We start from the raw sequence: 53745 nt of genomic DNA, 5'->3' as shown, positions 1-53745 counted from the left end.
AGGAGCTGGCTACGAATCTTTTTCCCTCCATCGGTGGAGAGTTTTCTGGCCTGCAGAGGGGCAATTTGGAAGTTGGGGACAGTAGTTTTGTTTTGGGTGGGAGGGGGGGGGGGGGGGAGAGAGAGAGAGAGAGAGAGAGAGAGAGAGAGAGAGAGAGAGAGAGGAGGGATTTGGTTGGCTTGATAGACGCCTGAAGCCACTCTTACCTTTCATCCCTTCTCTTTTTTGGTTTTGGTCTTGGTTTTCCTTCCCTCACATTACTCCTGATCCAGCTGGGCCATCCGGAAGAAAGATAGGGGGATTGGAGATGGACGTCTTGGAGGGTGGAGATTCTTTTAGTTTTCTCCTCTCGGTTTCTTCTCCCCTCTTGGGTGGTAGAGAGAGAAAAGGAGGGAGGGGGTTGAATGGCTGCTGTGCCGTGATGTTGCAGTTGCTGCTTGGGTACTCACTTGAAGGGGAGATGGTAGGATGGGATTTTTATTAATTTGATGGAGTGAATTTCCTATAATGACCCTACTTTCTCTTATTGAGAGGTTTCTTTATGGACAAATTCTTTTCTTTACCTTCACCATGAAGTGCCATGGGATGACCTTTTCCTATTCGGCTCTTGCTTGACATGGTAAACAGTATTGCCAAGCATTATCTCAGTTATTTAATCAGTTTCATGGCCCTTCATTTAGAATAATTACTTTTATGTGCTTCCATTCAAGAATTATATTAAATTGAAAAGGCTTCTTGTCTATCTTTGTTAGATTCATGGTTGAAATAGTATACTTGATAGCTATCTATTTTCATATATTTTTTTAAGTATTTTATATTTATTAAAAAATTATTATTAAAAAAAATTATTATTAAAAAAAAGGCCTCATTCATTGGATTCGCCTTAGGCCCCAGAATGTATTGAGCCGCCCCTGTGGCCATCTCAAGGTGAACTTTGATGGTTGCGCTACTGGTGATGGAGATAGAGCAGGTGCGGATTTCATGATCAGGAGTCCTGACTCACAGGTCATTGCTGCGGGCGGGCGATGCACAAATGGACTGACACCTATAGGGGCGGAGCTCGGGGTAGTATGGGAAGGCATCTCCTATGCGAGATGGAGGCTGAAAGCGGAGCGCATCATCCTTGAGGGCGACTCGGCTACGGTGATCAATTGGTTATGGGAGGAGAGGCGGAGAAGGGATAAGAGTCCTCTACTCGGTGATATCTGGTGGATGGTGAGAGACTGCAGTGCCTTCGGGCAATGCATGTGTATAGGGAGACGAGCAGGGCTGCCAACTAGATCGCCGCCTATGCAGCACATTATTGTAGAGGGGTTCTCTGGACCGACCAGGATATCCCTCCTCCATAGTTCAGCTATATTGTTGCTCTTGATTTTGTTGGTTGTACCTATACTAGACTAGAATGAGCAGTCATTGTATCAAAAAAAATAAAAAAAATTATAGACTTAGGAGAGGTTTTCAATTTTGGTTTGAAGTGGAGGAGAGCGGGAAGGAAAGAAATGGTCAAGAGAAAGGGATGTGGAACTATTTGCCTAATATGAAAAGAGACAAGGAACGACTAGTTTGGTGAGAGGTGATTGTGTCAATCATCATGCATGGCCGATATGGAAGGCAAGGTGAAGGTTGGGAAGGCGATGGCGGGGGCTGCCGTGGGTGAGGGCCGGGCGCAGCCGGCGGGGACGAGGAGCCGGTTTCTCGGGCGAAGCTTGGGGGTTGGGCGACCCATTGGGTCTTGAAAGCAGAGGTGGAGAATCTCCAGCTCTTCACAACAGTTCTCGAGCTGCCCGAGGAGCCAATAGAGGCATCACGGAAGGAGTGGGACGCTCTGCTGGTGGTGGTCCGCAGCCTCAGCCGCCGAGTGCCAGCGAACTAGGTGGCCAGAGATGTCGCGACCCGGGGGAAGACAGAGGTGGAGGTGGTGGCGGTGCCCCTTTCCGACAATCACCTCGCTCTGAGGTTCCAATCAACGACGGATTAGGACCGGGCCCTCACCGAAGGGTTTCCGACTTTATACTGAGGTTGGATGCCGTGAAGACGGCAATGGTCTGGATCGGCTCCCCTGGCTGCCGATAGTCTAGATCTGGCTCCACGACTGAGCTGGTAGATTTGTTCCCGCCATTAATTTTTCCGGAGCTAAGGCTTGGTTGCATTTTTGGTTGGAATGCTCCACCGGAACCTACATATTTTACCTTCCAAGCAAATGCTGGCGCTCTATCCAATGGCCCATTGAAATTAATTTTAAGCCCAGTCCATTCTGTGCAACGCACGGCAACCACGCAGAGCTTGTCTAAGGAGCCACTCTAAACAACCGGGTCAAAAATCGCCAACTGCGTGCCACCCCGCGGCACCTCTCATCGCTTATAACGACAAAAAAAACACAGCGCGGAAAAAAAGAAGAAGCAGGCAATGGATATACAAAATATGTTTGAACAAGAACATGCAAATTAAGTGCCATGCTTGACGCTACCATCACGGTATCACGTGAGACTTTTTTAAATGACGTGCAGATAACAAATGGGAGCAATTTACTTAGACTTATAAGTGGGTCGCACTAAAATTGCACATTGTATTTGATGCTTGATGAACTATAGTGTGATATTGGACAAACATTACATAATAAAATGCATGATTGCATGACTGTGGCATGAGCATTGGGTTGTGTTGGGGGAAAAAATGGACCACCCCACAAGTACAATTAAAGCACCCAAATCCAACATCAAGACCGAGCTCATGCAGGCCGAGCCGAGCTCATGCAGACCGAGCTCAGAAGATCGAGCTCATGCAGACCGAGCTCAGAAGATTGAGCTCATGCAGGCCGAGCCGAGCTTATGTAGACCGAGCTCAGAAGGTCGAGCTCAAGCAGGCCGAGCTCATGCAGGCCGAGCTCAGAAGGCCGAGCTCAAGCAGGCCGAGCTCATGCAGGCCGAGCTCAGAAGACCGAGCTCATGCAGGCCGATCTCAAAAGACCGAGCTCGTTGTCCACATGCTGCGGCCACGCCCTGCGGCAGTCTCACCGCATCATGCTTTGCTTTCCGGCCACGCCACGACACATCAACCAGGGACCATACCCTGCTACGAATCAACAATTAATGCGCATGGTCTCCACGGATCTTTGGGTTACTCAAAATTTCAGGCCATCCATGGTAACTCATCGACTCACTCAACTACGTCTGGTCACCCACAATAACTCATTGACTCCAGTCCCGTCCTCCACGGTAACGCATTAATTCAGATGACCACACTCAATTATGACGGTAACTCATTTAATTTGTCCGGTCACATCACAGGTAATACAGTCCATCTCCTTCTCCAAAATTAAGCTCCCCTCTGACTTAAGCATCGGAGGGCCGACACCGGAAACCCCGGCCACCGGCTTCTTTCAGGATCCCGGAGGATGCCGTCCGCCGACGCGCCACCAGCCAGAGCTCCTCCTTCTCAGCCAGTGGTCACCCCCGGGTTCAATTTTCAGCAACATGTTGTATTACAGAATGTATCCCATGCATCTTGATGTATGATTTGTACCACACCAATTTTTGCTAACTATTTCTCCACTTTTCTACTGCGTGTCTATCACTTTTCAGTTGAATTTTAAGAAAAAAATATCTTATCGAAAGTTAAAAGGGTAAAAATGTCATGATGCTTTCATCTCCAAATCATCAGATCAGGCACATATACAAATTAATTTGACCTGTGATTTTTTTGATGAGCTTTGCCACACAAGTACATGACTTTACAGCTTGATGTGGCCACGAACAGTTGTATATGCAAGGAAAATATCCTATTAACTCTTGGGGTTAGCATAATATATGGAGATAGTTGTCTCTTTAATGTAGCTATCTCTACATATAACGGGCTTGTGCATAACCACATCCATGGTCTTCTTAAATGGATTCAATAAAATAACATATTTGATGCATGAAATTAGATGCTATAATGCTATTTGCATGAGGCCGGCAGCTATATATGTTATTGTGAGGTGCAGTTTCCATCGTATAATAATGACTCCAAACATTTTCTTAGAGTTTTTTTGTTTTATATCATTCTAATCCATATAAAATGTGGATTTGTGCATATAGGCGAAATGTATTGTATAGATTGAAGAAAAGAATATTTAAGATATTAGAGGAAACTGATAATTCGAAAATTTTATAGAATGTTTTTCAATAGGCAACGATACAGAGCTCTAAAATTTGAACATCCAGAATCACCCTAAAGGCTTCAGGCTCGCTACTCCTAGCTACCTTATGTATCTGGAAAAAAAATGTGAAGCAATAGTTTTTTCCGCTTATCCAGGTGGGCTCTGATCCAAAATCAATTTTTTTAAAGAGCGGGTGTTTGAGTGTCGGAGCTTCCACTGATTGTGCCCTCTCCAAGTTTTTTTATCTCTAGGAATCTCAGCTAGGATAGAGATTGTAAATCCTTCCTATCGCACCCCTCATCATCTTGCATGCCGCCGACCACAAATCCTTCAAGATGGTTAAGATCTTTTAATTTGCCTATTCCCTTTGGTACATAGCTCACTCGAGTTGTTCCTCCGAGACGAAGGCATCTTAGATTGCACAATTTTGTGATGGCCTTGAGGAGAGCATGTAAGTACCTACAATTTGAGAGGTTCAATATCTGCAGCTTTACGAGGCATCTGATGGACACCGGCAAATTACTGACGCTCGTCCAGATCTAAATGTCTTAGGTGCAAAAGATCTCTTATAGAGTTTGGAAGGCTCTCAATTCTCGTATCGTTTATTGTTATGATTCGTAGAAACCGCAGTCTCTCAAGAAGTTTATTCTCTATTATCTTTGTCCCAGGGCTTATTCGGAGCATTAGAGTCCTCAAGCATTTCTGTTGTTTTATTGTATTCGGGACTTGTACTATCTCTCCCATGTTTGCCATTGACAAGTGATGGATTTTAGTCAAGGGGTTTATGTTAGGGGATTGCTCGCCGCCAAGAAAAATGCTCTCATCATCTATCAAAAAGAGAGCAAGGGAACGTAGCAGATCATGCATCAATTTCCAACATCAGGGGAGCACCGATTCCTCCCATTTAACTCCCTACAACGGTCCTCTGCTAGATCTTCCATAAGTGTATGCTTTCGTGCTGGTTGTAAAAAGTTCCTTCAAATTAACTCCCTAAAGCAATCCTTTGCTGGATCTTTCATAAGTGTATACACAGGATTATTTAAGTAGTGCTGGATGGTTGGTATTTAATTATATAATATTTGTATTTACTCTATTATTGATTGTTTGTTGTTTTCAATCTTTACGTTATTCACGTTGTCTCGCTGAGTTGTTGGGTCATTCCACTTTGTCAGCGTCCTTCCAAAGTTGTATAATACTTCGTACTTACTATAGGGCACCACAAGGATGGACAGACTCAAAGAACGGTCTGCATTATAGTAGTAGAGGTAGGAAGACACCGTTTGAGCTCACTCATTTAAATAAGCGTTAATACTTGATTTATAAACAGCTCAACATGACATGCCTCTCCAAAATGTCATCAGACGAGAAAGGATGACCCATCGATCCCTTTAGTCTTCACGCTACTTCTGTTAAATCTCTTTCTTTATTGGGAGTAAACATGAGCTTAGTCGGTGGGATCATCAGAGCTGTCTGATTTTATTCCAGGATTTTTCGTCATAGGATTTTTCCTGCGTTGTTTAAGGGGGCAGCTGCACGGTAAGGACGGCGGAGTCAAGGTCGATGCCACAACTTTCTGGATTAACGGCCAACGCGACGCATTTTCTTGTACAAGAAAGCCAGTTAACGGAGGACTCACACCCCCACCATGTGGAAGAAAGTCCTGTGCTAGTGAGCTCACCACATGTTCGAGAAGAATCTGAAAATTTTCTTTTTATTTTTGGTGGCCGAGTCACCGAGGCATTGGATCGACACGGCCCATTTCATGCGTTTGGGTACACGTAGGTCCGCGGCATGTCTCATGCACTCGAAGAGATAGACAATTACGATCTCTTTTAATTGAATAAGTTTTAGATGCATATAATTATTTAATTATTTCTTATATATTTCAAACACATTTCTTTATTTAATGATAAAAAATAGAGCATCACTCAAACTCAAAAAAACAAGTGTCTGCCTGGTTGTTTTATAGTTCGGTCCGAGGGTTAAATTGCTTCGTGCATGAGAAAGATTCGTGTCGTGTAGTGCTTAGGAGCACTAGGAGTGGTGTTGGAGGAAGGCTCAAAAATTGTTGTATTTATGAATAATGATTCTCCCTCTTGATCTTGGGTTGTCGACGGATGATAGCTATTCTACATTTTCTTGAGATGGCACATGTCTATAGAGATGGCGGATGTCTATAAAGACGCAAATAGTGCTATTAATGGGATAGTTTACAAATGAGACCTCATACCAGGGTAACCTTGAGGGAGTTTATCTCTGCTGCTCCTCTCCAGCTTAGGAATTTTTTATTTTCGTATTCTCATGGATGTATTCATATCAACACTGTGTATATATCCATTCCAAAAAAAAAGGGTATCTGTTTCTTTGAGAAGAGAGACAAATAGAATGATATGGTGCTGAGGACAAACTAAAACATCATTTTGAGATCTTTTATCTTCCAAAGTATATAATATATCCATTCCAAACAAAACATTTCTTTTCTTAAAAACGTGGATAAGTGGAATGATGTGGTGCTGCTGAGGACAAACTAAAAGATCCAACCCTAGTTGAACAAGGAGACAATCAATTAATGATAAATTAGATTTTTTTTTAACTTTTAAAGTAATATAAACCAGCGAACACATGTCACTCGTGTTTTACTTATAAAGGAAAGAAATATTTGATAGAGGACTATAATTCCATCAAATTCCGTAGGATGCAATTTTAGAAAATAAAAGGACGGCAATAAAATCTAGTGGGATGCAAATGAATTAATTGATCAGATAATTATCGTATATACCAGCCAGAGCACCTATCCACTTGCTTATGTCCAAATTTATATGGTAATTAAATATCTAAGAGAGAAAGATGTGCTAGGACTCTCCAAAGTTGTATGCTGGCTTCGAATCCAACTCGACTAACTCAAACATGTTCACAAGTTGATTGACAAAATCCCCCAACCAACACCTTCTTCTAGAACGCCATCCTCTGCACTTGTAGGATTTCCAGCTCCCATGCACCAATGGCCTGAAGCCTTCCCACCACCTCACCGAGGCCTTTGCGTTCGCCTATTGCTTAGCCTAAAAACCCACACCATTATTCATCATAGCCTAAATATTCCGAAGCAGAGGATGGCCCTCTACCGTCATTGGAGCCACTCTGGATCCAGCCAATCACGGTGGCCGAGTCATCCTTCAATATGACTGAGCTAGCCTGCAGCAGGATTCAGGTCGGTCTAACTGAAAAGCAACACGCACAGATACACCTCTACAACCCTCATTTCTTCTTTTTTTTTTTTTTTGGTTCGTATTGCTTTTTGTGTGTTGCTTTATGGTTGGATCTGGCTCCACGGCTGAGCTGGTAGATTTGGTCGAACTATTAATTTTTTAGGAGCTAAGGCTTCGTTGCATTTTTGGTTGGAATGCTCCACCTGCACCTAAATATTTTACCTTCTAAGCAGGTGCTGGCGCTCTACCCAAGAGCCCATTGACATTAATTTTAAGCCCAGCCCATTCTGTGCAACGCACGGAAGCAACGCAGAGGTTTTCTAAGGAGCCACCCTAAACTACCGGGTCAAAAATCGCCAACCACGTGCCACCTCGTAGCACCTCTCATCGCTTATGACGACGAAAAAAAACACAGCGGAAAAAAAATGCAGGCAATGGATATACACGCTACCATCACCGTGTCACGTGAGACTTTTTTTAAATCACGTGCAGAGAACAAATAGGAGCAATTTACTTAAAAGTCTTTTAAGTTGGTCGCACTAAAATTGCACACTGTATTTGATGCTTAATGAACTATAGTGTGATATTGGACAAACATTACATAATAAAATGCATGATTGCATGACTGTGGCATGAGTATTGGGTAGTATTACAGGATGTATCCCACGCATCTTGATGTAGGATATGCACCACACCAATTTATGCTAACCATTTCTCTACTTTTCTACTCCGTGTCTATCACTTTTCAGTTGAATCTTAAGAAGAAAATATCTTATCAAAAGTTAAAAGGGTAAAAATGTCATGATGCTTTCATCTCCATATCATCGGACATATATATAAATTAATTATGACCCGTCAATTTTTTGGATGAGCCTTGCCACACATGATACATGACTTTACAGCTTGATGTGGCCACGCACAGTTGTATATCCTATTTACTCTGGGGTTAGCATAATATATGGAGATAGTTGCCTCTTCAATTAATGTAGCTATCTCTAGACTCTACATATAACATACTCGTGCATAACCACATCCATGGTCTTCTTAAATGGATTTAATAAATTTACATATTTGATGCATGAAATTAGATGCTATAATGCTATTTGCATGAGGCCGACGGCTATATATATTATTGTGAGGTGCAGTTTCCATCGTATAATAATGACTCCAAACATTTTCTTAGAGTTTTTTTTGTTTTATATCATTCTAATTCATATAAAATGTGGATGTGTGCATATAGGTGAAATATATTGTATAGATTGAAGAAAAAGGTATTTAAGATATTAGAGGAAATTGATAATTCTAAATCTGTCTCGCGATACAGCTGTACTATTGCCCACAATAATACGAAGCCACAATACCAATTCATAACAAAGTAATATTTGAGAAGCAGGGATTTCAAAATTCTATCGGTTCTTTAAGAATCCACAGAAACAACTCACCAGATGAGTAAATCATAGTAAAGAAATCTAAGAAAGCTTACAAGAATGAAATATTGGAAAAACTAGAGGCTCAGATTCACCGTTTAATCCAGCAAGCGTTATATTATTCGTCTACGACTGCTGCAGCAACTACAAACGGTTGCCAGCAGACCATCCAAGATTTCCTCGCCGTCAGTCGGAGCCATTTCTTGATTCCCAATGCAGCAAAACCCAGATTCCAAAATCATCATAGCCCCTTCAAATAACCCTAAAGAGATGCCCGATCTTCGATTTGGAAAACAAGAAAGAAGACGGAGAAAAAATGGAGAGAAAAGAAACAAAAAAAAAACCATCATTGCGACCATCACCCACCAAGAAGAACAAGAGCAAGAACAAGAAAAAAGAGAAGGGCTCCAAAAATCATGAGCTAGTAATCAGAGGCTCATTAGACTTCTTGAATCCATCGGACATGACGATCTCTTCTTCTCCGGTGATTTCTTCATCTAACAATGGCTATAAGTCGGTTGCCTACAGAACAACATGCCTTCCAGAGTTGCCTCGCCTACCGTTAGAGAAGAAGGCATACAAAGAAGAGGAGGAGAAGAACAGTACTTCCGAGTCTCCGATCTTCGATCTTCGCCTCACTGTACAAAGAAGAAAAGAAGAAGAAAAAGAAGAAGAAGAAGAGGGAAAGAAAAAGAGCAGCCTGGAAGGGTAACTGAGAGATCTCACCTCCTCTCGCGAGGACGGAGCCATGAAGGAAGAGGGGGATGTTTTCGGCAATCGGATAGGGATGGCCCTTATATAGTGAGAGCATGCCTATCCAATACAAACGTTGCAAATCTTGAGGCCGCGACACTTCAATCTGCTCAGAAGCCTAATCCAACAAACATGGCTGGCCTAATAACTCAATAAGATCAATCCATTAGCCTATGTTAACGGGGCTAACTTATTAATCAACGTTAATATAAACTAATCTGACATCAGGATCCAATGCTACCAACTATGCTGTCGTAATATTAGGAGAAAACTTTAGCGTAGATAACTATGATGGATCACATGCAATTCATCTAGGACTCTTTCCTGATAGGCTCGTTTATCATACCACAGTTTCTATAAATCTTGTACTTCTCACCATGGATCAGATTGTATGGGCCTACTTTTCAACTTGTCGATCTCATTGTGCATTATAGTTCTTGCTATTTACATGGTGTGCATCTCAAAAGTGGTTAAAACCAGGTGAAGAAGACAAACACCAACCAAACCAAGGGATGTAATTTTGGTGAATTCTAGGATGATGGCTACTAAAAGCTATATGTTAGTTTTAAAAATTCTCATGTGCTTTTGGTGCAACTCTTATCATTTCAAATAAAACAATAATATGATTAAGTATGACTTTAGCTAATTCAACATACTCTCCTTAAAGATTTGACTTTGTCATACATGAACTTCAACCTACTTATTATTAGGCTTTCCTCTCCTCAATGATGGAGAAATAATTCGTGAAATGATGGAACAAATTTGAAGCATATAAAATTACTCCACAGTTAAGTTCTTCAATAGAACATCCGATAAACTAACATTGATAGGAAACGACTAGAGAGTTTTAATTTGGCCGTCATGGAGTGAGAAGAGATGAATCAACTGCACTATGACCATATAGGGCAACATGAATGATGTGGTCTTTCGATCTCAACTCATGGTCAAACACTTGTGAGGAAGCCCAAAACATTGCAGTCATTAAGGTTGGTAACCCAAGCCTCCAACTCAATAAACCTCTTGGCCTACAACGATAATATTAGTTCAATGCTGCGCAAAGGAAAACAACTTCATGTAGACCTAATCATTTGCCAGTATCTCCTTTGATGACATTGCTATATTAATATTCATCCAAAAAGCAGAAAAGAGTTTGTGAGCATTCTTAGAGGCATTGTTTCTCAAAGAGAACATTTTGGACAAATAGCTCGGAGGATCTCAATCATGGCTATCAATTGAACCAACATACACCTTCTTGATAGTCTTTTGAATAGTCATTGTCATGCCCCAAACCTAAGATTGCGAACCGAGGGTCGTGACAACCGTTGCATACAAAAAAAACTCTCTCCATAAGCATACAAGGCATTTTATCACAATATTGTGAACAAGTAGTAGAATAAATTTAAAATTACTAAAAGCATAATTCAATTAAACACCAAATTAAACTAAGGAATAAAGTTTTAAAAATCCTTTTTGTCAAACACACGTCGTCAGATTGGGTATCGTAAAGTTCTGCCGGCAGCAATTTTTGCTTTGGTTCCCTGCATGCCAATTAGGTTACCAAATTGGTTGCAATAAAACTATGAGGCAGTTAAAAATGACAAAATTTCCGAACGGAAACAAAACTGCTAAATTTCATCACAAGGTAGTAAAAATGCCAGCGTCGAACATGTACAGACTATTATATATAATCGCTTTGCTAAAATGTCAGAATTTCAAAAATAGTATAGAACTACTTTACATACAGCGCCTTTTAATTAATGCACAGACTCAGCTACTTCAAAAATATATATGAAAAGAATCCCCAATAGAATTCCTATTAACAAGTACATATGCAACATGGAGTAGATCATAATGAAGATATTTTGCACCTGGATCTCCTTGATGATTGTTAAAACTGGTCATACACTTTCAGCTAGCCAGCTATTATAAAGAATCTACAGATTGCTGAGAATTCACTATCATCTAGCTGCTTTTGCCGCTCCTTATCACAGAATCTGGATGCTAGCTGCCAGCCTGTACAGAAGAAATCCTTGGGAGATCTTGGTGAATCACTCGAAGGCACTTCTTAAGCGAGCAGCAAGCACATTATCTGAATGTTCGTCGGAGCCTGCCTCATCAACTCTGCCTTCTTAATTACTCTCCCCATGATGGTGCAGATGTTGGTGTTCATCCTCCTTTCTATTCTCCTTCATCAAAGAAATCGCATAAACAGAATGCTCTTTGGGGCCATCTTCATTACCTTTACTCGCTGATTCACTGTCATCCTCATGGTGGGGATGCTGACCACCAGTTTCGTTTTCGTTGTTGTCGGGAGGAGAAGGCACATCATCTGTATGACTGTATCAGACTTTATTGCTTCTGCTTCTTAATTCACCTCCACCCTGATGGAGCGGATGCTGCGCCTCACACTCCTGTTCATTATTCTCAGTAGCAGCAATCCCATTAACACAATGCTGTTGGGTCCCGTCTTCATTCTCCTCTTCATTATCTCTCGGAGAAGAAAGCACACCATCAGAATACCACCGGGAGACATCTTCATTACCATCACTTCTTATTACAACTCCACCAGAAACACCATAATGTTGCTCCTTGATCAGTTCATCATCCTCCACGAGCTGAATGGCGGATCGAATGGTATCATCCACATCATGGCTATTGCATTTATATTTGTAGTCAACAAGCTATGCTTCAAATAAATTTCATGGTCTCATTGGATAATGTATTGATTTTTCAACCGGTATTTAAGCCAACTTCAAAAATATTGAGGCAAATCTTTAAATGACAATGCAAAAATGGTTCCATACTTATCTATATTATATCAATGCTGCACGACAAATATATTACTTGATGAAAAAGATAAATAATGCACTTAATCCCAGCACCTTTACATTCAATTGCAATGCCTCATATATATACTCCCTTTTTTATCGCATGGAAGTCATGCCGTCCTTAAAAGAACTAGAACCCTGTCGACAATGGCCTCAAGGCTCATAGTGGCATCAGCCTTTGCAATTCCTTCAGCCTCGTCAATCTGAAGCAAATCCAACTGTGACTGTAGTAGGCTCAGAGGCATGAAGTGCATCCCTTCCTCGGACCTTCTCTTCATCCTATCAGCAATTACTTCCACTGGAGCCTCCAAACATACAAATTTCACCCTACAGTTAGTGTAATTCCCAGGCTTGTAATCTTGGTCAGCGGTCCTCAGGATGTCTCTGTACTTCTTTTGCAGTGCTGAACAAGTAAGAGTTACCATTTCGCAATCATTTATGTTCTTTCTAATGGCATCGCGAAGCGCTTCGAGCCAAGGAAACCGGTCTGTATCTGAAAGTGGAACCCCATTTCTCATCTTTTCTGCATTGCACAAGAGGGATGATCACTAGATTCTCTTGGGAGAAAAAAAAAATTAATCAACATAGAATTCTGTGGCGACTCAATAAATGATTTGTTGACCAAATAAACAATGTAATGATGAGAACTATGAAACAGATGTGTGGTGAAAAGTAAAGGATTCGAAATGAGGAGGCCGGAAGGTATTGATCGAATAAATTAGAATATAAAGTTATGAGGAAAGAGAATTAGGTGGGATGGTTTTGACTTTCAATTATACTTGAACTTCCAAAAAAGCAAGGCTGAGTTTTGTGCGTTAATGAGTCATTAGAGATTCTAAAAATCTTTTTTAAGGATTAAACAATTAACTTAATACAGTGCATAGTGATTTGCTGAAGAAGAATAAATCTTGCATCATCTTTTATCTTATGACAGCAAACATTTTATATCTTTGTCTCATTGCTATACACCTGGTGGAGATGGTAGCATTAGCCAGGAATTCACCACATAAGATAAAACATAAAAGATGATGCAAGATTTATTCTTCGATTATACATATGGAATTCTTCGATTATACACATTACATTCAGTAGCAAAGGTGTCATTTCATACATGGTTATGCAGTTAACAAATTGCACGTGAATGAACTTGCAATGGCAGAAGCAAGAGAAAAAGCGAGACCGGTATTTTGAAAGAATGTTATTGTAGCAACAAGGTTCTCAGTTTTTGAAAGAACTTTCTAACCTAAACATTCAAACTTATACATCTCAAGTACCTTTATTTTTCCGTGAGTGGAAGTCATCAGCTTCAACAAACATGCAGCCTAATGACTTTGCAAGCATCTGAGCAACTGTCCTGTCAGCATAATACAGATTCGGAGTCATATTTCAGCACAAGGATCATAAAGTTTAAGATTGTTTAATTAAAGAATTAAGCGACTTATCAAAAGAAAGCATATGCGAAAGCAACATAATTGCCACTCAATCTGCAAATGAAACAAAAAACTGTTTGTTAACATTACTGCCAGATTCATACATTTGTTAAGTCAGATGTTATGTACAACTTTCCCTGTTGAAAGGAACCATTAAGATTCTAATCTTATCTCAAAGCTAAATTAACTTTTATAAACAACAGAAAAGGTTGAACACAAGTAGGGACTAAAAATAAACAATTCAATAATAAGCTGGTTATTCCATTTCTTCTCAATATTTTTCCAGAGAAGGTTACAACAGACGGTACTTAAAATGACAGTAACTTTATGCATTTTCTGGCAAAACTCATGCACCATAACATGTATGCTGGCACAGATTTTTATCCAGGGCGATGAAAGAATTCCTGGTTTCACTTCTGTACCAGCTTGGAGTATACCAAGCCTTCTCATTCAAGTGTCTGGATTGTTATTGGGAAGGAGTCACCACCCTGAAAAATAGCTTTCGCCAGAACTTAAATTCAAAATCCATAGGCCCATAGTTATAGTCTATGCACATCACAAAAGCTACCATACTATGTCCATGGAGCATTCCTAGCATTGCAATAGAAAACTCTGGATACACTAGCTTCCTTCATATAAATTTGCACACCATTTGATAAGAGTCCTATAAATAAATTTAGATATAGACATTCAGAACATCTCTCCTTGAAATTTATGAACATAATGATATTACTTTCATTCTGCATCATTTTTCAAATAAAAGAGTGCATGATTAGTATACAGTGCAATGGAAGACATTTCTAAAACTAAAGCTTTCACAAGAATGTCTTTGTACTTGTGTTTACTTCACATTGCATGAAGGAAAACAAGATGAATCAACACCTTTACACTCAAAACAAAAACATGACTTGGAACTTGCTACCTAAGGAGATGTGCATGATTTGTACTTTTAGGATGCATGATATCGCCAAATTTATCATGTGTTTGTTTGTTCAATATACTAAAATTACCACTGAAGTCTACATTAAAGTCCAAACTGAATAGAGGAGATGCAAATGTTATCATTACTTGTTGCATAAAATGGTTCCTTCTATGGCTTTTAAAAGAAAAATATAAAAAAAATAATTAAAAAGAAAAAGATGTTGCAACAGAAAAAAAAAGATTTGGTAACGCCTTATTTGCATGGTTTACCATGGAAGGAGTTCAAAGACATCTTTACTAGATACCAAAGATGTGATCAAAATACTAAGATAGAAATACAATTAAGGAATAGTCCATAAGTAGCATCAAAGCAAGAGCAATGGGAAACATATCTGCTAGTCAGTCTAGAATCTCAGCAGGAAAAATGCTCAATAGACAAGCATTTATATATATATATATATATATATAAAGGTAATACATCTAAAACTTTTAGACTAATTACGAAACAAAAATTCATAAACATAGCCTTAGAGATATAGCAGTAATAAATAGCTATAATTATTTTCACAATTGACAAGCTCCTCGAACACATGCTAAATGGAAGTATAGATACATTAATCAAAAGGGAAATTGCTGATTAAGATGCATTGCATTCCAATAACAAAGTAAGAAACACTTTCTTCAAACACTAGAATTATCAAACTTCTTTCGGTTGTATAACACAACAGTTCATTTTCCATGTTTCTCTGAATGGAGAGGATTGGAGGGTCAGAGGACTTTTGCTTCAAGAGAATCACACTTGAAAACCTGGAGCTGGTGAATGAGATGGTATTACAAAATGCAACTGGGTAATATTGTAATAATATTGCACATATATTTGCAAGGAGGTCAAGAATTATATGGTGGAGGTAGAAAATTGGTCTAATGGACTGTTGGAATATATATATGACATCAGGGTGACACAGTGAACTTGAATAATTATTGAAAAGAGAAGAAAAACACAATTGAGGTGGATTATAAGAAATGGTAAGGAACTAAGGATAGATGCATTAAGTTCGTATCAAAATGAAGCACTGTTTTTGACTTCAGGTAGGCTCAAAGCTCGTAAAATTTTGAATCCAATTACAATGGAAAAGTTGACCCCTCTTTAGTGATTGGATCTTGCCTATTAAGCTGATGCTGAAACTCTGATGCATTAAACATGGTGATTTAAGATATCCTAGTTGGTGGTTGTTAGATTTGAGAATAATTAGAACGCAATATGGAAAGAGAAAATCAAATAGAGGTAATAGAATGATCATAGGTATCAAGGTGCAACTCTAGATTGATGTTGGGCCTTTGGACCAATATTTTAAGAGAAGCTAGTAGTTTTAGGCATGATAATCAAAAAAATATTTCTGTCAGGATAAGGATCACAATCCCAAGTTGAACAAGATTAGACCGATTTCCATTTGGTTGCACTTATTTTGTTCCAAGAACCCATTAACTTGGGTTATACCCTTTTTGAAAAAAAAAAATTGCCACTATCCAAAAGATAAATGTGTTTTACACATCAAAACAAGTCTATTTCACCCTCAGAGCAGAATTATACTCCCATGGGGGCTTTTACTAGAATAATAGTGCTTCCATATCCCTTTCGTGATCGCTTTTCACTTGGCAAGATGATTGGGATACAACCCATTTACTAATAGTAACTCTATCCTAAGGTACCAGGAGGTAAAAGGTAGGAAAGGGAAAGAAGGCAATTTTTTAACATACTAATGGTTTGAAGAGAGCGCTTTCTTGATCTAAACTGGTTGGCCTGTGAATGGAGGTGTTAATGGAGAACAGCTACAAAACCAAGGAGAATGATAAAGGGCCGAGTTCATATCAAGGAGGCTACAGATCTTGCAAATTGACCAAGCCCAAAATTAAGGATCCTTTCTACCCATGAATTTTATTAATGGAGAGAAGTTACGCACGATGTTGAGGTGGGAAGCCATGGATATGTTCCACATTCAATTACACCGTAGCATAGTTAGAACCTGATGATGTTGCATAATGGCTTTGACAAATATCTGTGCCTCAGCTTAGCCTAATATAAAGCCCTAGGCATTTGTTCAGAACCCAATAATGATGGTCTTTGAAGCTAACAACCAGTTGTAGCGTCATCCTCCATGCAGCATATAAAGCAAATCAAAATACACATATATGGTGTCTTAATAATGTTTAAGGTTATAGGTTGAGCAAAGTTAAACAACTTACAAACCAAAACTAGGTCTTGGTGAATCCTGCGTTCCAGTTCTATATAACATGTTATCGGTATATATCAAATATTAGCTAAACAATTGTAAAAGGGAATCATATTGCTAAATAACGAATAGCATAGAACATAAATTCACAGAAAAAAAATTAGGCATTAAATTAGTAACACTAAAATGGTGGTAGACAGAAGGGCTTACGATTTGCCGGAGCCACTGACCCCCATGATCACAATTGCTAATCCTGCAATGAAAAACCAAAGGAGTGAGATTAAAATCAAATTGAAACAGATCAACAACAAAATTGATACCATAATCTGGCAAGAAAACACGCAAAATCCCTTGAAAGATTCCCAGAGCGTATATAATCAACATATTTTTCATCCAAAATGTTTGGACCACAATCGATAGTGATCAACAGGAGATCAGGAGAAAGGGTTAAGAAAAAATAAGGCTTCAAGAAATGGGATATCTGGAAAAAGAAGAGAGCAAAGGATCAAACCTCGGTCTTTGGGGTTCGAAGCCATCGAGGTGGCTGAGCTTGAAAGCCGGCAGTCACGAAGAGGGGAAATGGAGGGCTCAGCACAGAGCTCGGGCTGAGCGTGGAACCAGGCACAATATATTCATTGTCTCATGTACGCTGAAGAATGTATTTTTGCTGCATAAACAAGAACGATGGTTTTTGTAAAGGAGATGCCAGATAAGAGTGCTGAGAAGTTCATCTAACATGTGTATCTCTTATGTGCACTCAGCTGAGAAGTTGATAGAAAGCCCTTGGACCGTGAATAGGAATGGTCCATTATCTTCAGCAATCATCTTGCCGCTGCTTCATTTTGCCGCAGTGGAATTTGCGAGGCCAAAGGTTGATCTGGCTCGGCCGAAGCACAGACATGGGGAGGAGAATATGGAGCATCTGAAGCATGGGTTTCCAGTTCAAATTGTCGAGCAGGAGCACGGGGAGTGCCATCAGGTTCCACAGATGGCAAGTGTGGTCTGTGCTCCGAAGCAGGACTGTTGGCCGCGGCACGAAGAGGATCCATGGGCACCAATTCAGGCGTGGACAAGGCATTGGATGGGGAGTAGTTAGTTTGGAAAAGTGGCTGCTCGAAAGCACCCGGCATGCCGGCAAGACAACGGATTTCTTCAGCAGACGAAGGAGACAAAGGCAGTGGGCTGAGGGTGAGGTCCGAGCCAAGGTCTCGACTTTGATGGCGGGGCAAAGGAGGGAGGCCAAGGTGGAGATTCAAACCCAACCCACTCATCACGGCCATTCCTGATGAGAAAAATACCATTTTTTTTTTCTACGACCCTCTCAAAAAGATCTCAGTTCCATCAGCAAAACCCTATATTTTCTCAGACCGAGCTCGCAGAGTGCCAAAACAAAATAATAAAATAAAAATAAAAAAATAAAATTGAAAAGCAAAGCACATCTCCCAAACCCATCCTCAAAACCAGATTTTTGGTCCATCTTTCTCTAACGACGCTCTCTTTTAAGACAAGATCGACCGCCAAAAGAAAGATCTCCGTTAGGATTTGTACCCTGGAAGTGAAGAAGAGAAAATCCCTAGAAAATGGGACAGGGGAACCCAATTCGATCGGACAAGTACGAGAAGAGAAGGGTGACGAGTGAGATTGAGCACGACAGGAGATTAATCGGAGGATTTTGGATGATTTCGTACCTGAATCGCCTCTCCGTCCACGGGTTTCCAGTTCCTCCCCAAAGCCCCGAGGGAGGAAAAGAGTTGCATAGTTTTTGTTTGGGTTGGAGGGGAAGTTTGGCTGTTTGGGGAAGTTTTATTTACTATTATAAAAGTAAATAATAGTAATAAACGGCATTACATTATCTGAGGTTATTATATTATTGGAATCTTTTGTCACTAATACTCATGTAAATGTGCCGTCGAAGAAACACGGATATCTGGAATAATTTTTGGAAGGTAAATGGATTGGGGATTTAATGGCTTAAATCTTATTAGTTGAATTAACTTTTGACATGCATATCAACTCTTTTTCTTTGCTGAACATCAATAATGATCTCCCATTTGATCGATCCATTCATCATAGGCTCGTCGGTAATCAAGTAAACAAGGAAAAACAAAAGCATGAAGCCTATCTTACAAGAAGGAATCCGCCACAAACTCCGTTGTAAAAAAAAAAAAAAAAGAGTATCATACACATATCATCATATTGTATAAAGATAGTTGTTGCATTCGATTTAATTAAAAAGTCTCTTTTTATTATTTTACATGTTTTAGCGTGATGCTCTTGTTTTTATTCATCCTTAAATTAGAAAACATAAATCGAGAGAAATATATATTCATAAAAATATCTTATTTATAAAATTGACAAGCGGCATTAATGTAGAGTCTCACCTTATTGTAACATATTATGATAATGGTTGTAATAATAATTTTAGAATTTCCCACTACTCATTACAAGTATTAGAATAACAAATATTTATTTGGCATCATTATGTCTCAACGATGAGCCACAAAAAAAATAGATATCTTAGAGCTAATGTCTTAATATTTACATGGATAACCCATTCCATTCAATTTTTGGTTGATGGCCTTAATAACTAATAATTTGAAGTATTATATAACTATCAACCTTTTATTTTAATACCTCTGAAAAAATTAGCATTCGTTTTGTACTACAAAAAGTCATAGGGCAACTATTGCAAAAGAATAATTAAATTAGTTTATACATAAAATGGTTAATTATTAACACCAACGGCTAAAAATCTAATGAGAGAGGTATTCATCTAAAAATGGGATAATTTAAAGTATACGTATGTAAATAGTGATTTTCGGAGTAAATATACAATAAACTATATTTTTCTCAAGGAGATATATGCAAAAAAATTCTAAATCATAGCACACAATTTTAATTATCCAATGCACATAGAATAGCAAATATATAATTTATGATACATATATTTAGACAAATTAGTATATTATAAATATGACACGCGTTATGAAGGGAGATAGCTATCTCAATTCCTCAACGTAGTCTTGAAAGTAAGTTGACACTCCCATGGAGCGGAACGGCGGAGAGGCAGAGCGGAACGACAGAGTGGCGGAGAATCGGCAAGAGAACAGGCTGGTGGAGGCTAAGAAGGTTGGGGGAAACGGTGCTCGGCAGCAACAAACGGCGACTGAGAAGCCTTTGTGGTTGTCGGTGGCCCAGACACCCCTACGGCGACCCCAGTGGACCTCATTTGAGATCTCCCAAGTGGAACTCCGGCAAAACCAAAGCGTCCTCATGGAGGTCTTGGAGCTACCACTGGAGAGGATCAACAAGCCCTGGAGAACCTAGTCGGCGACAACCCTCCTAGCCCGAAGCCTCGGCCGCCCTGTCTCGATTAACCGGATTGGGAAAGAGATCTGAATTAGAGCTCGGATTGGCTACGAGATCGAAGGATTTCCATTGCCGGCCGGACATCTGGCCATCTGCTTCAAGAAGGAGGAGTAGAGGGATGCGGTGCTCTAGAGCGGCCCTTGGTTAGTAGGGGGCAGCCACTGGCCATGGAGAGGTGGCGTCCAGATTTTGTGCCTGATGTCTACAAGGTTACCAAGGTCGTGGCGTGGGTGCAATTGTCGGCGCTCCCACTTGAGTTCTCGGATAAGGAGTCGATCCTTGACATAGCCAGAGTGGCCGGATGCCCTCTGGCACTAAATGCAACGACGAACGGCAGGCGTCGGTTGGGATTTGCTAGGTTTAAAATAGAAGTGAATGCCCTAAAACCCTTGAGGCCTGGGATCTACCTCCAAGGCGAATCAGAGAAGATTTGGCAAGGTTTCACCTATGAAAACTTGCTGGGAGTCTGCTACAAGTGTGGATGTCTCGGCCATGGCAAGGAGAAATGTGGCCCCTCGCCTTCAGCCGCTAGGGGAGGGGGGATCAGATGCGGAATGGCACGGCGGAGGTGACATCAATGAATCCGGTCGAGGCCGGCCCTAACCAAAACAATCGGCCGGCCTACGGGCCATGGTTGGTCATCAGTCGGAACCGCAAGTTGAAGCAGTCCAGCTCGGAGATGAGGAAGAAGATGACCACCGAGTTGGGGTTGGAGTCAACCGGTGGTTCACTCAATGTCAATCAGGGTCCCCAAACTTCGCCAACCAGGCCGAGGCCGATGAGCGGAGGATCGTGGCCATGCCGGACCGGGGGAAGTGCTGGCGATGGACGATCTCAGCGATGACTCAACCTTTCCAGCTGACGTTAGTTCTTATGACCCATTATTTACTATTGAGTTGGTGCCGATTCAACTCAGTGTGGATGGACCTGAGCCTTCGTGGATCCAAGCAGGCCAAGCTGTGGGAGCCTATAAGGGCTTGGCCCAACAACCGGCCTTCAACGAACCCAGCCCATCCAAATGGGCCCAAAGTCCACTGAAAGGCTGCGACATGATCGGGCTCGCGGATTCGGCACCCCAAGGCTAGCCCATGGGCGCTGTGCTGAGCCCAGACCATCCACCGGCCCTCCCTAAACCCGGCCTGCCTAAGCGGGCCCAAAGCCCATTGAAAGGCCTAGGCAGATCCGGGTTAGCAGGCCAGAACAAGGCGGGTGGGCGGGAAGCTGGATCCACATTATTGAGACAGACCGAGCCCCATCAGTCACCACACAGCAGGGTTCATCAGACTCCACCGAGCCCTCCATGGACCCTTTACCCCCTTCCATGCCGGCGACGGAGGAATGGTCGGTGCCGGTAGACATGCAGGGAGCAACCGGGGGCATGAACGTTCCGCCATGCTCTATCTAGGGAGGCGAACCGGTGATGGTAGTTGCAGTCTCTGGGAAAAACCAGGTGATGGCACTCTCCCAAGATATACCTGAGGCCGGCAGCATGGCTCCCAGTGGCCAGTAGGGGGCGGAGATGGCGACTGAAGAAAGGTGTGGAAAGGGCCTAGGTGATGAGGGGGCTGGCCTCGTGCGGTGGCAGGTTGGTGACCAAGCTAGAGCCTAGAAGGGGTAGGTGGAGATGGTTCCATTATCCACACTCTACATACATATATATGCACAATTAAATATAGTTATACAACACCACTATACACAAAGATACATAGTTGTTGAGAGGGATGGACACTAGGCACATTTACCAGGTGACTATACATGAAGATGCATAATTGTTGTTAGAGGTAGTGGGGGCATATGCACACCATACACAGATGTACAAATATATACGATTATACAATACAACACACAAATGCGCAGTTATTAAAATACATCTAGTGAAATAATATAGAAATTTTAAGTTGAAAATTTTTTGAGTCTTGATCATTGCTGTGGTGGTTAAGTGATTTCGACCTAAATCAGTGCAACTATCAAGCATCATTACTTAAAAGAAAATTAGATAAACTTGCTTCTTTTTCCTTCGAGCAACGAAGTGTAATTAGTTATAATTTTACCCTAAGGAAAATATGTGACCATTTTGAAGGGAACATAGGCAAAACCCGATTAAAATCCTTGTCCTGTAATAGTTTATATATTAATCTCCTTTACAGAAAATAATAAAATATGAGGTTTATATAGCACAAAGCTCCCAAGAAAGATCCCAACCACTTACATCTTAAAGTTCACTAATTGAGGGTCAATGCATTTTGGAATATTTCTCTCTACCGAGAGATTTGGTATAGAGTTGACGACACATCTAGCACTGGCAATATAATCTTCGTAACTCTCGCCACCGTTGCCGCCTCCATTTGTTATGGGAAAGACAAGTCCAGCACCTACATATTCCCAATGACCAGTTTTCCAATCAAAGCCATATAGAGGAAGAAATCGATGACCGTACTCCGCCACAAACTCTATTGCATCCACCACGAACTCCATCTCCTCCCATGAGGTATAGTATGCAAAACTAACCCGGGTCCACCCCGGCCTCGCCCCTTCATATCCCTGCAAGAGGAAGCAAATATCTCACCTTTTGTTCAACCAACTCATATAACAACTTATATTAGGCCATGCACCACGTAATTTTAAATGAAACACAAACTTATAATTTAGAAATTAAGCATAATGTAACTCTTAAGTTTTAATATTTCCTATCCTAAGTTTTAATGCTGCATATAAATTATAATTAGATTCGGTCTATAATACATCAGCACCAATATAAACATTAAAAGGCCTACGTAGGGTTAAACAGTAGGGTTAAACAGGAACGGTCCAGAAATTAATTACTCACTCTCTCGACCGCGGTCTTGATGGCTTTGGACCGGGCCCGGTCGATCCCGAGAAGCACGTGACCGTAGGGCCCGGCGCACGCGCAACCGCCGCGTCCCTGGATCCCGAACAGATCGTTCAACAGCTTGGTCACGAAACCGCAGTGTAGGTGCTTGCCACGCATCCCGTCCGGGTACACGAGGAACGACATGATCGGCTGCCGCTCCTCCTCGCACACGTGCCCCAGCACCCGCACCTTCGGGTTCTCCCGGATCCGCTCCATGGCTCGTCGCGCAAAAAGAGCTTCCCTCTCGCGGATCGCTACGTGTCCGACCCACTCCTTCACGCAGAACGCGAGCGCGGCACGAATCTTCTGGACGATCCCCGGCGTACCGGCATCTTCCCGTTCCTCCGCGTTCTCGCAATACACGGTGTCCTGCAACAAAACCGCCACGCCTCCGTTTCCTCAGCTTTACGATTGCCAAATTATGCAAGATTATGGAGACCGGCGGCTGAGATTTTTCCATACCTTTACATCGTGGCCGCTGACGTATAGAACGGTGCCTCCGCCGCTGGTGGAGGGAGGGGTGCCTTTGATCCGGTAGAGGCCCTCATTCATCAGAAGGATGCCGGGGCTCCCAGGTCCACCGATGAACTTGTGTGGGCTGAGAAACACGGCATCGTAGCCGTCCACCTCGCCAGATCTCATCTCGATGTTCACGTATGGCGCGCTGTTAGATTCACGAATTGATGATCAAAATTTGTTACACAATCAAGTGTGTTATGGATGTGCCAAGTGAAAAAGTCTCAGCTTGTGCTTTTTCTGGCCTGAGAGATGAGCCTGATTGCATGGCACTCTTCTTGCTAGCTTCAACATGGCCCAAAAGTTCTACAACCTGATCTAAATGCACCTGGCCTAGCGTGCACAGGTAGAGTGGTGCAATTGAAGGCATTTACTAGTATAGGTATAGTTTCTCAAATGTAGCTGGGTCATTCAAGATAGGGTGGTTCTAACACCGTAATTATAAAACTTCGGTTATCAATATGGTTGTTTCACAAGGTTGTGGGAGGAGGATCCACACGTACATACCTGCATGCGAAGTCGAAGCATGCATAGGCACCATGCCGATGGAGCATACGTGCGATTCCACTTGTGTCGGACTGCACTCCGGTGACATTGCTGCAGGCCGAGAAAGAACCAAGCTTGGGTCTTCCGGAGTACTCTGGGGACTCAAGGGCGGCCTCGAGGGCTGCAAGGTCGATGTGCCCCGACTCATCGAGCCCGATCTCGACCACTTCGGCTAGGGTCTGGCGCCATGACAGCAGGTTGGAATGGTGCTCATATGGGCCTATGAATATGACCCACCGATCGGAAGGCGGGAGGTGGTTGAGGACCACTGGACGGAGGATGGATGGGACAGTGATCCCCATCACCTCTTGCAGCCGTTTGATCGCCGCGGTACAGCCGGTGCCACAGAAGAGGAGGATGTCATGCGGGCCGGCTCCCATGCAGTGCTTGATGTATTGGGAGGCTTGGTGGACCAACTTGCTGGTGTGGAGGCCCACATAGCTATCCACAGTGTGAGTGTTCCCTGTCATGAAATCAAAAAGTCATTGGAGTGGTGCTTTTGGAGCAAGTTATAGTTCATTCCATGAGATGGGATTTCCTTTGAGATGCAGCCTGGCTTCCATGGATTCCTTAGAATTTATGTTTGCCTCTAATATGAGCCTTGAAGTATTTAATGATGCAGCAGCAGCGTAATTATATATGCTAATACTAACAATCAGATTCAGAGAGATATATACCATAGAATGGAAGGACATCTTGCAGTAGAAATTCCTCCACAAACCGCAGGAACCTCCCTGAAGCTGTGTGATCCGAGTATGTGATGCGGCGTCGACCAAAAGGGGAGTCGAACTCAGCCTCAGCTCCAATGATCTGTGACCTTAGAAACTCCATCTTACTGTCATCATCAGCATGACCATCTAACCATTTGCTCAAGGGCTCAATCATATCAAACTCATCAATAGGAGCAAAGGTTGTTCCCTTCCCACTGGGCTCAGCCGGGCTACCGGCATCGGCGCCACCGAGCTTTGCCGAATCTGAGGAGATTTTAGCATGATGGATGCTTGATAATGGCAGAGGAGAGGCAACAAGAAGAGGCATCATGATGCTGCAAGGAAATAGCAATATGTGATCAATACAATCCTGTCGATTGAGACTTGGGAGACAATATCCTTATATAGACTATATCCTTATATAGACTATGGACAGGCGCACAAGGAAAAATATAATACAAGAGCAGCAGAACCAGGTTCCATGCGTTGGACCCTGCCATTTAGCCTTTGGTTTGCGGAAATCCGTGAACTGCATGGGAAATGTGGAGCACACCGTAAGGGAGAAGCGTAGGAACGTAAGGCAGGGGTTGGGCTCATCACGCCATTAAATCAAACGCGGTCCACAGAAATAAATATTGGAGGCTCGAACTCTAGCTTGGTCGAGCGGTGCAGACCAGTCACTTGTAAAGCGAGTGAACTCAATGCCCAACGCGGATATGGGCAAAAATGTTTGTGTGCATATATTTCTTTATATATATATTTCTTTTTAGTTTTATTTTGTAAATGTTTTGATGGATAAAATTATCTTTAATGTTTTTGAAGGATAATTAAAGATTATCCATCTGAGGTTAAACTCGGTTTCACCAAGTTTATATGTGGTTTGGCAAATGAGTCAACTCGGGGCAAACCAACGGTGGGACGAGTCTTAGGTGCCCACAATATTTGACCTGGCGTCGGAGGAAACGCGGCAAGAGCGGCAGAGGGGGTAAAGCTGGCTGGTTAGGCTGAGGCCACCAATATTACATTGGGCGTGACTCTGGCTGTTTTCCCTCTTCAATTCAATGGTATGCACAATGTTATCTTGTGAAGAACTTATATGAGATCTCTGTCATACCAAATATTCATTTATTCTTGGTCTTTTCTTCCCCGTGTGCGAATAACTATTCCTAGCTAGAATTGGCATTTCTTTGTGGAAAAAATGGCTCCAAGATAACTTGATCCCTACCAAATTAGATTTACTGAATCAGCTTGGTTTGGAAAATATAATTCATTTCTAGGAATCAAAAGAGACAAGTTTTAGACTGCTTGGGCTCGGCATGATATATGGGGAACCTGTTTGGACTCGGCTCGAGCCCGAATCTAGCATGACAAAGTTGCTCACCCCCAGCGGTCATCAGTTCCAAGCCTAGCTTCCTCTTGTTTGCAAACACTTGGAGTGCAGGCTGGGCTCATTTAGGAGCAAAGTTCTAAAATGTATGAGTTTTGTTTTTATGTATGATAGTTTATACAAATCATAAGTTATACATATATATGCCGGCAATTTGTTATATTTTTATGCATATATTATTTATAATGTAGATGCAAACTAGGTCAAAAATGGCCGAGTCCAGCACAAAGGCTGCTAAGAGGGAGAAAGAAGAAAAAAGAAATTAAACGATTTAAGAGAGGCCATGTACATCTCATTGGCTCCAAGAAAGTAGATAGGGGGAGGTATTATTTCAAATTTTTTATGGAGGTGGCAGCCACTCTCATTGACCTGAAATGTCCCGTGAGCAAAGGGACATGGCTTATGTTGAAGTTTTTAATGATTCAAATATAAATTAGATTTGCAGTTTATGTTAACCACTAATCAAACCCAACCACCTTGTAGTTCTGGGTGTTAAAAGAGTAGTGCTGCAGGGCTCTATAAAGTGCACATAAGCAATAATTTTGCAAGGTGGCAAGGAGAAAATTGCTTAACTTAATGAATTTATTGCCAAACATGGTAGGTTAGTTGATTATAGAGTTTCCAAGTTAGCAGTCGTGAGCTCGATAAACTTTTCATTTGCAATTTATGAGCGCCCAAAGCATCTTCTATGCTAAGTTATGAAATAAAATCATAATTGTTGATATGGTAAATTGTTTGAAACCATGCTAGTTCATTGAATGAATACATATGATAGGAGGTGGAATTAAAGGTAGACATTTTCCTACTTTATATCTTTCTCCCCCCTTCCAAAAAAAAAGAACAAGTGAATGAATGAATGAAAATATACTTAACTTTTCTTGCAAAGTTTTTTCTAATAAAATTATATATTGAGAAATTTGTATTAGAAATAAGATTTTAATTGCTTGTTCTGTTCATGGTACTGGTGTGCTCTATATACAAGTTTAGCCCATAGATATAGTAGAATACAACAATAGAATCTCATGATTATAGGAAAGATACTCGAGACCAGATATAGTATAATACAATAGTAAAATCCAATAATTTGGTACGAAAACTAAATTTGAATATGATAATCAGATCCCATTATTTTTGGAGATTAATCTGAGCTAATATTCCAAAATTGTGCGTACAATATGTAGCAACTGTGATATCTAATATCGTACATACTATAATGGCGAGATTGTGTATGATTCTGACAAGTATAATACGCCCCCTCAAGTTAGTGTGTGTAGATTTGTAACATCCAACTTGTGTGGTAGATAAAAAAACTGATCACAACCTAAAACTTTGGTAAAAATATCAGCACGTTGGTTGTCACTTCGAAGGAACTTAGTCTGGATTGTGTTTGTTTGTAGTTTTTTTATAACAATATGACAATCTATTTCGATGTGTTTTGTCTACTCATAGAATATAGAGTTGGCGGCAATAGAAAGTGTTGCTTGGTTATCATAATAGAGAGATATAGGTTGAGGGTGGTGAATAGCCAAGTCAGAGCCTAGAGTTTTGAGCCAGACTAATTCACAAGTGATAGAGGCCATTGATCAATACTTAGGTTCAGCGGTGGAACGAGAGAAATACTTTATTTCTTTGTGCACCATGAGCTAGGGCTATCATCAAGAAAGCTACAATAACTGTGACAGAATGACAAGTAGTAGAACAAGTCGCCCAATTAGCATCACAATAAACACTAAGATAAAAGTTGTTCGAAGTAGGCATGACCAAAACTAGGGCATGATTTGCGGTATCTTAAGACTCAAAGAGCAGCATCCATATGGGGGTGGCATGGTGCCTGTATAAATTGACTAAGAAGATTGACAATAAAGGTAATGTCTGGATCAGTGATTGTGAGATAAATCAAACGACCTATCAGGCATTTATATGGTATAGGATCATGCAAAAGTTCTCCAACATCATGTAATAATTTTAAAATTTGCTCCATCTGGGTGTGCACTGGTTTAGCACCTAAAACAACTTTATCTTCAAGAATATCTAGGCATACTTCTGTTGACAAAGAAAAATACCTTTACTGAAGTGTGCAACTTCGATGCCCATAAAGTATTTAAGTGTGCCAAGATCATTAATTCGAAATTGATGTTGGAGGAAAGATTTAGTGGAAGCAATGAAAGAAGGATCATTGCTAGTAGTGAGTATATCAACATAAACAAGTACAATGGCAATGTTGCCTTTAGATTTGAGGGTAAAGAGTGAATAATCGATAATTGAATGAGTGAAACCAGCCTAAAGTAGTATAGTAGAGAATTTGGAAAACCAGTTACAAGAGGCTTGTTTAAGACTATATAAGAATTTATTGAAGCGGCAGACCAACTGTTCTCCTTTCTCCTCCTTTCAAGAAAAATCTGGTGGTAGTTGCATGCAAACTTTTTTATTAAATCACCATGGAGGAAGGCATTATTGACATTAAGCTGGTATAGATGCCATTGCTTGGCAGCTACAATGGCAATAAGACAACAAACTGTAACCAATTTGGCAATAGAAGTAAATGTTTCATAGTAATCCAGGCCTTTAACTTGAGTGTAGTCTTTAGCAACAACCTTGCTTTATACCATTCAATACTACCATCGGACTTGCATTTGATCTTATATACCCATTTGCATCTGATGGAATGTTTGCCTGGTGGAAGTGGCATCACGGTCCAAATATGATTAAACTCTAAGGCCTTAATTTCATTGGCCATAGCATCATGTCAGTAAGCATGTTTCATTGCTGAGAGAAAAGACTTGGGTTCTTGAGAAGAGAAAATAGAAGCTAGAAAAGCACGATGAGAGCTAGAGAATTTATAAAAAAAAAGATAATTTTAGAGTAGATACTTAGTACCTATTACGAGGTTGTTTAGGTATAGGTAAGAATATGACGAAACTTGAGAGCACTAAAAATCTTGAAGCCATTAGGGAGGACGTCAGATGCTTGTGGAGCGTTTTGGAGGTAGATTGACGGATGTTTTAGAAAGATCAACCGGTTCGATGGAATCTTAATTAGAAGTGGAAGAAGGCCAAGTAGGTGAAGATGGAAGATCAATTGAAGGAGTAGAGAGGATGAGTTCATCACCATTATCAATAATGTAAGGAAGAATTAGTCATTGGGAAGAAGGAAAAATGTGAGATGTATTGGCAAATGGAAAAACTGAATCATGAAAAATGACATCCCAAATAGTGAATATTTTTTTCTCAAGTAGGTCATACACATGATAGCCTTTTGGCCATAGGGATTTTCTACAAAAAATGCATTTATGTGCGCGAGGTCTAAATTTATTTTTGGCTTGGATATGAGCAAAACATCCAAAGGTACGTCCATGGTGGTAAGAGAATTTTTTTTATCAAAAAATATTTCATGACGAGATTTACCACTTAAAATAGGAGAAGGAAATCGGTTAATAAGATAAACAATAGTTAAAACACACTTACCCCAAAATTGGAGTGGTAGATTGGCTTGAAAATGTAATACTTGAGCTACTTCAAGGAGGTGTCTATGTTCACGCTCAACTATACCATTTTGCTATGGCGTTCCAACACAAGATAATTTATGAATAATTCCTAAAGAATCAAGGTAAGTTTGCAATTGATGATCCATAAATTCCATCCCATTATCACTTCTAACTATTTTTATTTTATGAGAAAATTGGTTGCCTATAAGAGCAATAAATTTTCTAAGCAAATAAAATGTTTCATATTTGAATCGCATGAGAAAAATCCATGTGCAACATGAAAAGTCATCTACAATAGTTAAAAAATAACATGCACTGGTATGAGATGGAATAGAACAACTTTCCTAAATATCAATATAAATAAGTTCAAAAATGAAGGAAGAAATAGAAGTACTTGTAAGAGAAGAAACTCTAGTATGTTTTGCTAGAGGACAAACAGTATAAGAATCTATTTTATATTAAAAAGTAGAAAGAGAAATAGAAATATCTTGGGCTAAAATATTTAATCTTAGAGTCGATGGATGGCCCAAACAATTGTGCCAAAGACTCAACTAGGTGCAATAACTTGTAGAAGTATGAGATACTGGAGCCTTGTGATAGTAAATGCCATTATTTTCTTTACCGAGACCAATCAAGTTCCTCATTGGCAGGTCCTGAAAAACACAAAAGTCAGAAAAAAAATATGACAACACAATTATGTGGTTTAGTAAACTTACTATTGGATAATAAAAATTGAAAGTGGGTACACAAAGAACATTTTTTTAACTCAAGAGAAGGGGATATTTCAATAGTCCCTTTGGGTTATTTGAATGGAATCTTCAGTCAGTAGTTTAGATTGACGAGTTGGTTAAGGTTCAAGTAATAAAAAAAGATTAAAGTTGGAGACCATGTGGTCACAAGAATCTGTGTCAATTACCCATGTCATGGGTTGTGAGTTGGAAGGAATACCTATGTTGATGGAAGTGGTGGTTTTGTCAATGTTTAATATGGATAGAAAATGAACATACTACTCTGGTGTGAGCTGGGGCACAATAGATGAGCCAAAAGGATTTTTACTATTGGCAATATGATTTACAATAGTAGGGTTTTGGTTCCTCCACAGTAGTTTGGGCAGCCATATAATTTATAATAAGTGTCACATGTGCAACCAAGATTATTGCAGTAATCACAATGTGCTTGTCCTCGACCGACACGATCTCTACTACTACGACCTCCTTGTTGGTTACTGAAGTGACTAAAATTGTGCTTGTTAAAATGTGAAGTAGCCATGGCAGCGCCTTCAAGAGATTGCATCAATTTGACTTAATGTGCCTTCTATTTCTCCTCTTGCAAAATCAGAAAAAAAAGTTTTGCTTACTACAAGTAGTGGCTCCATGGTGAGTATTTAGCTTCGAACAGTTGAAAAGAAGTCATTGAGCCCTATAAGGAATTAAAAAACCTTTTCATTTTGAGAGATCGGATTCAACTCTTTCATTGCACCATAGGTGTAAGTAAGAAGTGGACATAGACCATTGATTTTATCCCAATATACTTTGAGTGTAGTAAAATAAGAAGCAACAAAAGATTGATCTTGAATATGCATTGAGATTTCTCGCTTGATACGATAAATTTGGGTAGCCTTACCATGAGAAAAGTGCTCTTTCAGATCTTCCCATGCCTCCTTTGCAGTTTTAAAATAAACTATACTGCTCACAAGATCTTTGTGGACTATGTTCCAAATTTAGGAAAGCACCATGGTGTTGCAACATTGCCTTGCATCAAGTATTGCTAAACTTTTGTCAGGTTTTTCAAGCAAGCCATTAATAAAGCCAATTTTATTCTTGGCTAAGAGAGCAGTCTTCATGGCATGCCTCCATAGAAGATAATTGTCACTAGTAAGGATTTGAGAGATCAGGATCATGCTTGGGTTATCTAAGTGGTGGGGAAAGAACGGTGACATTATATCAGCACTAGGATTAGAAATATCAGTAGAAAATGCCATAATTATCAAATGGAGAATAGAGGGTCAAGAAAAACAAACACTGAAAGGATGATAGGAGAACAAGAAAGAGGGGTTGACTGATCAAGAAAAAACTCGCTCTGATACCATGAAAAATTTGTGTTAGAAATAAATTTTGAATTGCTTGTTCTACTCATGGCACTAGTGTACTTTATATACAAGTTAAGCCCCCAGATATAGTAAAATAAAACAATAAAATTTCAAGATTATGAAAAAGATACTAGGGACCAGATAGAGTATAATACAATAGCAAAATCCTATAATTTGGTACAAATACTAAATTTGAATATGACAATTAGATCCCATGATTTTTGGAGATTATTTGAGCTGATATTCTAAGATTGTGCATGTAATATGTGGCAGCTGTGATATCTAATATCGTACCAACTATAATAGTTGAGATTGTACATGATTCTAACAACTATAATATATATATATATATTATGTGAGCATACAGACAAAAAGGGAATAAATATTTTGAGTTTGCCATGCTAACCCACTATATGTTTGACCTGCACTTCAAAATTGGTTGTGTGGCGCTCAAATTTCTTCGAAGTCTCCCATGTAAAGCATCAAGGACAGTACCCTCGCATAACCTAGGCCTTGGTTGGACTTGGCATACATAGTGGCGTTATTTGGGAGGTCTAACTCGGATTTTCAGGCATTTGTTAAAAGATTGACCTACTCGAAGCAAAACCGGGAGGTCAAACTTGGATTTTTCAGGTATTTGTTAAAAGATTGACCTACGTGAAGCAAAACCTGGTTCTCATCAAAGCCTTTTCCTAAACTGTGGTCTTGCACCACAGGCTCTCAAGCAGCCTCTTTCCAATTAAAAAAATGGACAAAAATCTCAAAGGAAGAACTTTTAGTAATTTCTGTTATTGATTCCAATTAGTTATTTTAAGAGGGTAATTAAAGCTGAGATCTCCCAAAGCCAATAGATTTTTTCCTCATTGTCATAAGATACATATTTCCTAAAAGAAAATAAAGAGATAAATATTAAATAAATAGTAGAAAATAGTTTCTAACTTCTACTAAACTTTTAAATATAACATGAGTTTTTAGAAGAAAGAAATACAAAAGTTCCAACGACAATTAAAGAAAAGTCATCCTTGAATTATGAAATATGGAATTGGCCTTCAAGTTTACTCAAGCATAATTTTTGGTGTAGCCATGCAACTCTCTTGAGTTTTGACAGCCTTCTATCACTTGTGTTACTGTTATGAGGCCTCCTTTTGGATGTTTAAACTCCTAGTCCAGGCACAAAGCAGACATGGAGTCCTTCGACTGCATCAACGCATTCTAACTCACTTGTTTTTAGATATTGTGCAAACATGTTTTAGTAAAACTTATTGAAAATAAAATCCAGTTGTACATTGCAATTTTCTTTATGTGGTACAACTCAGACTTCTTTATATGTGTCCATAAAGCAAAGGTATCAAGTGGTTATATGCGAGGGTGCAAATGAACCTAAGCTACTAACGAGCAACTCGGGCTTGGCTCGCTATGAGCTTATTTGAGCTCGGACCTGTTAGGAAATAATCCAAGCTCAAATTAATTCCAAAGCTGGCTCGTAAAAAAGTTGAACCTAAACAGTGGTCTTGTTCATATATAGTGAAAAAAAGCTTGGCTCGACTTGGCTGAAGCTCAAGCCTCGCCGAACCGAGCTTGAGCAAATAGAGCGTATGTTGTACCTCCAACTAGTGACGAGAAAAGCTGCCATACGTCACAAGAGATCAAAGACCACGTTTCAAGCTTCAAGGAAGTTTCCTTGTGAGGGCCCAAGAGGCGCATACCAGCAACTATAGCTTGAATGGATGCATAATTGCATATGTTGATGGTATTTGAAGAATCAGAGAATGGATCACCCCCTAGGACTTGATATGAACAGTAAGTCTGTCTCTTCTCCGCAGTTAGATCTTTTCTGAGACCATATTCATGGTACTCACAATTGAAGTCTGTCGTAACACAAAAAGAAAAAAGAGAAAAGAACAAGAAAAAACAGGAGAAGAATAAGAGCAAGCAATATTTCCATGGTTTAGTTTATTGATCTACGTCTCTTAGCAGAAACAATGTAAAAGCTTCACTATAAAAACAAACTAAAGATTACAAAGTACAAGATTGCCTCACAAATCCTAGCCTCCAATCTATCCGATCTCTAGGACACTCAATTGCTCTCTTCTCTTAAGATTACAAAAAATATATATAATAGAGTAAGGCGACGTAGACTCGAACTGATTTTCAATATGGTGTCCTCAATCGATTTAGACTTGATTTCTATAATTTGTAGACTCAAGACATACTCAACACAGTAGGACAAGAAGACCGGTCATTAGTATAACATAAATTTTTCTCTCCTTGCAATAAACTCAGATGACTGTGTATCTTTAACTGCCAAAGGAGACAGATGCATGCTTTGCTTGGCCAACTAACATTGGGAACTAGGATGGAGTTATTCTACCAACTTCAAAGGCTGATGGTACGTCATGCTTCAAGAGTTTTAGCAGGATCCTGGTCAATGGAGAAATGTACAAAATGGTGTGGAACACAACACGGTATACAAGCTCTGCCATCATAGGGACGGATTATTTCTGGATAGATTTTGCACAGAAGCTTGAGGTATGAGGTCACTACTTTGATAATTCAAAACCTAATGGATTTCGCCATCATAGGGATGGATGATTTCAACAGATATGAGTTGCTACAGAAATAAGTTTCGATACACCCAGTAGAAGTATGCAAACTTAGAAAAAGGTAATATACTGACAAAATAAAAAAAAAATGAAATTTTATAGTAATTGTGTGCAGAAATCTCGGAATGACATCCAGAAAAGTACAGCAGTGGATTCTGGAAAAGGTTTGAGTGCGTGGCTTAAAGAAGCATGCATCATGAAAGAGGTTGACATTTCACAGGTTAGAGCCAAATGATTTTTCATGTCTCTCATCGTATTTTCACGTTAATATAGTATCCATGCATGCCTAATACATATCTGAATGGGGGTCATCTAATTCAATGCTAAAAGCAATTGTTGGACAATGGTGAGCACCAATTTCCATCAATTTTGATTATAGACACAGCCATTTGTTGTGTCGATGGGTTTTTGCAATAGATCAAGCAACCTTGGCTATGCTGGACAGCATCTTTGTCCTGCTCACACTCAGTTTCCAAGAACTAGCTATCTTTTAAAATTCCGTTTGCTGTCAAGGACAAATAACCTATCCTTCACATTCTACCAACATGAAATCCAAATAAACAGTATTGCAGAGCTAGATGAGAGGCACCTACATGTGCAGTTCACTTTTATTGATGTTCCCACACCCTAGCAGAGCATGTTGGATCCCAGTGGCACTTCCTTTAGCCTGCTCTATCTGCACATAGGAAGATTTTAGTTAGCGGCCAACACAACCACTCTTAACAAAAATTATTATGAACATACCTCTATGGTACAAAATGAAACCAGCATCATGGACAAAAGCAGAGACAACAACAATCTCTTCCTGCAGAAAAAAATCACAACACCCTTTTCCTCCTGTACAGGATACTGCCTAGTGTTGTCACAAGGAAATTAATCACTTAATCGGGGCTTTTATAAGACAGTGAAAGAGAACGATAACTCAAGTATCAGGCACTTGATCCTCCTCTTCTCTCTCGAGACCTTATGACACTTGGACATGAATGGCCAGTCAACAAATGTTTATCATGTGCTTCCTCTTATCTTGCATCACACACAAGTGAACATATACAAAAGCAGAGTTCGACTTATGCATTTGCTAAGGTACAAAATGCAGTGTTAAAGCATACAGACTCAACATAATTCATCAGCTAACCACAGTCCTATTGTTGCACTCAGTTGAACAACAAAAGCTTGGAAAAAAGCTCAAATCATTGCTCTTTCCAAGCTTGGAAAACAACAGAAGCTTGGAAGACAGTTCAAATCATTGCTCCTTCCAAATTCGACCAGTCACCCGCAGTTTCAGCTCCTGCCGGCTGCCACCTGAGAAGAAGAGGGCCATGTTTCGGTGGATGATCAACCCATCGTAGCTATCCCGAACCTTCCTGTGGCTGTCCCTGATGCTTCTGGGCACTCCCTGCCATATCAGTTTCCTCCCATTGCCACCCACTTCCAGGCTGTAACTGAAGTTCTTTGCCTCACTGTCTTCACCCATAAATCTTAAGAACCCCATGTAAACTGGAGCCATTCCCAAGAGGAAGGCCTCAAAGTGAAGACAGAAGTACTGTCCAAAACAGCTGAAAACCTGCAGGATAATTTTGCGACAGAAAAACAGAAGTGGTATGAATGGTCTGGACTGGGATGATGTCTAAAGACTAAGAATTACACCAAATGCGTGATATTTTCACTTTACATAAGTTATCTTTTAGCACTACATCTATAAACACACTTGACTAGAATATATTATGCTTGCAAGCAGTAACTAATATTTGCATGAGATAAAGTACTCGCTTTTAAAGTTAACTATAAAATTAGGACTGCTATACATAACTATAATTGGACTCTAAACTTAAAGCTGCTATCCATAACCATAATTGGTGTCTGTTAATCTCAAACATGTCCAGTGTGATACGCATGTGGAAGTAAGTGTTGTTTGAGAAGTAAATAGGTGAAAAATATTGCAGCAAGGACTAACTATTCTAACTTGTCATCATAAAAAAAAAGAGGAACATTTTAAAAGAATACAGAGTCAATAACAAAAATAATAGTAATAAAGTGAGGAAAGGGCTTACAGTGAGCATCCATGTTGCATTTTCAACATCATGGGGGTTGGATTTCACATAACGGTGGTTGAATGTGCACCCAACATGCATATCCACTTTATGATCGTTTTTCAGGTGGGCCACAAGCATTGGAATGTCACCCATGACCAGGCATTCAGAACCTGCATAGGGGCAATTGTATGGCCTGAACCCGCATAGTTGCTCGTGTTTCAATTTAGTATAATATGGATGTATTTCAGAGCATCCCAGGTTCTGATATTTACAGGGAAGCTCGAGTGACTCTGCCACCTTCTCAAGAGCTAAGCATCTGATATTACCCAGTTCTTGGCGACAAGTAGGGCAGTGATTATGTACTCTGAGCTTGCAACTTGAGCAGAGAGTGTGACCATTTGGGCACTGCAAAATAAAATGGCGGAAGCATGTTCCTTATAAGTTCAATGCCTCCTATGCATGATGATTAAAACTTAAATTAGCTCTCTGGGGAAAAAAACCCAAGCATGCATCAAATAGATCAGCCAATTGTGTCATCTTGCAATGCATTGTGTAACTAGTGCAACATAATTTGGAGTAGAAGCCAGGCATACATTCTCAAGCATCTCAAAATTTGTCTATAAGTATGGTATTGCTGCTAATTATCACGACACAGGACGAACCAAGAAAAAAAAGGGTTATGTCAGTTAGGAACCTAGGGAAAAGAAACACACATGCACTCATGCATACATGCATACCATTATGTGTATTCTACTTATAAATGTCAAACTCTGCCACCAACAAAGGATGTGCTAGGCAAACTCAAGAAAGGGAGTGCTAAACAAGCAAGTGCAGGTTTGTTCATGTCCTAACTCCCAAACATGCAAGTGACAGGAGTGGAGAGAAGAGGAGAGTGGAAGAAAAAGGTGCTCCTGATGGCAACAGTAGGAAGCATGACCTAGAAGATGGTGAGGGTGGCTCCCACAGGCAATGGTTAAACCGCTTTTTCTTCCACCCCTTCTTCTTCCTCTCCTCTTTCTCTTCCTCCTCCTGCTGCCACTGCACCTCTTCCTCTCCTCTTCCTGTGTCTGTCATCGCTGCTCCTTCACTTGTTCCATGCCTTCCCTTATTGCTCATATTACTGCTCGATGCTGAATTTGTTGATGCAACTTATTTTCTGCCTTCGCCGACTTCTCTATTTTTTTTAACTTATTTGATTTATAAGCTAGAGTTTAATTACTGGACAACTGTTTAATTCAATTTGCCTCAGCACCTGTACCTGCCTAGGCACCATTGGGTCCACTAGGCGCCTTCTGTCCAGAATGCTTTTTCACTTGTGATATTTCTAATATATAGATTCATTTTGCAAACAGTTAAATAATCTATAATACTATACATGAAAACGCAAAGTAGCAAACTCAGAGAGACTACCACAAGCAATCTAAGAGACCTACACAACAATAAAAAGGTGTTTGAGAGTAATTGTATGCTGTGGAAAAATACGATCCTATTTAAAAAAAAAGAAAAAGAAAATAACAGTAAGTGGAAAAATATGATCATGTTTACAAGACTCTGCATGGCAAGATATTGGCCAATCAACAAGCATAGTCACATCTGTTTAAACAAAAAGAGAAAGTAACCAAGTAAGCACTGGAGAAGACAAATTTATCCTGATGTTTTGTGCTTTTATTAGTAACATAAGCTCAGATAGAGAGACAGGAGACACCATTCATGTAGAAGTGGAAGAAGAAAAAACCTGGTGTATGGGAGGGTACATAGAGTTTGTACAGACTGGGCATTCAAGAAGCTCATGCACACTTCTCGTAGAAGATAAGCCTGCTTTAATACCAGAAGCAGTGGAAGACTTGGAAGGTAGGATACCATCAAGTTCAATGCTAGCATTGGCAAGTTCATCATCTGTGACCTGAGATTCAGGAAATTCCATGCAAATGCTGCTTCCAGGAGCCATAGATATTTATTCTTTCAGCCAACTTTCTTCACGAAAAAAAAAAACAGATATTAAAGTTCAAAATACAAGCTTCTTCCCACGACTCTCCCTACACATCATATTCCTACTATAAGTTGCTACTGTTCCACGAGGTCTTAAATAAGTCTTAATTATTTTGGTGTTTAGGCAAACAAAGAGCACCCTCTGAGCCTCATCAAAGACAGTCAAACTTGGAGGAACCTTACCAGAAAATAACCTGCAACTTGCCATAGATTGGTTTTAGTATTAGATAGTTTTTACAAATCTATCTATTTTTACTGCTCAAAATGCACTTTCCATTTTTCAATATTCATATTGCTTCAAAAAACATGAAGGTCAAGCACAAACTCTGCATGTTAGAAAGAACACTACTGATACAGATAGTTATTAGAGTGCTAATTGAAGAAGACCAACTACCACTAATAAACCTTTCCCATAAAAATTCAGCGATAAGAAAAGCAACAGTTGGGAAGAGAAAATTCTAAGATCAGATGGTTGGAATTGTCTATTAAGTTGTTGCTTTACCTTACTTGACCCATTAAAAGAGTCAACAATATGGAATCACAGATCTACACCGAGAAGAAGAGAAGAAAGAGAATTAGACATCATATGATAGTACATCTCCTAGAAAGACTAAAGTCAACAAGCCAAACTTGAAAAGATTGGATGCTAAGGCTTCATTTGGCAAAGCTTTTGAAGGATCACTTTCTGGCCCTCCAAATGCACTTTTGGATGATATAGTGGTATTTGGTAAAAAATCAGAAAGCTGTTTGGTTTTGTCAGAAAGCTGAAAAGGTCTACTTGAGAAAACCTCTATTTTGGAGCTTCTCTCCAAAAGTACTTTTTGGCCAATGTCGGAAAGTTGTTTTGATTTTAATGAAACTTGCTGATGACCAAAATACCCACCAACAAATCTCATAATTACATCTTATATTATATGATATCATATCTAATAAATTATTATATAATAAATATAATATAATAGAATAATGAATTAATAATATATTACGTTATATTATATTATATTATTACATTATAATAGTATAATATATTATATTATTGTAGTAATACATCATTATAAAATAATATATTCTTATATTATATTATAAACATAATATAACATATATTACAATCATAATAATATATTATTATTATAATAATAGTTATATTATGATAATATAATATATTATTATTATAATATTATAATATACTATTAATAATATAACAAGATAATATATTAGATTATATTTCATTATATTATATTATATTGTATGAGTATATTATAATAATATCATATTATTATTATATTATTTTGTTATATTATATTGCAATATTATTATATTATAATAATATAATATAATATAATATTATAGTAATATTATACTATAAATAATATATTATTATATCATATCATATTATGTTATATTATTATGCTACAATATTCAATATTATATTATATTATATAACAATATTATACAAAATAAAAATATTTTAATATGTAATAATATGTAATATTATATTATATTATACTCCACTATGTAATATCTTTTGTTGTCATTTTATTATACCAAATTTTTTTTTTAATTTTAGTTACCAAATATATATTAAAATTTCATAATACTTTTGAAATGTAGTTACCAAACAGCAAATAGCTTTTTATAAAAGCCCTAATTCTAAAAACTCCACTTTTCGAAAGCTCTACTTCTATAAGCTCTAAAAGTTCTACAGCTAACAACAATCCCAAACAGGGCCTAAAACTATCAGCTGCATTTGAAACTGAATCCGATGATGCGAGAGAAGCACATGGCCACATGAAAAACGTCCAATAGAAAAACCAATTAAACGATCAAAGCTGCTCGAAATTTCAAGCTCACATCCGCAAAATCCAACAAACATCCAACCCATGCTTGCAAACAATGGGCCAGAAAACCAGCAGCAGAGCATAATCTAATGTGATGCATGTCAGCTGCCGATGAGCTAAAGGAAAAAGCTGTTATACAGTTCAAGCTAAAGCCTGCAATTCATATCAAATGCTTCATTACGGAAGTAAGACAACAATATTTGATGATCAGAGAAGAATAAGCTATTAGATTTCTTACAATCCATCTGACAAAAATGAAGTGTGCAAATCCATTCGCCAGTTAGAACCATATTCTAAACCAAGTTCCAAGCTTGATCCTTTCAAACAGTGGAAAACTAAACAAATGCTAGTTACTCACAGAAATTATCAAAAAAAAAGAACAGAAAATTCTGAAAATAAGATCGACAAAATAACCCTTAAAAAGAAAATCCGATAAAAAAGAAAAAAAATCCTAGACAAAGGGGGAAAGCAAGAGCGAAGCTAAAAAGGGACAGAAAGATCGAACCTTTGCGTCGAAATCGAATCGGTCGAGCTCGAATCAGTAAGCGCCAACCATAATCCAAGCAAAAGATCACGGAAATCGAAAGGACTCGTGGAGGAATTGGGTAGAGGACGCGAAGAAGATCCAGGGGAGACGGAGGGCGAGGTGGCCGCCTTCTAGGGTTTGGATCCGGAAGCCACTGTTATCTCCTCCGCGTCGGCCTCGGCTGTCCATTTGTAGCCCTGGGAACGGAAGGCGCAAAGGAGCTCCAATGGATTCCATTCAATTTTTTATTTAATTTTTAACATTTTTTTTGGCAAAAATTAATAAAAAAGTAGGAATTGGACCACACGGTGTTCGCGTAGGACACTTGGCCAAATTCAACTGCCATGAAAGGTCCCTCTCTATCCCCTTTTTTTATAATAAAGAATTAGATATTATTTCTTCATTTTGTCGGATATATTTATAATAAAGAACTAGATATCTAATAAAAATTTGATATTATTTTATATTTTTTTGGGTGAGATAGTGGAAAATGGGAGATCGGAGGCATCTCATCTTTTTTTCTTTTTTGGCAATCCCCTGCATGGAATTTATGCACAAGCACTTCTTTTAATATTTCATGATAATTTACAATTTCAATAAAAAATTTATTTTTAGACCAACTACTTGGATGTGCAAAGAATATATAGAAATTCTAAAAATGTGAAATTATAAATTTATATTTTCAGTTAAATCTCTACGGATCATAATTTTCTTTAATCATTATTTTACACCTCTTGTATCTTTGATCATTTTCTTATTCCAACAATCAAACACTTTAACAATTCTCCGCACTTAAAATTTTAAATAATTTAAAACTAGAATAGAAAAAAATTGTTTCTGAAATTAAAATTCTAAATAAAACTTGCATAAAATTTTCAAAAGTCTAGAGAGTTTCAAGTTGAATAGACGCCACAGCAGCCTTTGACTTGTTTATTTAAGATAGGTTTAGCCTTGATTTGTTTATCTAAGTTAGCTTTATAAGGGGCTCTATACTAAACTATGATGTATTAGAGACAAATATAATTGTGAGGCCTAGTTGACTAGGCCCGGCCAGCCATTTTTGGGATAAAGCTTTATGTGATCGCACATGAGGAAGGTAGGGAAGAAAACTCCGGCTGGGAGTCTTTTTTTCTCCCCGATCGCGTCGGAGATCGGAAAGCTTACTACGATCCAAAGACCAGCTGGATCAAACTAGATTTAGCCTATTTAAAGACCTCCTCCTCCTCATTTAGCTCCATCAACAAATAACCAAGAAATCATCACCAATTCCAAGAGTTTTTTCCTCCTATTTCTGTCGGAAAGAGTCGTCAAAACGTCTTGCGGGACCGATGTAAGAGTCCTTCATCTTATTCTCTTTCTTCTCTGGTGTCTTGGCTTTTATTCATCACGATTTGAGTCGGCGAATTGCCAGAAATCATCTGAATAGGGGGTGCCGTAATTCAGTCTTCATCTTTCGATTCCGCAGAGAGGTTTCTCTCTCTTCTTCCCTCTTCTCTCTTTTCTCTCTTTCTCTCTCCTCTCTCTTTTCTCGCTCTTCCCACTCTCTTTCTTTTTTCTCTTTCTTTGTTTTGTTTTCTCTCTTGATTCTCTTTCTACCGGATTTTTTCGCTCTACTCTCTCTAGAGATGATAGATCTAGTAAGCCACTTCTCTTCATGATTTTGGATCAACCCTAGTGAAGGGCCCTAATCCATATTCGACGGGCGGCACGCTAACCCCTATCTTGGCTCTTCTTGGATACTATTAGATTTGGTTGCCTCCGATCTTTATTAAACCATCTATACCCTAGTTTGAATATGATCAAATGAGTTTTGCCTTGATTAGACCAACCGAGGCGTCGGGCATTTTCATTAGATCAGCCCTATGAGAGTATTGAAATTAGGAGTTCTACTCTTGAAATAATCATGATAAATTCTGATAAAAATATAATTTTAAATACCAGAATCTTAAAGGAATTTTTGAAATTGATTGGACTAATACTTTGGATTTGCTCGCAAGATAAGTAATATAACTCCTTTTCTAAATTTATCGACAAATTATAAATATTTTTTGAATTGAATTCTTGATTTATAAACTTGATGCATAGTGTTTTATTATTATATATATCTCTTTCTAGAATATTGTATGATTCTTAATTGAACGTATTGATTTTGATATGGATTATGTTCAATTAATTTCGATATTGTATGATTTTATATATCCTATGATTTGGAATATTGAATATGCTTCAAGAAAATAAGTTTTTGCTTCAAAATAGATTTGGACTCGTAGCCAGACTATGTATCGATACCTTGCCAATGGAGGTTATTCGTTGGAAAATCGACACCCTAGTATGGAAGTTATTTGTTGGTATATTGACACCTCATCAGTGTGGGTTAAACGTTGGTATATCGATACCCCGCCAGTGAGAATTATACGTTAGCATATCGACGCCCCGCTAGTGGGGGTTATACGTAGGTATATCGACACCCCCGCTAGTGGGGGTTATATATTGGCATATCGAAACCCCACCAATGATAGTTATACGTTGGCATATCGACATCCTGTTAGTAGAGGTTATATTATGTTGGCATATTGATACCATACTAGTGGGGTTATATGTTGGCATTTTGATGAGCTCAAATTCTGACCCAGCCATAGAGTATAAATGTGGTCATAGTTCATGATTGCCAAGATGAACTTGATGTTTTGAAAGAGATTGATTTATAAACAAAATTTGAAATTTGAAATGACCGGATAGTGTATGAATTTAGTTTTGAATTGTGTACTTCATATGATTAATTTCAGCATATTATTATTATTATTATTATTTTATTGCTTGATTTATCTAGCTAAAGTATTTATTGCTTACTGGGTTGTCTAGCTCATTATACGATTTTTTACTATTTTTATAGATCTGAATAACTAGCGTGACTCGAAGATTTATCTTGGAAGAATGATTTGAGAAAAAATTTTGACATCTTTATTTAGACTAGATTTTATTTTAGAGTTGATGTAAGATTTCAGAATATTATTGAATTTGTAAGACTTTTAATTTTTGTATTTAATTAGAATTAGAACGTTATTATTTAAATTATTTTTGTTGTTTGATTATGATACCATGATGGGATGCTATGTATACTCGTGGAGAGAGTCTTCTATGAGTATGCAGTGATTGACGTGATACCCAGTTTGCAAACTCGGGTCAGGGGCATGACGATTAATATGGTATCAGAGTATAAGTAGATCAATCATAAGTCAAAGATCAGACATAACATGAGTGTAGGTGGGTAGACACTAGGGACATTGGGATGTAAATTGATATTGATTACATAATAAGTTATTTAAATAATTGAAACATCGTATTCTAGGATTTCTAAATAAAGAAAAAATATTGTACATTATCTATTTGATACTTTTTGGTCCTTTCATTAAAAGACATCTAGTGGATTCAGAAAATTTTGATAGTTTAAATCAGAGTTGCACAATCAAAGCATTGTGAATGGAATTATTTTGACATTGGTTAGACAAGATGACTTTGATTTGAGAAGTGTTATGACTTGATCCTCTACTCTCTGAACTATATGTACCAAAATTTCATGAATGGATTTTTTTTTTTAGGAGGGAGAATGTGAGACCCATTACATTGGGCCTAGTCTACTTGACTGGCCCGACCATTTTTGGCCAAAGTTTCACGTGCGATGCACGTGAGGAAGGCAGGGATGAAGAGTTCGGCTAGGAGTCTTCTTCTTCCTCAATCATGCACGTTGGAGATCGGAAAGCTCATTGTAATCTAAAGACCGGTCAGAGAAGACCGGATTCAGCCTATTTAAAGACCTCCTTCTCCTCCTTAAGTTCCATAAACAAATAACCAATAAATCGTCGTCGATTCCAAGTGTTTCTTTCTCCGATTTCTATCGGAAAGAGTTATCAGAATGCCTCGCCGGACTGAGGTAAGTTCCTTCATCTTCTTCTCTTTCTTCTCTCATATCTTGGTCTTTGTTCATCATAATTTGAGCTGGCGAATCGCCGACAAATCGTCCGAAATAGGGGTGACCTGTTTCGGTCCTTATTTTCCAATTTCGCTGCCACTGGCCACCGAATTTGGCTGGGGTTGTGGCCGCTTGTGGCCGCCATCGAGTGGGTGGTTGGTCCACCGTGGCTGCCACCCCCTTGGACCTGCTGAAAGAAAAGGAGAAAAGGAAAGGAGAAGGAGAAGAGAAACTTTCCTATTCATGGAGAGAGAAGAGAGAGCCCTCTCTCTTCTCCCCTCTTCTCTCTTTTCTCTCTCTTACTCTCTCCTCTCTCTATTTCTTTCTCCTCCCTCTTTCTCTTTCCTCTTTCTTTCTTTATTTTTTCTCTCTCTTGATTCTCTCTCGACTAAGCTTTCTCTCTCTATTCTCTCTAGAGATGATGATCCAGTAAGACACTTCTTTTCGTGACTCTAGATCAACTTTGGTGAAGAGCCCTGATCTATATTCGACGAGCAGCACACCAACCTCCATCTTGGCCCCTTTTTGGATACTATTAGATTTGGCCGCCTTCGATTTCTATTAAACCATCTGTACCCTAGTTTGAATATGATCAGATGAGTTTTGCCTTGATTAGAGCAACCGAGATTCCGGGCACTTCCGTTAGGTCAGCCCTATAAGAGTATTGAAATTAGGATTTTTATTCTTGGAATAATCATAATAAATTTTGATAGAAATATAATTTTTAAATACCAAAATCTTAGAAGAATTTTTCAAATTGATTGGACTGATACTTTGGATTTGTTAGCAAGATAAGTAATGCAACTCTTTTTCTAGACTTATCGGCAAATTATAAATATTTTCTTAATTGAACAATTCTTGATTTATGAACTTGATGCATAATATTTTATTATTATATATGCTTCTTTCTAGAATATTGTATAATTCTTAATTAAACGTATTGATTTTGATATGGATTATGCTCGATTGATTTTGATATTGTATGATTTTATGTATCCTATGATTTGGAACACTGAATATGCTTTGAGAAAACGAATTTTTGCTTCGAAATGGATTTAAACTCGCAACCAGATTATGCATCGATACCCTGCTAGTGGAGGTTATATGCTAGTATATCGACTCCCTGGCAGTGGAGGTTATTCATTGGTATATCGACATCCTGCAAGTGGGATTTATACGTTGGTATATCAACACCTTGCCAGTGGGGGTTGTACGTTGGGATCACTACAGAAAAAGTGGTCATTCCCGACCTCTAGCGGCTGATGCTAGGTAGAAGCGTTGGTAAATTTGGCTATAGGGTCAAAATTTGCTGACACTTTTAAGTAGCGTCAGCAGGCATTAAAGCAGACAACACTTAAAAGCGTCGGCGAACTCCTGCCTGCTTAGTCGACGCTTTCAGCAATCCATAAGACGATGCTAAAAAGCATCATCGGACTCCTAACCACTTAGCCGACACATTTTAGTGTCATCGGAGTGTATGCCACCCTAAGACGACGCTTATAAATGTCGTCGGAGGCCTGGACCTTTACGATACTTATAAGCGTCGTCGGAAGCCTGGACATAAGAGGATGCTTATAAGCGTTGTCAGAGTCCAACTCCCCCAACCCGAAATACACCCAGCGCCCAACCTGATCGATGCCCTCAAAAGCCCTAGCCCCTTTTCCTCCTCTCGGCCGGCGACCACCGAGCGACCCCTCTTCGGCATGATCTCCTCCTCCCTAGCCCTAGCCCTACCCCAATCGATCTTCTCCTCCCTTCTCTTCGTCGCGAGCTCCGCCTTTGCCTGAGGTATTTTCTCCTCCTTCCTTCTCTCCAATGCCGACCGATCGGCTGCAAGTCCCGATCGAGCTCCGCCTCCGCCCGAGGATCTTCTCCCTCCTCCCTCCTCCCTCCTCTCCGGCATCGACTGACCAGCCCCAAGCTCCGATTGAGCTCTACCTCCTCCCGAGGTATGCTTTGTGTTAATTACAATATTTTGATGATGTTTGATGCAAATTTTTTGTTGGATTATTAATGTTGTGGATTGTTGACGGAGGACCACTACAGGGAGAAGAGGAAGAAGAAAAGAGGAGGAGAAAGGAGAAGAAGAGAAGAGGAGGAAGGAGGAGAAAGGGAGGCTAGATTTTATTCAATTCTTCAATGCCCTAATTCATGAGAGGGGTGACCATTATATAGGCCTTACATCAGGTCAATCAATTAATGACATACCAAACTTAGACCCTTACATTAACCCAATCAATTGATTGATTATATACCAAAATCGATCCAATCACTCGACCCAATTACATAACTTAACAGCTAACCCAAATGACTTGTCTAATAACAAAACATCTGACCAAATTGACTTGACTAAAAGCAAATGACCTAATTGACTCGATCAAACAAAAGCAAAATACAGAAAATAAAAATGAAGCAGACTCAAATGGATCCAATCTGGGCCTGACTCAAACCGGTGGCTCAAGATCATCTCCCAGCCACAATGATATCAATTTCTGGTGCGAACGCGAGCGAGTGGCTCTGATGGTGCGATCGTCTGAACGAACGGCTCTGATGTTCCCATCAATTGTTTTCTGATTTTATTTTCGTTGTGACGAGTATTACACGAGCAATGTACGTGTATTGCACGATGAAATTGATAGGAAAGAAGGAAAAACAAGGACAAAGATTAATTAGCTTTTGAAAAATAGTAACAAAAAGGATTTGGATTTGCACTCTAGAGTCCCAAGTTGGTGCTCTGTGCTAATCACGGCTTTGCAATCAAACAATGGACGAGTCCAAGGTGCGGGACACTGTTGGACCGTCACCACACAAATATATTAGTGGTTGCAGCTTTCTATTATAGCACTCAGAGAATGATTAAGCATGGCGTCCAGCATCGGTGCATGGATTTATGAGGACTGAAAGATTGAAAGCACATCCAAGACTTGACTGCGACCTCGTAATTTTTGGTTTCTCTGCCTCGTTTTATCCTAATTATTACCCCACCTATTCTTACCCTTTTATTCTTAATTATTTTTTACCATCCTGCGCCATCAACATCTTCTCTCCTCCATTCTGTTCAGGGGTGCAAATGGATCGAAACGGGTCGGGTCCTGAGTGACCTCGACCCGATCCGATTTTTTGTTCGGATCCTAATTTTAGACCCAGATCTGACCCGGTTGAAGATCGGGTCGGATCCGGATTCGAGTTCGGGTCAACTCCTTGTGTGCTTTTGGAAAAAAATTTGGGCAAATCTAATTTGGTCATATCATAATTATGAGGCGCGGGGTGACCCATGACTCAGAAAGACTTGCAATTGACCTCCAGTCTGAGCAGATGACCCATGACTTACTAACTAAGTCTGTCTACAAGCCAAATTTCATATCAGACTATTTTTTATCTATATGACTGATTGGACGGAACTTGGTGTCTCCCAGCTCCCCTCTCACGAGGGCAAAAAAAAATCCCAGACCTTCTTCCAAAATCCAATTCCATTGCAGAAAACTGGCACATGACCCATATTCAGTTCAGTGTTCCCCCACTTTCTCCCTTCAAAAGTTAAAAGAAACGAAAACCAGAAAACTGAAGGAAAAAAAAAAAAAACAGCTACCGATACATCAGAGGTATCAACAGTGTAATAGAATTAGAGAAAATCCTGACGGGCCGAGGTTCCTTTGGATTCTATGAACCTATGCTTGTTGCTATCCTTCCATGCTTGAACCCTACTCGCTTTAGGGCTTTTTTTTTCCCTCTATCTCTCTCTCTCTCTCTCTTCGGGTCCATTCGGGTCAGGTCAAGTCCGTTTTGTAAACCCAGATCCGACCCAGAAAATGATTCAAATCCAATTTTTAGACCCGACCCGGATCCGCGGATCCTAAAATTCGGGTCGGGTCGGGTCTACGCGAGTCGGATCGGGTCGGGTCACGGGTCGACCCGACCCATTTGCAGCCTTAATTCTATTTGCTTGATACACAGTCTGTATGGTAAAAACTGTCTCCTAGTCTTAACCCATTTTAATTCTGTTTGCATGATCATTTGCTTGGAAGCTATTTGCCTTGCTATTCCTTTTTTCCTGCTTCTTAATGCTTCCAAAGATAGGTGTTAGAAGCAGTTTTCCGATCAATATTGTTGAAGCCATTTTTGTTTCAACTGATTGTCATGGGGCTATATCCTCCTTTTTCTCTGCCTTTTTTTTAGAGAAAAAGATGATAGTCTTGGGGCTATATCTTTGTTCGTGTATGTAGAGGAGAGTACTGCAATTACCTAATTTGTTTTCAGCCCTATCATCTATGGGCCCTTGTTTCAGCTTGTGTTTGGGACTAAAACTGCTTAACCAAGATCAATATCTTAAATCTTTAAAGAAATGGTTGGCTAACCTTGTTACATGACTTCTATGCATAAGTAGTTAATGACGAGATATATAAGGGACATATAAAGCCGCATGTTCATTAACATACTCTTTTTTGATCTTTTCGTCAAATAAATTTTATGCCATCCTTTTTCATACCCTAATTTTGTTTATCTTTTTTAAATAAATTGTAGTTCAATCATTATCCTAATAGAATAGACAAAAGTTGGATAAATATATCGAGATCTAGTGCCGAATATTTGAATGGAGTTCAGAATTTCATTAAATTTGCTTTTGAAAAATCTAATATGAATGGAAAGATTTTATGTCCATGTCGAAAGTGTATAAATTGTTCTTCTCTCGCTCCAAAAACCGTTGAAGAACATTTAGTATGGAATGGTTTTCTTAAGGGTTATACTGAATGGGTATTTCATGGAGAGTTCATATCGTCCTCTTTGTGTAACGAACCCTCGTATATAGAACACACTCCTAGTTTTGGATCCAATAACAAGAAAAGAAATTCTGTAGGAGAAGATGATATAAGGGGCTTACTTAGAGATGTTCTTGGACATAGTATTAGAAATTTAACAAATTTTATTGGAGGACAAGAAGCAGCTGCAATAGGCGACGAGCATACAATTACTGATTCTATGTATGTTGAGGAACCTATACATTCTGAAGATGACACAACTCGGTATCATAACTTGGTGAAAGATTGTGATGATGCGGAGACTTATACTCAGTATATGACTTATAATGTTGTGCCAATTGATGAACTAAATACTACGAGTTTGGTTAGGACGGATGTTGAGTGAGAGAGTATAGTTTCTAAATGGTAAGAAAAATTTACGATGTTATTTATTAGCAATTCATTTACTGTTCAATTATTATTTAATTGATATTGTTTTTTTTGGCATACTAGGTAACAACATGCCCCGAGAGAAACGATTCAGAGATGTGGAGTTCCAGTAGTCTCAGGTAGAATCTTCTTCTGATTAGGCCCTGCAATCGCAGCAGGCCAACGAGCCCCAGCGGCACGAGTCCCAGTCTTAACAATTATTCAGGCGAGGATGTTGTTATTGATGACTTGCAGATCTATACTAATTTGATTTAAAGCTCATATATTAAGTTATATTACAAACTAATTATTTTAATTCATTTGCCTTCAATGTATTAATGCATATTTTATTATATTTTAATAGATGGACAGGAAAAAGTGACAACGAGATGGGGACCCACTCGAGCAAAGGATGTGTAGCAGCTTTATGAGGATGAGAAGATTGTCATTCGATGCAACAAATTGGAGCAGCCCATCAAGAGGGGTGGAGGCCTTTTACCAAGTTTTCTAGGATTGGTTGCGCGTAAGGGTCAATTGTGTCTGCTCAACTATACGAAGTAGAATGATATGCTTCTTTCGTATAAGGTTGAGTTTCTTAGTGTTATACAGGTAAAGAATTGAATTTGATATTGTTAATTTAATACATACTGTATGTTAATTTGCTTACTATTATAATTATAATTTTTGATTTAATATTGTTATAATATTCTTTACTTTGGTATAGAATAAGTTTGTGCTCCCTCCAGAGAGCCATGATTGGGTGTTAAAGTCCCTCAACCGCAAATTAAAAAAAAATAAGGAGAAGTTGAAGGCGGATTGGAAACATGAGGGTATGACAGAGGAGGAGGTTGCTCGTGTTTGTCTTCTTGATGTATACCCTCATCAGTGGAGGGAGCTTGTTCACTACTGGTTTTCAGAAAGAGAACAGGTTGTGTATACTTTATATTGTATTTATTATTAATATAGATTGTAAATATATACATTGAATATATTACATTGTTTACTTTTTTTTCGCAGACATATTCCGACATTGGTAGAGCTGCACGAGCATCTTAGGCAGTTCCTCATACTTCGGGCTCGAAGAGTTATGCGAGACGTAAAGCTGAATTTGCAAGTTTTTTTGAAACTCTTTGAAACTCTTTGAAACTCTTCTATCATATAGCACGTATCATGATATATAGCTTGCCAATATACCTCTTGTTGTAGATGGAAGAGCATGGGAGGGAGCTTGGTGAGGTAGAGTTCTATAGGATGACTCACACCCACCGAGATGGCAGCTTTGTTTGAGAGGAGTCGAGAGATATAGTTGTATGGATTCATCTTTGATTTGTACAATGATTTTTTTATTAGTTTCATTTTTTTCAAACATTAACATCTGACTTTTTTTGAGAGATATAGGATAGGGCTACATCTCTTATTTCAGAGCGCGTCGGAGAGTTATCATCATCCGGCGCGACCAGTCGCATCAAAGCTCAGGTGTTCGCCGAATTGATGGGACCCGAGCGTTATGGTCGAGTGAGGGGTTATGGCGTTGGAGTTACTCCCACTTAGTTGTCTGCAGTAAGTAGATATACTTAAAATGCCAGACAAGGTAGTAGCACTGCAGAGATTTCTAGTCTGAATGCCTCTTTTGAGAAAGCGATGCAGAAGATGAGGCAGAGCCATAAGACAGAGATAGAGCACGTAAGGCAGAGCTATCATACCGATATTGCAGATTTGAAGCAGAGCCATGAGACACAGATACAATCTTTGAGGGCTCAGCTTGACCAGATTTCATCTGTATTGCAAAGTTTTGCCCCTCCTCAGGTAAATAATTATATCTATTTAAATATTTTACATAATTATAATGTATTTTTGTATGAGTTTAATGACTTTCGTATTCTTAGCTTCTAAAGTTTCTATTTTTTTCTTGTAGGTTTATAATACTTCATCTACTTATAGAGATGATGATGATGATGGCAACGACCCTTGATACCTTGCAGACTGTTTATTTAAGAGTTTGATCTGTATATTTTTTATGTTTTTGAAGCACATTGTAAATGTAAATTGACAATGAAAATATAATCATCTATGACAATATAAATATTTTGAATTATCTGTTTGTTTGTGACATTTGAATTTTGTTATGTATTTGTTTGCTAAATAATGTATACAGAATTGAAATTTTTTTTATTGATTTTTTAAAAAAAACTATACCGATGCTTTACTGACGCTTTAAAGCGCCATTAGAGTCATCTGGCATGGCACGGCAATACAAAAATGGCACGGCACGCCACCATTGGCACGGTGGGTTGTTGGCTTCCATCGATGCTTATAAGCGTCGACAAAGGACAAATATTGGCTGATGTTTATAAGCGTCGGTCGATCTTGAGATTTGCCGACGCTTATAAGCGTTGACGGAATCCATGATGGACTGACGCTTATAAGTGTCGGCAAAGCCCTAAGATGGACCGACGCTTAAAAGCGTCGGTAAAGCTTCTGGTTTTGCCGACGCTTTTTGAAAGTATCGATAAAAAATTTTTTCACTCTTTATTTGCTAATGCTTTTGCGACGCTTTTGAAAGCGTCGGCGTGGAAGGTAGCGACGCTTATAAGCGTCGTTAAAAACTCTAAAAAGCGCCGGAAAAGATAATTTTTTTTTGTAGTGGATATCGACACTCCGCTGGTGGAGATTATATACTGGCTTATCGATACTCTACAAGTGGGGGTTATACATTGACACTTTGATGAGCTTAGATTCTGGCCTAGCCACAGAGTATATATGTTGTCATGGTTCATGGCTATCGAGATGAACTTAATGTTTTGAATAAAAATGATTTATAAACAAAATTTGAAATTTGAAATACTAGATAGTGTATAGATTTGGTTTTGAATTGAGTACTTCGCATGCTTAAGTATTATGATTGTTATTTTTTTGCTTGATTTATCTAGCTAAAATTTTCATTGCTTACTGGGTTGTTTAGCTCATTATATAATTTCTTACTATTTTTACAGATCCGAAGAACTAGTGTGACTCAAAAATTTATCTTAAGAAAGTGATTAGAGACAAAATTTTGACATCTTTATTTAGACTAGATTTAATTTTAGAGTTAATGCAAGATTTTGGAATATTATTGGTTTTGTAAGACTTTTAATTTTATTATTTAATTAGAATTTGAACGTTATTATTTAAATTATTTTTGCTGTCTGATTATGATATCATGATGAGATGTCTTGAATGCTCATGGAAAAAGTTTCTTATGAGTATGCGGTGGTTGATGCAATGTCCGGTTCGTAAACTCGGATCGGAGGCATGACAAATGGTGATTGCAAGCAGCAATTTGATCACTTTGGGGTTTGTTATTTTATTGTTGAAGTAAAATATTTTTAACTAGCTGGCAAAAACTTCAAGGTAGCGGTTCAAAAAACTTTGCTCAGTTTTGTTGATTATATTGAAAAAAAAAAAAGAGATGTCAAAAATCAAACATCCATTATTAACTTTTTAAATTCGCTATAACGCTTTGTTGATGGTTAGGCGTGGCAAAGACAAATTAGATAAGAAAGGCGACGAAGGGTGATGTGATATTTAGTTACATCGAGAAGAATTTGGAAAATCAGATTTTTTGGTAAAAATTGAGTTTTCCACGACCTGGGTGATGGAGAAGAAAAATAATATAAAAAATTATCTTTCAAATCCAGCTAGAGTTTTATTTTCCTAAGAGATACTTTTTGTTTT

At 39.1% G+C, this 53745-nt stretch overlaps 3 protein-coding genes across 13 annotated transcripts; all 3 read right to left on the bottom strand.

Moving 5' to 3' along the window:
- Window positions 1-12297: 12297 nt before the first annotated feature.
- LOC103705039 (P-loop containing nucleoside triphosphate hydrolases superfamily protein) lies at window positions 12298-18729 on the bottom strand. 7 transcript variants are annotated; one of them, XM_008788626.6, is made up of 5 exons: window positions 18623-18729; window positions 17446-17601; window positions 17145-17187; window positions 13627-13706; window positions 12298-12875 (listed from the first exon to the last, which is right to left on the bottom strand). In XM_008788626.6, exons 2-5 carry the CDS (start codon window positions 17468-17470, stop codon window positions 12463-12465), a joined length of 561 nt encoding a protein of 186 aa, XP_008786848.2. In that variant the 5' UTR covers window positions 17471-17601; window positions 18623-18729; the 3' UTR covers window positions 12298-12462. The 7 variants fall into 7 exon arrangements, with proteins under 7 accessions (XP_008786848.2, XP_038970669.1, XP_038970670.1 ...); XM_039114741.3 differs by having other exon boundaries at window positions 17446-18507; window positions 18623-18720; XM_039114742.3 differs by having other exon boundaries at window positions 17446-18483; window positions 18623-18720.
- Window positions 18730-22062: 3333 nt separating this feature from the next.
- On the bottom strand, window positions 22063-25441 carry LOC103705038 (uncharacterized). The gene is made up of 5 exons (XM_008788624.6): window positions 24915-25441; window positions 24199-24700; window positions 23638-23839; window positions 23131-23544; window positions 22063-22844 (listed from the first exon to the last, which is right to left on the bottom strand). Exons 1-5 carry the CDS (start codon window positions 25276-25278, stop codon window positions 22509-22511), a joined length of 1818 nt encoding a protein of 605 aa, XP_008786846.6. The 5' UTR covers window positions 25279-25441; the 3' UTR covers window positions 22063-22508.
- A 9942-nt stretch (window positions 25442-35383) lies between these two features.
- Window positions 35384-41242, bottom strand: LOC103705037 (E3 ubiquitin-protein ligase SINAT2-like). Of its 5 annotated transcripts, none has more exons than XM_088712587.2 (5): window positions 40876-41123; window positions 40609-40705; window positions 38279-38517; window positions 36562-36948; window positions 35384-36074 (listed from the first exon to the last, which is right to left on the bottom strand). In XM_088712587.2, exons 3-5 carry the CDS (start codon window positions 38489-38491, stop codon window positions 35754-35756), a joined length of 921 nt encoding a protein of 306 aa, XP_088568713.1. In that variant the 5' UTR covers window positions 38492-38517; window positions 40609-40705; window positions 40876-41123; the 3' UTR covers window positions 35384-35753. The 5 variants fall into 5 exon arrangements, with proteins under 5 accessions (XP_088568713.1, XP_038970677.1, XP_038970672.1 ...); XM_039114749.3 differs by having other exon boundaries at window positions 40609-40687; XM_039114744.3 differs by lacking the exon at window positions 40609-40705 and having other exon boundaries at window positions 40876-41242.
- Between the last annotated feature and the right edge of the window lie 12503 nt (window positions 41243-53745).

This window comes from Phoenix dactylifera, chromosome 16 (genome assembly GCF_051530095.1).
Source record: "Phoenix dactylifera cultivar Ajwa chromosome 16, Ajwa_hap1_PhDact_Kaust_v1.1, whole genome shotgun sequence".
NCBI lineage: Eukaryota > Viridiplantae > Streptophyta > Magnoliopsida > Arecales > Arecaceae > Phoenix > Phoenix dactylifera.
This window is presented reverse-complemented; position numbering and strand designations above follow the sequence as displayed.

What these genes read in the sequence shown, in the direction of transcription:
- LOC103705039 (XM_008788626.6), bottom strand. Translation starts at nt 17,470, where the DNA reads ATGGCTTCGAACCCCAAAGACCGAG. An exon ending in TTCGAACCCCAAAGACCGAG is followed by an intron (nt 17,188 to 17,445) that starts GTTTGATCCTTT and finishes TTTTCATTGCAG; the next exon opens with GATTAGCAATTGTGATCATG. An exon ending in CCACTCACGGAAAAATAAAG is followed by an intron (nt 12,876 to 13,626) that starts GTACTTGAGATG and finishes TGTGCAATGCAG; the next exon opens with AAAAGATGAGAAATGGGGTT.
- LOC103705038 (XM_008788624.6), bottom strand. Translation starts at nt 25,278, where the DNA reads ATGATGCCTCTTCTTGTTGCCTCTCCTCTGCCATTATCAAGCATCCAT. An exon ending in TGCTTCGACTTCGCATGCAG is followed by an intron (nt 23,840 to 24,198) that starts GTATGTACGTGT and finishes TGAATCTAACAG; the next exon opens with CGCGCCATACGTGAACATCG. An exon ending in TCAGCGGCCACGATGTAAAG is followed by an intron (nt 23,545 to 23,637) that starts GTATGGAAAAAT and finishes GTTTTGTTGCAG; the next exon opens with GACACCGTGTATTGCGAGAA.
- LOC103705037 (XM_039114744.3), bottom strand. Translation starts at nt 38,491, where the DNA reads ATGGCTCCTGGAAGCAGCATTTGCATGGAATTTCCTGAATCTCAGGTC. An exon ending in TGTACCCTCCCATACACCAG is followed by an intron (nt 36,949 to 38,278) that starts GTTTTTTCTTCT and finishes TTTATTTTGCAG; the next exon opens with TGCCCAAATGGTCACACTCT. An exon ending in ATGCAACATGGATGCTCACT is followed by an intron (nt 36,075 to 36,561) that starts GTAAGCCCTTTC and finishes ATTATCCTGCAG; the next exon opens with GTTTTCAGCTGTTTTGGACA.